Source organism: Pholis gunnellus (assembly GCF_910591455.1).
Source record: "Pholis gunnellus genome assembly, chromosome: 14".
Lineage (NCBI taxonomy): Eukaryota > Metazoa > Chordata > Actinopteri > Perciformes > Pholidae > Pholis > Pholis gunnellus.
Window position 1 is genome coordinate 17,235,174 of NC_136541.1, and position 72,089 is coordinate 17,307,262.

The 72,089-nt window shown below is 42.7% G+C and overlaps 2 protein-coding genes across 3 annotated transcripts; both read right to left on the bottom strand.

Annotated features, from left to right (window-relative positions):
* Positions 1–6,215: 6,215 nt before the first annotated feature.
* LOC306705691 (BTB/POZ domain-containing protein KCTD1-like) lies at positions 6,216–14,364 on the bottom strand (the record flags this gene model as incomplete). Its single annotated transcript, XM_079172508.1, is given in 6 exon segments — positions 6,216–7,418; positions 9,647–9,952; positions 11,516–11,660; positions 12,911–13,089; positions 13,880–14,220; positions 14,223–14,364. Coding segments are annotated over 6 exon segments (1,275 nt in total). The 3' UTR covers positions 6,216–7,256.
* A 10,686-nt stretch (positions 14,365–25,050) lies between these two features.
* LOC306705715 (aquaporin-4-like) lies at positions 25,051–30,307 on the bottom strand (the record flags this gene model as incomplete). 2 transcript variants are annotated; one of them, XM_079172541.1, is made up of 5 exons in its annotated part: positions 25,051–27,336; positions 28,191–28,271; positions 28,983–29,147; positions 29,237–29,654; positions 30,216–30,307. In XM_079172541.1, 5 exons carry the CDS (start codon positions 30,305–30,307, stop codon positions 27,085–27,087), a joined length of 1,008 nt encoding a protein of 335 aa, XP_079028667.1. In that variant the 3' UTR covers positions 25,051–27,084. The 2 variants fall into 2 exon arrangements, with proteins under 2 accessions (XP_079028667.1, XP_079028668.1); XM_079172542.1 differs by lacking the exon at positions 30,216–30,307 and adding an exon at positions 30,064–30,186.
* Positions 30,308–72,089: the final 41,782 nt, after the last annotated feature.

Below are 72,089 nucleotides of genomic sequence, written 5' to 3' on the forward strand. Positions count from 1 at the left end.
GCAATACGGTGCAGTTGAGACCTTTTAATCAAGGATAGGTAGCCCTTATTAATTCTCAACCGAGAGAGGGAGGGAGTGAGGGAGAGAATGGAGGAATGGAGTGAGGGAGGGAGGCTGATGTTTGCTGATGTTTTCGCCAAAGGATACATTTGCAATTACCTCAATGGCTTAAAACGCCCTCCAGGCTTTTTCAATACAGGTTAGAGAGTTGCACCTATAGCATTTACAGGCAGCTTCACCGGTCAGATCACATTGCTGCTGAAATTTTCACCAAAAGCCAGCATTCCATCACACCTTCACTGAGCCGAACGGCTTCAATGTGAAATGTGTGACCATGAAGGTAGAAGTGAGCACAGCATATGTATTAGAGAGATGTTTTGGAGAACCTGTTAAAAAAAAATGAAAAAATACAGAAAAGAAAAGAAAAACAGAACTTGCTTGAATATGCTCTGCAGCCCGAAAAAAAAAAAAATACAGCTTGACTTTTTTTCTGCGCCTTAAGCCTCACAAGCAGAGTGGTGTTTGAGCTGTTTCCCAATCTCATGTTCTTCTGTTACCTCTGGAGTAGAATATAAATGATTCCCTCTCAGTGTACAGTGTATGCCAAGGGGCCTGCAGCGACCATAGTCCGGTCTAAAATTCCTCACTGCAAGTGCACCATAACTCAAGGCCTGACTGATAAATAAACAATGGAAAGTGCAGCATGTTTGCACTACCACAAATCCTCCACATGGAGCACTGTCACATATCACAGCCCAATCACCAGGAGGTGAGCAGACGGTCGGATGAAGGTTGGAGTAACAGAAATCCGGTGTTCTTGACAAGGGAGGCAAGCCAAGTGTATTCCTTGTACATACATGTATATAACACTGTAGAACAATTGGTGGAAATGTACTGTACACTGACAGGATCTTAATTAAATACTTAGAATTAAAAGTAAGTATGTACATTTGATAATAGAGAGTTAACAAGAATGCATTCATTTAAGCAACTAGGGTGATTACCCATTTGATTCCCTTTCATTTTCTTTGTTATTCAAATAAAAATATTATACGGACATTCATGGCCCCCAGAAAATAAATGCCTCTGGCTTTTGTGATGCCACGACTTCCTCTCTAATGCCACCAGCAGGTTGACACTTTTAATGAGGATCTTTCACTTATCCTTAAATATCTCAACAGGTAGTAGCTGGATTGGCACAAACATTCATGGTTCCCAGAAAATCCATCCTAATGTTTGTAGTTCATATTTATGGTTTTGAGTGAAATGTCTCTACAACTATTGGATGTATTGCCACGAAATTTCAAACGGACATTCAATTCCCCTCAGGAGGATTTTGTAATAACTTTTCCAATACGTTGGTTTATGACCAGGTCCTGCTAAACTAATGGCGTTTCCATCAGCCTCAGTTGTCCTTTGTTTAGTGCTAATTTGCTAATGTTAGCATGCTATTGTGCTAAACTGAAATGGTGAGCATGGTGAACATCATGCGCGCTAAACATCAGCTAGTTAGCATAGCCATTGCAAGCACAAGTTAGCATGCCGGCATTAGCATTATCTCACAGCTAAGTACTTCCAGACAGAGCAGCTATCCTGACTGTAAACTAGTGCTAGTCCACAGGTGTATTGAGTAATGCCTGGCCACATGCTTCAAACAAATAGGAGGCAGCATCTCACCTCCTGTCATGGTCCTGAGAGCAGGCAACAGGGGATGGACCTAAATGCAGACAGAGGCCCAATCCCAATGTACCCCCCTAAGGCCTTAAACCCTGAACCCTCGGGGACTTACTGACCTGGTAAATGGGTGAGTGTGAGAGGCTGTGAGGGCTTGAAATGGTGTAAATAGGAATGGGACAGCACTTTACTGCGACAAAAAATATTATGTACAATTGTGGGTATTTATTTAAACTTTATACTCCCTGATTTGAACGTCTTCCAGGCTCTTTCCTCACAAGATGAGGTCATTTCAAATAATCTATTTACTCGTTTTTGTTCAAATTAAAATTAAATTAAATATTTGAGGAATAAATCTGTGTAACATAATCTCTGCTTCCATTCCTCTGATTTCATGTGTTTGTATGTTCCATCTCTAATCCGTAATGTTTCTAAGTCAATGTAATTTGCCAGGCTGAACACCCATGTGCCGTCCTCTTTGTTTACCTTTTATACGCCTCCATGCTTCCACTGGTAACCCAGTGCTTAACATCACATTGCTAGGAATTGTGGGTAATTCCCTTGGGCAAAGTCTGCAGAAATGCGGACTTACGAAAAAATGTTCATGAAGGTCTCATAATGTCTGCAAGAGAACCCTCAAACACTCGACGGTTTGACCGCGGGACAGGCCTAAACCCTCACAGACTTCACTGGAGCGCACCTCAAAGTCTGTGAGTGTGGAGATTGGTAGGGCCAAAGATTTTATTCAAAAAAGCTTACAAGTTAGAGTCCAACATAATAAGCAAGGAACAGCAGGCAATAACACAATTAAACTGGTGCAGATGTCCTAACATAACTGAAGACAGGTGAGCAGGAGCACAGGTGACTACAGGGATGACGAGAGACAGGTGGAACTAATGAGGCAGACAATCACAAAGGCGGAGAAAAACAAGTAAGTAGGAAGTCTAACAGGACAAGACACATGAGGATGTAACTTCAAAATAAAAGCAGGAAACACTAAACATGAAAGAAAAACACAAGACAAGGAAAAAACTAAAAGAAGATCCAAAACACAAAATTCTCTGGAAGAAACTCTGACAGCATTTTAAAATGACACTGCTATGTTATCATCCTCATACGTGGCGTCAGCCTGTAGGTTATGTTATAGCTTGCTGAGTTCAGTTTTAGCAAGACCATAGCATTAGTTGTCATTAGTTGTGCTGAATAGCCAACATTAGATATTTACTCTTGTTTTGCTTCTTTTTTCTCAAGAGCTTCAGCCATCTTTGTGTTTCCTGTGCCACTAACTCGGGGCTGTACCTTCAACGGGATTGACAAGCCCTCGAGGAAGCTCTGCTCCTTTGTCCTCTCATGTTAGACTGAGGGCAGACTGGACGCTACAGTGACTCACTATCTCCTCCAGAGGTACAAGCGGTAATACGAGACAGGACGAGCCGGGGCTAGCTGGTTAGCATGCTCATTTCAGTAGATATCTCTGCAACGCAATATAAAGACGTCTTTGACATAACGTCTACGCTGTTACTTCACATTCTGTTGATATCAGTTCATTTTTGAATGTCCATATCTTGCACATTGCACCTTTAACACTATGGAGTTTGTAGAATACAGTGATTTTGTAGCTTGCCCCTTGCAAGAGACTAAAAGTCAGGATACTTCTGGTTCTGCTGCATATATTTCTCGGCAACAGTAAATCTCCGGAGTCTTGGTAAGATTTACATTGTTAAAAGTGGTGTGTTGATATTTTTTAGGAGTCACAGAAGCTATTGGAAAACTGGAAAAATACATGAGAATGAAAAAAAAGGTTATTGTTGGCTTTTGTCATAGCCATCCACCTCCAGTGTTATTTCACTATCCAAGAAACTGCTGCCAGAATATCTTGTATGACCGAGCTGACATAACCACAATAGACGTCATCAAAGCTTACTGAGTTACAATCTGTTATGCATTAAAAGTGGATTATTACAAGTTGCCTTAGGCTCCCGCAGAATAAAAAAAAACTTGGGGGGCGTTAAGGAGTACGTGTTACTGCAGAAACAAAAGGAACAGGGATTTCTCTTTTGCACGCCGCCTTCATCTCAAGCAAGTTCTATCACAAGAACCCATCAGCACAGGTGCTCAGCTCCACTTTTTGTATTTAGACTGGTTCCGTTTTCTACATTTAGACTTGGATTTCTATAACTCAAGCAAAGCCACTGTGACACATTATTCCACTGGAGAGTGTCCATTTGAGATATTATCCTAGCAGCGAGTGTCCATCGAAGAACATTTAAGGCCCCCAAAGACTGTGCAGGCATTCATCACACAGATGAACTAATTGCTCCACGAGAAATAATGGCTGGAAATATGTGGCCATTATATTATAATAAAGGTATTTATGAGCCTTCAATCTCGCAGCCTCACTAGGAGATATCTTTGAAAATTCGAAATCAGCTCCGGAGGCTCAGGGAGGGGGAGGAGGGGAGAGAGAGAGAGAGAGAGAGAGAGAGAGAGAGAGAGAAAGAGAGAGAAAGAGAGAAATGGCAAGGGAGGGATGTGGGAGTTGTGTTTTGCTTTTTTGCCACGGGTTACATTTATAATTATCTTGCTGGCATAAAATGGCCGAGGGGTTTTTTCAATAAAGGTAGGAGGCACCTACAGCACAGAGTATTACCTACAGATCAACACAGAACAAGAGAGGGAGGACTGCAGATAGAAGAAGACTAAATCCAGAGTACAACGTACATCAGCTAATAAGTGTATTTAGTTAGGACATTCATTAAGAGCAGTAGCCACTGCTTGCACGGCGCCGTAGAAGTGAGCACCGTGAGGGCTGATGATTTGAAGACGAGGTGAATGAGTCCATCCACTGACCTTCAGCAGTGATGAGCAAGCGGAGCCTGGGGAGCGAGGGAAAGACGGCCACGGCCACTTTCTCCAGGCCCTACTCTGCCTTTTGATGACTGGAAATAATCACTAGAGAGAAAGCGAGTGAGAGAGACATGATCACAGACACGCCACAGAAGAGAGGAGGATCTCAAATTACTTTATTCTCCACAAAACCCCCTGTCCTCTAAAGGACTGGAAGTCAGCCTCTTAATACCATTCATCTTTTCTCCAGCAGGCCGTGTCCGGAGAGGAGGATATCTCTAATTCCTTTTCAAGTTAGACTGAATCCAGGAAGTGAGAAGCGATAGGGATAAACAGGGTCTCATTATGCTCAGGCTGCCCCACAGGTAACAAACTTTAGAAATCACATAGGGTGCACAAAAATGTACAGCTGAGTTCTAAGCTAAACACATGTTCATTCTCTCTCTCACACCATGTTTTATTTTAGGAAAACAACAACTATTTATTTATGAACCTCTTCCATTTGGGTTCATGTAGCTTAAGCATGAGATGAGAGGATTGATATCACTTTCATGTCTGAACAAAGAACATGCAGCCGGTTAGCTTAGCTTAGCTTAGCACAAAGACTGGAAACGGGGGGGGGAAACAGCTAGCCTGGCTCTCACCAGCACCTAAAGCTCATGTATGTAACAGGTTATATGTTTAATGTGTACACAAACCGAGGCGCAAACATGACAGGCTGTGGTCTTACAGTTTCTGTGCTAAGCTAAGCTAAGTTAAGCAGCTGACGGCTGTAGCTTTATATTTATTGTACAGAAATGAGAGTGATATCCATCTTCTCATTCAACCCCTGGAAAGAAAACTATTCTTAAAAAATGATTCGCAATTTAATGAAAATGACATGTTTTGAATATTTATCAGGCAGTATTTTGCTCAATTAAAAAGATCAATACTGAGAATGTGTGGACAATCTGAATACGATGACTCCTTATTAGGTTGAATATTGGAATTATCATATTCCGATTTGTTAAAAATAACCCATCAGTGATATATATCGCCTCTAACACTTGCATGCTGAGCTGAACTTATTTTAACTCTGCAAACCAGAATAGTTTTAGCTGAGTGTTGATGTGTTTGATGCCTGCTCCGTGAATACTTTGATTTCATGATTGAGAGCAAAGCATCGCTGTGTACCACTCACAGTTGCACCTCTGGCCTATGAGAATAACAGTCAGTCAAAAAGGGAATCTAGGGCAAAGAGGCCTGAAAGGGAGACATATAGCATAAACCGCAGATAGCCAAAGAAAGTGGAGATTCTGCCAAAAGGGATGAAGACAAGACGACAGGGCTCCGTGTGGGATTTCACTTTGGATTTTGGCCCTGCAGGGATATGTGGAAGCACAACTGACAGGACTTGCGTGGAGAAGTCGACTCCATTCAATATAACTAAGTAAAGAATGCCCCATGCAGTCCCTGATGCACCAGCATAAATCCTCCAAGGTACAATATTGCCTCGGTAAAGTTAGCTTTAGAGAGCTAAAACACTACATAATGTAAAAGATTTGGCTTCCTGTTTGACACTGAACACATTCAGGAGTTAGGATAGATGCAGTAAATTCAGATTTGAGGAATTACTGTGTAACTATGCAGTGTGATAGCAGTCCCTAAAGCGATGCACAAACAGCGAACAGACACCATGACAACTTTTGTTGAGATTTATTTAACTTTTTTTTTCTTTTTTTTGCTACATTCCTCTTTACTCAAATCTAGGGAGCGTAGGTGGGTCAGTCATGTTAGAAATACTTTATATCCAACTTCATATCAATATGTGCTACAAGTAAAAGTGATCTTGGAGTGGGTGGTACAATAATCTGTTCAGTCACGTCAGAGGCAACAAATTTGCTTTAAAAAGATTCAATGTAAAAAACACAAACACATATACAATGATCAAATTTACAGGTCCTGACTCTATTATGAATATTATGATCCAATTCAATTATACTCCCCAATGAGGCAAATGGTGTGAACTTATAATTTACTAAAGTATATTCTTTACTGCGTACAGAATGGTCCGGGGTGTTTCATTTGGATGATACTAATTTTAACTATTTCATGGCATAATCCCAAAAAAATAACTTCCATTAAAGTTTAAAAAAAAAAAAAACACTTCATTGGTATCACAATATTCAACATCATGTTAGTTGTGAAAAAAGATGCTTTGTTGAAACTAACTGTTTATGACAACTGAGACATTCTGTACTGTAAGCAACACATTAGTGACCTTTTTACAGCGAGGGGTAAAAACAGACTTAGCCAATTCGCCAGTGAGACATCAAAATCAAGTCACTGGTGACAAGCTATGCAAGATACTACACAAGCAATAAAAGCCTTTTTTTAAATTTATATGGGTATAATAGAAATCATATTCAACCTAATGTAGGCTCCAAGTTTTAAAACAAACTTTGTTTGGGGATCCAGCGTATATAAATCCTTTTTTAAATTGGTTTATGGGGGCTCGACATTCACAAATGTCCTCGCAATCTCAAACTTATCAAATGTCTTGTATCTTCTTATGGCAAAAAAAATCTCCTGTTGCACCTCATTTTTAATTCTCTAGGTGGTTCTCAAGTTTAAGAAAACAAAAACATCGACAAGGAAACAAAGAAAAAAAAAAACAGAGTCCACAGAGCTCTGCAGCATCGGGCGCTTGGCCGCCACAGGAAAAAGTCTAGCACCTCCTGCTGCTCGGGAGGTTTCTAGTCCAGCTGCTCCTGCTTTATCCTGTTCGAATTGGAGCCTCGCTGACTCGTCCTCCTCAGCTCCCTCCTCAGGACGTACTCGCTGAATTGGGACGAGTCCACGCCTCCGCCGCAGGAGCCGGTGATCTCGAAGCCGCGTTGTTGGAGGCGCTCTAGAACCTGGAAGAGGTGGAACGGCGGAGAAGGAGAAGGAGGGAGATGTCAGTCGAAATGCAAGCGTCGTCAGCATCTTACATTAGCACTCTGGTGACAGGCAGCGCTTGTAGTCGCTGCCAACCTGGTCAAGATGCCCGATAAAGTCATCCGGGGAGGACGCTCGGACATTAATGTCACCTCTAACCTTTTGTTTACTGCAAAACTCCGCAAAACTCTTTTAGTCACATGCTGCAGAGTTCGAGCTAAGTCGAGCACAGGAAACGGCTCTGGAAGTGAGCTTCAACATAGTGAGCTTCAACAGTTGACGGCAACTTGGATGAGACTTCCACAAGACTTTCACGAAAACCAAGAGCCTCTCGTTTTGCCACGTTCTTCATTGTTTTCTGCCGTACGTGTGTGCGTAGCGCTTTGTCTGCGCGCGCGCGTAGCTGTTCGTGATCTCGCGGCCTTGCAGACATCTACAGACGTGTCCGGGGGGGCTGTAGGATCACATTCCAATGAAGAGGCCCCAGGGAGCTGTGAGGCTTTCTCTCTGCCACTTGGCTCAGTGTGGACCGCTCAGCAAAAAAAAAAAAACCTCTCCCCATTTCTCCCCAAGCCCCCAGGCCCAAGCCTCCGCCAAAACTACAAAGGTCTCCCTACTGCTGGCAGCTCTCTCTGCCCCCCCCCCCCCCTTCTCTCAAAACCCCCGCCCTGCCTCCATTAGCCGCAGATACAGCATCCACCGCCGGCGTGCTTTAATAACCAAACAGGATTATGGGCCCTGCCTGGGGACAACCTGCCAGGGAGCATGCTCACTCTCTTGCTTGCTCTCCACGACTCACACTCTTCAGAGACGGGTTTGTTTGTGTGTGTGTGTGTGTGTGTGTGTGTGTGTCCGTGTGTGTGTATTCTTTTTCCGAGGGAGATGGAGATTTGACTTCATCAGATGGAGACACAGTCCAAAATCATTGTGAAATCTTTTCAAATATGCCCCTCTTCCATCGTTTATTGATGCGTATCTGAGCGCTTCGCCATCAATGAATTAGTGGAATATCAATATATCAATAACCAGGGGAATACGATATTGCCAAATACATGCTGAATATAAAAGATGAGTTCAACACATTTTACTTTGTGTAGAAGTTTTCTTGTTAAAGTCTTGTTTGAGCCTGAGAAGGATGGTTTCACTTAGAACTCATTATGCCTATGAAAGGATCATATTAAATCCTTCAATACAGCATATAGCATGATATCTTTGGATAATTACAGACTTCAAGTTGTAGTTTTGCTCCCCTAGCAATCCCAACTTCCCCAACACCTTAAAAGTCTTAATAAAGACAACAGTAAATGGTGTTTTTCATTCGCAAAAATAACCTCATATGGCGAGACTACTTCTCTAACTTTGCTTCATTTTGGTCTAGAACCACTAGCCTATAAATCCCCAAAGATTTGCCGGTATTAAAGTACATAAACAAGAGTCTTGTAGATCTGCAGATCTTATATTTGGTAAGAAATCTCACAAAAAATGTCTGCCTCAGTGTTTCGCTGCATCCTGAATTGCCCACTTCCTCTCTCTGTTGGCCACCTCAGTTTGAGCGTTCACGTGACTCTCCACCATGATTCAAGGCGTCAGCCGTTCACTCAATGGGTTGAAATCCACCGTCAACCCATTTACTGTCCCTTCTGTGCGGGTCGGCTCCGATGCCCACTCCAAAGGCAACGTTTAAAACAATTGAAGTGACTCATAGATTAAGCTGATTTGTTTTTCCCATGAGAGGGCGACTGGGTGAGATGAGGACCGAATCATGAGCGCCGCAAAGCGTGATATTAAAAGCGGACCATCCACCGGCTCCGGAGCCGAAGTCCAAATCATTATTCCGGTCAGATCACAGAAAAGTAAAGATAGTGGTAGACTTTGTGTAATGATGACTTGCTAAATTGATCCTTTGATGAACTCATCAAAGAGCTCTTTTTTTTTTTCTCCGCAAGGCTGTTCTTGTGACTCGATTAGATTAAAAAAAAGATAACACTTTGCAATCAGACATCAGTAAAATTTGAAAAGTCTACAGCATAACTGCAGATGAGAAAACGTCGGGTGAACATATCATCACCTCGGTCAAAGCCTCGGGCACATAAGTGAGTGCAGAAATACAGAAAAGCATACTTTATCAACTTTTAGTGTTTATACTTATTGAGGAACGCTCGGGATAAATGGCGACACACCCACAGCAGCCCACTGTCCCCATTACCTGGACGGAGTTGAGGTGGCAGTACCCATTGAGTGGGAAGCGGATGACGTGCGTGGAGTCATGGTTCCAGCCGGCGTTGACAGAGTTGCACATGACGTCGCCGATCTCTGGAAACACGTCTTCAATCAGGGCCTTGTCGCCGCTGAGCGTGATCCTCTCGCCCAGGTCGGGCGCCACCCGCACCACCAGGCACTCGCAGGGGCGCGACACCCGGCTCAGCTCCTGGTCCTGGCGCCAGCTCTCCAGCTCCGCCAGCATGGGCTGCAGCTGGAAGTATCGCGCCTCCTCGTACAGCAGGCTGTAGTCCTGTGGGAGACGGGGCAAAGCCGTTGACATATTAGGATATCATGGATGTTAAGTAGTTCTGTTTGTGTCCATTTTCACTTTACCGGGTCAAGGAACAAGTTTTGTCATCGGTACCCAATTGTTTTTAGAGAGCAGGCTCTCTGATGGCCAGCAGGTCTGAGACACTGACCGTGTAACCCCATATCAGGTCTTTACTGTCTCCTGTCTGACAATAGTAAATATGTCCAAATAATACTTGTGGAGAAAGTATTAAACACAGTGAATAAATATTTCCCACAGTATAACAGTGAAAACAGTATGTGACTCATGCTGGGTCATAAGGGTCTGGGACACTGGGAGGGTTGTGATTAGCAAAAACCTTTTCTACATACTTTGAGTTGTGTCAGTATTATTAATATATTGTGTGGGAAAGGAATAGTAGTTTGACTTTTTTCATTTACAGATGCTTAGTATTTCAATAGCCCATAATCTCTCCTGTTTATTTATATATATTTCTTTTACATGAAGCTCTGTAATTGCCTCCAGCAATCCAAAAAAAAAAATCTATTTTATATATACTGTACAAAGATACTTCCCCTGTATTTTAAAGCAGACTAAACTGAATAGGATGGGGCTGGCAGCCTAAATGCTTTTTTTGCTGTACTAGAGAGCAAAAAGATAATAAAAAACTGAATAATTTAATCAGTTTACGGTTGTGATTTCCTTTCTAATGTGCACCCAAACCAAAAAGGAAACCGCACAGTAGTTTGAAAACCGCTGTTCTACATGAACGCGCAATAAACCCAGGCGAAGACACCATTCAGCAAAAATTACAAAAGATCCAGAGTAGAGGAGATGCAGTGCGACACGTAACACAGGGTTGCGTGGGGTAAAGGAGCAGATCCTTTACCCGCAGGGCTGCAGGGCCAAAACCTCACCACGCTCAAGTTTTCTCAGGCCCCTCTCAAAATCTGCTCAATGCGAACGTAACCTTAGGTTGAACTTGAGCCTGTCTTTTGTCTTTGCTTATTTTAGTTGACATACTTTGCAGTGATTGAGTCACACTGTGGACAGTCCATCAGATAATGTGGTTATTTGTTTCCTCCCGGGGCAAGTTAAGTAATTACCGACTAAATGACACATAAGAGTAATAAAAGAGGGAGGGGGGGGAGAAAAAAAGAAGGAATGCTAATGTGTCACATACAGTGAGACTCACCCTGGACGGACACTTGGCTTAAGAACACAGAGCGCTGATGAAATCTACCACATGGACGCCGGGACGTTTATTTATTTGCCATGATGCAGGCTTATTGTTTTCCTTCCATATCTCAAAAGAATCTTGAGCCCGCTAAGAGCTGGAGGGGAGCAGAACTGCATCTCGTGACGAGCAAATGCATTACGACTGAGCTCGGTTTGCCCCTCACGCTTTTGTCTCCAGCCTGGGAACCGTTTTCCAGCAAGACAGGGAGTGCCCGGCGACCAAAGGCATTCCACGGCCTTAGCATTCATTGTGTGTGCTAAGTTGTGGGAGACTGCTGACTGGCTGATGGGACTTTACAGTTTCTAGGACGGACACCCACTCACTTTGAAGTCGTCTGGGATGAGAAGCTTGGACGTCCTGAGGAAGTTGAGGATGTAGCGGAACATGTGTCCATCCCTGTCAATGAAGTAGTGCTGCTTCAGGCTGTCCAGGACTATAGGCTCTGTGCCATCAAAGAGACGACCAATTCTACCCAAGGAGAAGGGGCGGGGTGGTGGGGGAGGCAGAGAGGGAGGGGAGGAGGGAGGGAGCAGGGGACAACATGTCAACATTAACAATCTTACATGTCTTAATAAAACTAGTTTTATGCATTATCGATACACTGCTCTTGAGCTTATGTTGTTTGATGCTTGCATAGCGGGAGTCAAGGGAGAGCGAGAGAGAGGAAAAAAAAAAATGATAATGTGAAGCAAGACCATGTGCAAAGGGATATGACTCACTCATTTTCTCAAGCTCTGAAATGTTTTTCACACCTTCGCACAGACATGAACACGTTACCGAGCTCGAGACACGCATCAACCATGAAGAAAGAAAGAGAGAGAGAGAAGGAGAGAGTGAAGGAAGAAAGGAAGGAAAGAGAAGAAAGAAAGAAAGAAAGAAAGAAGGAGAGTGAAGGAAGGAAGGAAGGAAGGAAGGAAAGAAAGAAAGAAAGAAAGAAATAAGGAGAGAGTGAAGGAAGGAAGGAAAGAAAGAAAGAAAGAAAGGAAGGAGAGCGTGAAGGAAGGAAAGAAAGAAAGAAAGAAAGAAAGAAAGAAAGCCAGACAGACAGAGAGAAGGAAAGAGTGAAGGAAGGAAAGAAGGAAAAGATGAAAAGCAGAGGTGGTCTGAAAAGGTCAGGGCCAGCTGGTAGCTGGTTGCCTGAGGCAGGGTGCCAGTCACCCTCGGGCCCGGGCTCGGAGCGACAGTGCGGCCTCCCAGCCTCCAGATGGCCCCTATGCCCTTTGGCCCTTTACTGCTGCTGTGACATCTGTCAGAATAACCAAGTCCGCTTTTGTCTGTGCACTGCATTCTGCACTCCTACAAATTGTTTACCGGCCCCAAAAATAACTGTGGGCTCCACTGACGCAAGGAAACCGGGCTTCTGCGATGCGACCCGCTAAACCCAAAAGCAACCGCCGCTGCGGATTTGCTGGATAGAAGAAGTAAACATTTCGTTTATACTCAGTCTCTCCGCCAAGTGCACCCATGAGACATTGCTGTGATTTGACGAGATGTGACATTTGACTGTTTAATGTCACAGGATGACATTAAACATTAAACAGGATGACATTCTGACGCTGAGAAATCTGGCTCGGAAACGAAGACGCTGAATCTCTCTGCAATCTCCTTCCCTGTTTTCAAGCTGAGCACCAGACACACGCATTAACTACCAGCCCCCCCCCCCCCAAACAAAAGAACTCCACACTTAAAAACACAGATGCATGGCAGAGCAGACTCACCGGGATTCTGGGAATTTCGTCAAGGTGGCCAGACTGCTGGTGTACATGTGTCCGCCCACATCGATGTGCACAGGGGCGTTGGACTTGGTGAGCTGTGCAGCTGTTGGGATGCCCTGGTTGCTCAAGGGAGACACCGGTGATCGAGTGATCATGGGCCTGGACATGCTGGAGCGATGATCCTGTAAGACACCACGCAGGGGACAAAAATGTCAACACAGGTAAAATGTGTAAAATTCAAAACACACACACACACACGACACAGGGGGCCTAGTTATTAATATTTAGGGAATAAAACATTTGTGGGAAGAAAAAAGAACATAAAGAACATTTTTTTATATTTCTGTAACAACACACTCCTCAGTCAGGAGTGTGAGGGAAGATTTTCATCTCTGCAAGTTGGAGCAGCCTGACCTTGACCTGGATGTTGCCAAAAATCCACGAGCACCCGCTCCTGTGGGCCATAATCTCCAAAACCAAATTAATTCGGAGCATCAATCTCGGTGGAAGTGAGCAATAACGACGAGTCTTGATTTGAACACTGTAATAGGATTTGGGCAAAGTGGCGCCTGTTAACCTACAAACACCATTAGTGAGGAGACAACGTCTGTGCAGCTCTGAGAAGAGAATTACTTCTGCTAAAAAGTTTCGGAGGGAAGACGGGAGAAAGGAGCCTGCAAGGCTGTGACACCTCAGTCTCTGAGGATTATCAAAGAGTTAGATATTACCGACATTCTAAGAAAACGAAAGTAGGAAACGGGGGGGGGGGGTGTCTGTGCGTGCGTGCTATTTAAATAACGTGACAATAGTGCGCACTCTACATTTAAGGACGACAGGAAGACAATCTATCCGCACACCGGAGCCAATAAAACCAGTGTCTGTCACTTCGCATCCTCCAGCAAAAAAAAGCGACCGTAATTTCTACTTTCCCCCCCCTCCCACACAAAATCGGACTTTTTTTTTCGCGTTTACCTGCGCCGGCATCACTGTGTTCGGAGAGGAAGTCACCGAGTGGTCGTTTTGCTTGAGAGACGCTGCGTGAATCGGCTCTCCTCTGACCGCGTACATCAGCGAGGGCTCCCTGTACTCCGCCGCCCGGATCGGCAGCCGTTTGAGGGAAGCGTGCACGGACTCGTCCGCGGAACCGATCGGACGCGGTCGCTTCCTCGCCTTCTGATGCGTTAGGTCCATGACGTCCGTCTCGTCCATCGCGGCGCGGGCGTTCGGGTCGCGGGTCGGGACGCGGTCGGCTGTTTCCAACGCACCTGCCGAGCGCGGAGAGGCGAGAGGAGCGGGACAGCGAGCACCGGGGGGGAGAGAGTGGCGCCGTGGCTGACGCGCGGAGCTGCTTCCTCGCAATGGCTGGGAGAAGTCAAAGCCCCCGACAACATTAGCATCGGAGCGCCTGCGGCTCTTCTGGGCTGTCGCTGTTTCAGCGGCAGGTACGAGTGTCGCATTTTCAGAATAAAACAAATCCTTGCCAACAGACACACACGCGCGCACACACACACAAAAAAAGGGGGGATCGTCTTTTTATATGAGTCGGGTCCACGCGCACGTCACAGCTGGCCTTTGCCCTTTTTGCAGCATGCGTTTATTCCACCGTCCTCCTGGTGTTACTGCCCGTTGCTCGGCAGCAGTTTTGAAACCCTCCTTTCAACACAACAGACCCATCAAAGTCCAAAGTTCAGTGAAAAGAACAACACCAAAAAAAGAAAAAAAAACACACCCAAGCACTGACCAACCCACTCAAGTGCCCCCCTGTGACACCCTCCACCCACAAACACACATCACTCTCAAGCACCTGACTTGATGACAATCTTCCCAATCACACAACAGCAGCCAGTGAGATCACTTCCAGCTGCCCGGATGCATGAGCACTCTTTTCATCATTTCTGAAGGATATGAATAATAACTTAAGTGGCCGCTGTGTGCACGAGGAGACGTCAACTACCAGAGACAGCAGTCTGTCCCTCAAGGAAAACACTTAAAGAGTGTTTCACTCCCGATACCTGGGCTTTGGGTATCAGCCGGTACCGAGTACCGAGTACCGATCCAATAAAAGTGTTTAATCAATAAGCTATATGCCTCACTGTAAGGCAACATCAAGCTAGACTTAAACTTGTCTTTCTTAACTTTGCGAAACAAAATGTAACGCATAAATACATAAATGTGCTGAATTATTTATCATAATAATGGTCGCCGATACCAGATCGGCCCATCGTCACCGATACTCGATCCAGCCTGATCGGTGCATCTCTAACACCTTGGTACGTTTCTCATCGGCTATACGCCTGACAAATATCACAGTTACTGTACGGTGACTGCGGTGTGTAAACACCACCTCCGCTGACCACATCAGCGTTGCGAAAAACACCACCCGCTAACGACATCCTGCCGTGTAAAAAAACAGACCACAACATCCAATTGCTGTTTCAAAAAAGTACTGCCACAGCACTCTCCAGGGCTGTGTTTTTTTTCTCCCCCCCCCCATAGAAAATACAGGGAATCCACAAATTTTAATAACATTCACATTCAAATTAATTAGTTCAACCACTGGCCTTAAAACATCCACATTCCTGCTTCTCATTGGCAGCGGGAGTTTCACACCTAGATACCCAATTAGCAATTAAGCTTGCCTTTGAGTGCAGGCCTCCAATGCGGTGTGTGATCCCGGTCTGATTTGCATGCCGCTTGTGCACGCGCTGATAAGCGCAGGCAGCAGCCATACATAGTTTTTAAAATTCAACTCCAGAATCCCTCGCAGAAGGCAAAGGGGGCCTGCGGGGCAAAAGAGAGAGAAATCACATGGCTGCTCTTCAAAAGGGGACCTGTGTAAGGCAGCCGGCAAAGTGCGTGGGATCACACTCAGAATGCAGGTAATTTGTTCCCTGACTAATTTGTGGAGATGGTGGTGTGTGTGTGTGTGTGTGTGTGTGAGTGTGAGTCAGTGAGTGTGAGAGTGAGTGTGTGCCTGTGGAGAGTAAGTTCTGAAAACAGCTTGGTTGGAATTGGATTTCCTCAAAGCCTTGTCATCGCAAAGGTGGATTGAGTGTAAAATCTGTAAGGCATTATGGAAAATTGCAGGGGGAGAGAGAAGAGAGAGTGAAAGAGAACGGGTGGTTGGGTGGGTGGGAGGTGTAGGGGAAGGGGGGGGGGGGGCGGCTGGGGGGGGGAATGAGCTCTTGTATCACAAAATCATTCAGAGATGTTGGAAGTAGCAGAGATGCACGGGGGACAGTTCAAAGGTCGCCGCATCCTCACAAGAGTCCATCACGCGACGGGCGGCTGATAGAGACCACGCCCCTTCCACGCCAGGACTTTTCCGACCTGTTGCCGTTTTGAATCTGGCACGGTGCAACAAAAAAAAAGGTGCGAGGGCCGCTCGTAGACGGGTTCCCAAAGTTTCCAGACCTCTGTGTCACGAGTCGAAACCATTTATGGGAATCTGCCCGTTTTACCCGGCTCGTGTCATTTCGTTGCACCACACAAACAAATCTAAAACAGGCACAGTGCATCAAAGCCCGGAGTATTCACGCTGCTCCAGTTGGGTTTTTTTCCCCATCGCAGTCTTTCAAGCCTTCTATGCAAATTCATCACGTTAAACATCTCCCTTTACATCTCAGGGAACCGACACCACATCTCTGTCTGCATCTGAAGCTGTATTACAAAGCGACTCGCTGCTGTTGCAGTAATCAAAAGGGCCATGTTGGGATCAACATCAGCAGCAAACCGGCTCTCAATTTTCCATCCCACAATGCAGCTCTTGAGCGTTCTGACATATCGCACAAGACACAATTAGCATTTCAGATCAGAGCATTAACATTCAGTTCGAGGCAGGCAGACTGGTATTTACATAATCTGGATGGGTTGTTTCTGCTTTGTTGCCCGTGGCCATTTGTTTCAAATGTCCACACACAGACAAACTGCAGACTGCGGGTTCACTTCAGTCACTGCTGGCTGTAAAGGTAAAAACAAAACACAGATAGGCGAGGCTGTCGTAGCTGAATGCTCCGGGTGATTATTGTGGGCGAGTATCACTTTGGATTTTATAAATGTCCATTGGGCATTATAAGCTCGCGAGCAATACACATCTGCAGGAGTTTAGTGTTTTAACATTTTTAAAACAAAATGTCGTACATTTACACAAGTGCAGTATTTTGAGATATGTAACCATTTCTGCGGTTGGCATCAAGTTAATCTCACATGTCACAACTGCAGACTGACCATTTTTTTTCTTCAAATCGCAGCAGCAGAGGTCGCTCTGCGAGTTTGTGGTGACAAGACGCAGAATTTGTTCAGCGTGTGCAGCTACTTTGGCGTTCAGTGAAAAGGGTGCCGAGGTCGCCTTCTGCCCAGCGGAAAAGCAAAAGTTAGCAGAGGGGAAAGGGACCTCGCTGACCTGCTCCTGAGCTGAGAGAAGTGTGATTTTTGTTCTGGATGAAACACTTTAGAACTCTGGGAAGCCAAAAGGTGGGAAATAATCGTCTGGATCACGGTCATCCGATCGGAGTTCCACGGAACCAAACGATATCGTAGAACTGCAGCTACTCTGTTTACAATGAACTAAAAGGCACGTTTCAGATTTGACATCCAAGCCAGTTGCATTACACATCGTAGCAGCGCTCCAGAAACACACAATCACCCCCCCCCCCCCCGAGTTTCATTATGAGCAGGGCCTTTTCAACACAACTCTTTGTGGAGTTACTGTAGTAGTGCATCAGCGTGACATCACAGATAAGGAAGTGTGATCAGTGCTCGGTTGCTGCGGGCTGTTGGAGACAGTGGTGCGTGTTCACAGAAAGAACTGTCCCAGGGCACAGGAGTGGCAGAGCCATAATACCAAATAATACAACAATATTTGTCTCCAATGGGGTTCTGATTTAGCGAGTAAAGCGCCACTAACTTGGAACTGTAATGTGGACTAACCGAGCTGCATTGTAAATATGTGTACTCTAGATCAGTCTTGTTTGTTAAGTGTGGCTGCACTGGGAAACAGATGCACAGATGCTCTACCGACATGTACAAAAAAAAAAAAAGGTGGTTTTGTCATTACAGCGCCACCAAGTGATCAGTCCTGACAACCCAACATCTCAATCTTCTCTTTTATTCGTGCGCCCTCTGAAACTGGTGAAACCAAGTATTGACTTTCATTGCAGGTGACCTAAACTTAAGAGGGTTTTGTTTTTTAACGTCCTCCAGAGTCTCCTCCTCCCTGCAGCACAGCCAGAAATAAAAAGACACCAAACGCAAGCTATTTTTTTTGTTCGGTATGTAAGCTATAATTTCACAGTGTAAACTTTATGCACCTCAGCAGATGTTCATTTAGACAACACATGTTCCCATAGGTGAAATAAATCCAGATTATTACTTAGTAAACTACATTTGCCGATTCGCAGTCGGACCTTGGAGTTGATTACGCACGGCGCGGTCAGAGAGACACGAGAGGAAAGGGGAGGACAACGTTTCTCCCCTATTTTTTGTCTCCGTTGACATAAATATTAACACCTCAACACGGTCACGGTGTGTTTTAAAGCACGATTCGCAGATTCTGCATCGACGTGTGTAGACGGTACATCCTGTCTTTAACAGAATACGAAAAAAAAAAAAAGAAACGCCCGCGGCGAAATTACTCCACAATGGCGTCTTTCATTAAAAGATCTGGGACAGCCAGGAAATGGAACTGTCTCACGACAAAACTGACTTGAAAGAAAGAAAGAAAATCACTCCATGGAAAACGACAAAAACCGCGGGTTTAAGTAAGTTATGAGCAAGTTGTACAGCAACAGCGACACGGGAGACGGCGATGTGGTTCGGAGCTGAAACGCGCCAGGAGCGAATTCACACGGCGGACAAGTAGAGCGTTTTGCTCGACAGGATCGCAGTCTAAGCCGCTGTTTGCGTCTCAAAACACAGATGCACCAATTTCCTCGTTTATATCGCTAGCCACGCGCATACATTTGTACAGTTACTGAGAAACAATATCCAGGAAGTGGTTAAATGTTTTTTTTTTAAAGAACTGTACCGCTCGAATCGCTTGGCACATGCGTAAAAGCTGCTGCGCCTCAACGTCCCAGTCCACCCAGCCTCGGAAATAATAGCAAACCAAATAAATCTCCGCTTACCTGAAACATAGAGCAGCATAAAGTAGCTTTTTGTGCACCTTTTCCCTTCCGATTTGGCCCCACGAGCTGCTTCTCTTCCTACACCAGTGAGAAATGCAATAGCTTGGCTAAGGTAGACAGAACAAAATACTGAGAATACTTGCTCCGGGGCTCCAAAACCCCTCAAGGCAAAGATCAGGATACAATTAGCTCATGTCTCTGCCCCAGTCTAAACCAATCTGCAGAATAAAAAAATAAAAAAAACTCCCCGCAAAGGAAGAGAGCGGTACCTCAGTCTTTGTTGAGTTTATGTTATTTTTTTAATAAAATCAAATAAAGAAATATTTTTTTTTTCTGCATTTACAACACCCTCACTCCTCCTGCCTCCAACTTGCCTATTGCCTCCCTCTCCCAGAGAAGCTGATTTTAATCGTTATGATTAGTTTTGATGTAACGTTCCCCCGGGCGATTGCTACAAATGGATGGAGTGTTTCTTTGCCAGAGAGGAAAAGCAGCAGATGATGATAATTATATAGATTGTTGGTGGAGTCCTTTGATTTTTTTTTTCTCCCCCCCCCCCCCTCCCACCATACCTCTCTAACATCTAATCTATCTGGTGTGCTTCTTCAACACACGCCATCCACGCTGCACGTGCATCAGACAACTTGTTGATGAGCCCGGAATCAACTTATTAATTTAGCGGAATGCAGTTAATGAAATTCTCACTCCTTTTTTGCAATCTTTTTTTTCAGCCTCTTTCCTCCCTTTGGACAACCTCCAACGTGACGTGTCCGTATAAATAAGCACTCGCAGCTCGCCTTGCCCCAATCAAGTCTGAATCAGCGCCTGGGGGTGATGTGCGAGCTCATTTCAAATGTTCAACCATGCATGATTTCGGGAAGATTGAGGCACTTCTGAGGCTTTTAGATTTACTTGGGGGTGGGGGGGGGGGGAGCGCAGTCAGCAAAAGGGAGTGCACGTTTAAAGTCGTCCCTTTTGGTGGCATTCCTTCATGTACGTGATTATTCCGTCTTAAGTCAAGAGTGCAATTTTTTTTGCGCCACAATTGACAGTTATTCCTTCACAACCTCAACAGTTCTCGCCACACTCAGTGGAGCAAGGCTGAAATGACCCGCGCGTGCGCCCCCTACTGTTCAGAAGGTCAACTCTTTTTCTTCTTCTTAACTGCGGCTATGAGAGCAAATAAAAAATTTTGCCATGTTATTGTAACAGTGCCCAACTTTAAAAAAAAAAATCAGAACAAAATGTCCAGAGGCAACCTTCATTTGAAACAAATATTTACAAACAGGCGGTGCGTTTTTTTTATGCCCGTCCAAGTTTGCTCCCAAGTTCAGTGGAATAAGAACGCCACGTCAGGCGGTGACTGATGGAAGAGAGCATTTTCCAGTCCTCCTCATCAAAAGAGTTTTCCCCTCTTCCAGCATCTTTTGTAGATGATAAACAGAAACACTTTTTTGGGGGAAAGGCCAGCTATCCCTTTCCTGTCCAATCCAAGGGCCATTAAACTTTCCACTTTTTGACCAGCACGTCCCACGGGAAAACAAACACAGGATTAAAGCGTTACAATGAAGTTATTTGCCCTAGAGCTTACTGGCAGGCGCATGATACACCAAGCCCCAACTATCATCCCACACACACACACACACGCACACACACATTTTTATGCCATTAGTCTGACAAACTAGTGAACGGAGAACCCTCCCCCCCCCGGGCCTTAAAAACCCATGCGTTATCCATTTTGCACACAAACGGAGCCCATTCATAATGGCATCCTCTCACTTCAGTATTCAAAATATGCGTCAGATGTTGTTGAGGCTAACCAGTGGAGATCTTTGGATACATGTGGTGTTTGATGCAAAAAAAAACACAACACAGAGCCTAACGGTAAAGTACTTTGCTGGGATCTAGACCTCACTGCCACAGCAGGAACAGCAGGAACAGCAGGCGAGCGTTAGCTGGCTGCACCATATTCTGGTGGACAAATGATCCAGATTGGTTGCAGATGTGAGTTTGCTCTAAACAGAAAGGGCCTTGCCTTGATGACATCATAGGGATATCAATGCATTCCCAGGAGAGAGGAGAGAGAGGGGTCCTGGAAAACTTATTCTGCTCGCTGCAATTTCCTTTCTGCCAAAGCTTAAACAATTTAGCAAGACTATATGGAACACACATTCTTCCTCTTACAAAATGAAAAGTCCAAATACAAAAAACGACGCGTCGCAAAAGAGGCTATACAGTTGAGCAGAAAGTTATATAATTTCACTTCAGAGCTTACGTTTGACACCATTTAGAGGAGACATGTGAAGCTCATTCACAGGTTCATTTTACTGGAACACATTTACATGCTTTTGTTGTTTATTTTTCTCATGCCGTCTGTCTGAATAAACCTGCGTTCACGCTCCGTCTGACAAAGTTTTAGCTAATTTTCAATGGAATTGCGTTGCTAGGCAACAGCCTGGCTCCATGTTGGCTTCCTGTCAGCTGATGTCATTGCAGCCGGGTATCAAGCAACCGATACATATTGATAGATGGTTAGTTATTGATAACAAAGAATCTCTATTATGATCAGATTCCCATAGAACTACCAGCAAAGCACCATGACGCAATGACTCGTCCTTCTTTTAAGGGCTCTTTGCCGTAATTAAACTGTTTAAAAACGTTTAAAACTGTGAAATGTTCTATGTATTGTAGAGTTGTAATATTACAACCGTTCAAAGGCACAGTTTGTGAATACAGGCTTTGTGTATTTCTCCATGGTTTGAGCTTTTTCAATACTTTCTCAGTATTTATATAGCACTTAGACCTGCTTTATGAAAATCTCACTTGTTACAATATGGGGCACTTAACAGGCTGAAAGGAAGGCACTAGACTAGACATTCTAGACTTCTGAATGTGTATTCTGATACGGGCAAAGATCCCGCTTTGCTCTTCATGACCCTCATTACTAGGGTCAGATAATATCTAAGTGGCACCAACTGATCGACGTCGCCTCTCCTGGTCCTCGCAAGCCAGTCGGCGTGGACTTGGAGAGATGTTGGCATCGCCTCAGACCATGTTCATACCTGCTGCTGTACTCGCCACACCCCTCTAATGGCCTCCGGCTGTGCAAGGGAGTGGGGCGGAAAAGAGCCCGACGTCTGCCCTGCAGGCTTGCACAGCCCGAGTTGCTCACCAAATATTGTCTTTGGCACGAAGGCGTTCAGCTCTGGAGAACGACTCCGTTGCTACAGTGTAGTCCGAGTCGGAGCATCAAGCATGGCCTTGGCAGGCTAAACATTAACAATGGTAATTATATGACAGAGGAGCTACTTTTTGTTCAGTTCAGTATGAGCAGACAGTACACAGCGTGCACGATAGCTGTGTCTCTGTTTATACTCTACCCCCAGAAACTTCTTGAATGCAAACTCTGTGGAGCTGTGCACGTACATGTCTCTGACTCACTGTTGCAATGAGGGTTATTACAGAGTACAAAGCAAGCATGGTACATACACACACACATACACACACACACACGTCAGAGTATATTCTGCTCATGAAGTAGTTTCAGATTCATATCTGGCAAAAGTTTTAGAAGTCAGGATTTTTTCAAGTCAAGTTGCAAGTCCCTTTTTTTCTCTGCAACTAAGAAAAGATGCCCCCCCCCCCCCCCCCCCGTTGAATGGCACCGCTTGCAGGCCCCGTTCGTCCACGTAGCCCCAAAATCCCAGCCATCCCACAGCGGGCATGGGAGTCAGTGACACTACCATGAGGGGAAGAGAGACAAGAGGAGGGGGCTGCTTGGGTAATGCTGGGAGGCTCTAATAAAATGTAATCCTATTATATGGTTCCCACTAGAGGGCAACAATAATAAAGGTTTCCCTAATAACACGAGCAGACCAAACCCAAATGGAAAACAGCTCCTCCGGTCAAGTCCCGCACTTGTACATATATCCTCTCATTAACCCAATTGCTGTTGGGCCACATTACACCGACAGGCCTCCGAGATTTAGCCCGTGATGGCGAGGCAAGAGTTAAGTCAAACAAATGTGTTTCATCAAACTGCAGTTTGGGCTTCTCTGCATAAAGGAATTGAAGGGGGGGGGGGGGGGGGGGGAGTGAGGGAATGTGTGCGGGTGGGAAGCAGAGCCCCGAGGAAACCAATCAGAACCTCTCCACCCGCCCTTCCTGTGTCAAAGCCACCGGGGTCTCAGGTGTGCGTTACATTCGCTAATACCTCCCAAACTTGATTGTTTGTGTTGGAGTAATCAGAGTTTTGCAAATTAGCATTTTGGAAAATGATAGTCCTATCATTGGTAAACAAAATCACAGTACAGTAGAGCAACACCACAAACTACAAAATGAAGATACGACTGGATAGCTTGGCGAGCCTCCAAATGGTGATGAAGGTGAATACTTCCTCGTGGGCCGAACGGAATATTTCTTGGTCGGAAAAGTTTAGGCGAAAGCGGGGATTGTCATCCAATTACGCTTCTCGACAAACAAACTCGTATGCACGGGAACAGTGGGGGAGTGACTTTCTTTGACTAATATCAACAAGAAACCGCAATCTCCCTGCTGGTAAAGAAAAGCCGTAAACACAAACCCTCATATTTATATGATTTGATAATGTAATGAATGAGTTATTCCGCTTCTTAGCTATCTGGCACAAACGCAGTGAAATATTCATTAGAAGTGACAAGGTGAGTGAGAATATCAATCATATTCTCAAGACAGCTTGAGTTATTAAGTGAGCCAATGTAACAGTATTACAAAACCCAGAATAACAAAGTTATTTATCTCTCTCTCTCTTTCTCTGCATGCGTGTGTGTGTGTGTGTGTGTGTGTGTGTGTGCGTGTGTTTACATGTCTGACAGCATCAGACAGAGAGAGAGAGTGTCGCATGCCTTCCTGTTCCTGTACCACCCTCCAACCCCAGAGCCGCAGACTCAAGGCAGTTTTCAGAATCAAACAATTTCACGCAGCTACTGGAGGAGGAAATGAACTGAGCCCAGAGCAATAATAAAATTATACAAATGTTATTACAGACTCGCCTGCTACTGTCCTACTTTAATTCAAATTTGGGCACTCCAGGCGGTGCTGGTGGCAGAGACCTTCCTGAATAAATCAACATTAGCTTACGTCTAAATTATTAAGGAAGTGAGAGACTTTCTTGTTTATAGTATGAATTATTAAACAAGTGTTTAACGCTGTTTTTCTTCACGAATCCCCAAATATTAATTGCTAATGATCTTTAAGGTGTGTGTTTTATCTTTTTGCCCCTTCTGTTGTGTGCTGGGAATTGAACATCTGAATTTTCAACTCGCAAAGGAATCTGCCTGCGCTCGCTTAGATAAGCAAGAGATGCACTTTGAGATATACTTTTCCTGCATCTGTATGATGTGCAAATGAAGCCCCGGTTGTGACAACATTCCCGTCATATAGCCATTGTTGGTAATGGCAACGACTGTGACTGTAAATGAATGAATTATGGAGGCAGCCACTGTGAAGGCCGTCCATGCGTTATCGGTTTTCTGCTCAACATCTCGCTGATAAGCCGCCATGTTAACAAACAGACAGCGGGAAAAGTGTTGCTCCATCACTTGCTGTCACTTTTTATTTGCCCTTTTCTAAGTGAGGCGTCGGCAGCAAGCCTTTGGAACTTTAGTCAACACACAAGGAGGACATTTTTTTTTCTAATGACTTTTTTGGGGGGATTTGACCGTCACATTTGCAGAATGAATGTCAATGCTTCACACATTATTTCAACAATATCTTGCTCTGTACGCACATGTGAATACTTTTACTCTCTCCATCATCAATGGGGAAATTCGTAACAAAACCAAATTTCCAATCCGACAGGGGAGCGCTCTCCTCGCCTGCCTTCCGCTGTTTAATCTTCAGATGAGCAAAGGCCAATAAATCCAAACCGAGCTGGCCCATTCCCCCCCCCATCGAGTGTCCCAAGAGGAAATAGTCGATGCATGAAACATGACATTTATCTACTCATTTATTTGGGCTGTAAAGAATGATTAAGAGGATGTGAAAAGGGCGCTGGCCTTGAGCCAGTGAAGCCTTCGGGGTCTGCAGGCAGCCTACCTGCAGGTAAAGGATGGCGCTGCTGAGAAAACCAGTGACTCCAGTGGGCCTTGAAGAGCGGCATTCATTTACATTTCACACCACTAGTTTTCAAGAGTTAAAACCGTGACAACTTTTTAGACAGAAAAGTGATGAGATGCAGCTTGGGTGAAAATACAAAATTGTAAAAAAAAAAATCTGAAGAATAGACATATTAAAAAAAAATGTGTATGAGCTCAGGCTCCCATTCAATTACTGGGTTCCTGTTATAGGGCTGTGCAACACTTAATCCTCCTGTCTCGTTATGAATTAATGGCCTGGACCAATTTCAAATGAAATGTGGCTCAGAAATTTTATGAATAAACTGACTTGTGTCTACCCATGTTTTGCAGTGCAACCTGCACATCCAAGGCTCGTGGGTGCCCTCCCCTGGAGAAATACAGATGGGACCATTATTATTGCACACAGCAGATGATTCCCATTGTGGCCAGTGGGTGGTGCTGTTGACACACATAAAGACTGCACTTACATGGGTTGAAAGGTGAAACGGGGGGGGGGGGGGGGGGGGTAGTCCGTGTATCCGTAAAAACAATTTTGATTTAGAACCTGATTTATCGTGGCATTCTAGCCTTGCAAACGCAATATAGCTGCACCATGTAGACAACTTCCGTTGATGAAGCGGGATCAGTGGGGCTGATCATTTCCTCCACATTACAGGAGGGGGGGAAAAAGGATTGGATTGCACCTGTTCTTTCAGAAAAGGAAATAAAGTGCAGACATAACTGATCACTTCTATTTCAAACCACAAAGTGGTATCATTTCCTGTGCTCTCTGCTGATAGAATGAGATTACACGAAGCTATTCTCAGAGACCTAACTCACAAGGAACACACATCCTGGACATTTATCTGGCCATGGGGAGACATAATCTGAAGGTAGATGAGCCAATCCATCATTGATCTGAACCTCCGCTCTCCCCCAGCGCCCGGCTCCTGCTACCACAAGCAAGTGAGGACAAGAGAAAGCCCTCACAGGTACGGTCACTACTTCCTAATAATTCCTGATTTTGTGATGCTCCTATCCTGATTTCACGTGTCAAAACATATCGAATAAGCCAAAAATAAATCACTGGCAATGACTTAGAAAAAACTCTATTATTATAACAAGTTAGTGCTTGCATTGTGTGAGCATAACACACAAACTGAGCTAAATGCTAAATCAAAGACAGAGCTAAATATCTCACCAATAAGTTAAAAAAAACCCTGAAAATACAGCAAATCATACCAAGAAATACAAAAAGTGTTACAGGATCTACATCTAGATGTATAAAATAAAAACAGCTAAGTATTACAATTTTTGCTAATTAGAAAAAAATGTCATTGTTTTGTGCTAGCACATAAATCAACAGACAAAAAAGTGGAGAGACTTTTACAGAAACCGTGTCCATGAACTGATTGTCTTCCCGGACTAATGCACTGAAAACAGAGAGCGCTGTAACACAGCTCATGGTGATAATGCTTGTCAGAGCTGAACTCACATTGCTTGGGACCTTAATGTGCTTAATGACTACAAGGAAATTCTCTCCTGTCGTTACGCATACAGTACACGGACCACATGTGACACTAATCCAAAAATAACAAGCCTGCTTTTTGTTCTTCATTTCTCCAATTCAGCGTGATGCCCCCCACATCATTTCTTGACCCCACACATATTTCCCCAACACAATGTGCAGTCGCTCTGCAGCGTGTGCCTCACACGCCAACACTGCTACAAAATCGTTAAGGGAGGGCCCCGGGAGGAGTATTGAACAGGTTATGGGATTGAGCCGTAACATCATATTAGCTTTATGGCAATGAGAGTCATTCTGCTTTGCTGTGAGGCCTCGTGGACAGAAATCCTATTCTGCTTTGGAGGAGGAGACAAGCTCAAGATGGACACTCCAAAGTTTGATTATCATCCTGCTCTACAGATTGGTCTCCATTTCCAGTGCACGTGATAGTCATACTGAAGACAACACTTCTCCCGTCGAGTCCTTGAAAGGATCCCTTTTCTCGGCTTTCTCCACATCAATGCTGTGGATGGATCCCGGCTTGATGGCAATGTGCTCTGTCTCCACCTCCCTGTATTTCCCTGACGGGTCCTTCTGAAAGACCTGCTTCAGCCTCTTCTTCATCTCAGGGTCGGGGCAGTACAGGTACTCATACAGGCCAGCAGCAAGGATGGCCCCCAGAATGGGTCCCACCCAGTACACCTAACATGAACAGCAAAGCAAACACCTTAGTTAGTCTTCTGGTGGCTCATGGGAGATGTTTTATCACTGTCGACCACACACGCAGCACTGGCATCGCTGCCAAAAACTGTCAAACTGTCTCGCTGGGTTCGCCTACAGATCTCTAAAAAGGGTCAAGCTTAATCATCAGTGTCTGCGGCATCCAGCGTCTGCCTCCAAGAGAGCCCACTTGTGAATATGATACCAGCCACAGTGACAGTTACTGACAGTGTTATACCCAAGCATAACACCCAATACACACACACACACACAAACTACATTGACACCATGCTGTCTGCAAATAGCTCAGCGGAAATAATTGCCAGGATAGAAAGATTCAGCGCTAATGCTATTTTACACCTTTTTCCCGGGACATCTCATTATCTAGCTGGAGGATAAAATGCTGTAAATGTGTGTGTATGTAAATTCTTGATTGGCACTTTTTTTGTCATAAATTCAAGGGTCATATGTAAGATTTTGAACCCCATCACCCGATTTTCTCTGTGCATTCCCTGAAAAGACCATTCTTTGATTGTATTTTTAGCTGACACCTGTTTTTACTGTTCTGGCAATGGTGCTGAAAATGTGACCTTACCGGGTTGCAACACGGCATACACTCGCCCTCTTCAGGACATTACCGTTAGCTACTGCAAATGATGATTTCAGGGCCTTTTAACATGGTACCGTGGCTTAACATTTGAACCAGTGCCACAGTACTAAATACTTAAGCCACACAGATATGGCCAGTCAAACTGGCCCGGCCACTAGCTGGGTAAAATGTTCGCCATGCAAACTCCGAGAAGCAAGATCATCCTGTTACATAAAGTATCTCTTACCCAGTGGTTCTCAAAGTTAAGTGTGACCAGAGCAGGCGCAAAGGATCGGGCAGGGTTCATGCTGGCTCCTGTGTAAGGGATCTAGAGGACACATAACAGCGATGTTTTAGTCAGTACATTGCATCATCATCAGATCCATGTCTTCAGGTAAAATGCTGTCTTGCTTTGACTTATAGAACATGTCCCTGTGCTGAAAAATAGATCTAAATGCAAGTCGTGATGTATGCATTTGCTAAACAGAGCCAGGGAGAAATCCGTGGAGCAGTGTGAGAGATAACATCTATTTCCCTGTGCATTCATTTGCTCTGCAGGGTTCAGGGAGCCCCGGGAGATTGGTTGCTATGCGATGGCAGCCTCCAATAAAGATGTGCATGTGGGTGTGATTCAGTGCGAAGCGTGCAATATCACACGCAGAAGACGCTTTGATGCACCTGGTACTTTCTCGAGATGCATCAGCGCTCCAGCTCTTCAGTGCGTGCTGAAGGGGCACTTGGAGCTCGTCTTGTTCTGCGATTCTTTAATGTGGCTTGTGGAATCTCATCAGATGTTGAGATGAATCTTTGAATCAGCTGATAGGCAGATAGGGTTGCAGAAGGTTGTTACGGTTGATATGTTGTTTGGATATGAATTTGCTGTCAATCTTTCATTGTTTCTATATGATCCAGTAGGCCGCCATCTTGCTGGAGTCAAGCGTGACAATGATTTGAGCATCGCTGCTGTAAATATTAGCTCAGCCTTCTTACCCTAACTGTCATTGCATCTCTATAACCTAACTCACTGGAAGGTACTTACTGCAAATAAGTGACCGATAGCTACAGCAAAGCCAATTGAGAGGCTAGCAGAGCCTCCGAGGTCTGTGCGTTTGGGATCACAGGTGGCAAAGATGGTGAAGACCAGTTCGAAGGTGATAAGGAGCTCCACAAGAAGGCCGTGTCCCACTGAGATGTTGGAGTTCACCTTCGAAACAGAAGAATTTCCAAATTAACTCTAACATTAAGAAGGCTTATCATACACACAGGGAAAACTGACTATGGTCAGAGTCTTACCGTGGTCACACCGAAGGACCCTCTGACAGCAGCAGGTGTGACGAAGTAGAGGATCCCGGCTCCTGTAATAGCTCCCAGGCACTGAGCCACCACATAGAACACTGCTTTGGCCAGGCTCAGCTTTCTAGTTACAACCATAGCCACAGTGACCGCCGGGTTAATGTGTCCACCACTGATGTGGCCGAAACACTGCACCATGGTGGCAATGCTCAGCCCGAAGCACAGGGAGATAAGGACGAGGTCAGCCGGGGGAGGCTTCTCCTCCCCCGCAGCCCAGTTGATGGTGGAGCCCAGACCGAGAAGGACAAAGATGAGAGTGGCCAGGTATTCTCCAGACACAGCCCTCCAGAAGCCCTTGGTCCAGACCCCTTTAAATGCCACCATTATGCTCTGACAGTTACACCGCGAAAGGAACCTCCTGGCAAAAAGAATAATGAGCAAAATGATTAGCCTACTTATGTATTCCTGGTGTGTGCATGTGGCTGGAAATGTACTGAACCCTATCAGCACGGCTGCCTCCGGGCACAACATTTATAACTCCACTTGGGATTTAAGCCAGTGACTTTCCATCACAAAATGCCATACAGAGTATTCTTTAAACATTGTGTACAGGGGCAAATTATCTCCCTGACTGTCAAAGCATACAACGGCTTAATTGCTGTCACCCATTGCACTTTGACTATTAATGTCGTGGAGATCAATCATCAGAATCTGTTACTGTACATTCAGAAAAATGTTGAAAGTTAAAACGAAGTGTCAGCTAACATCCACGGCAACATTGATAACTTCAGTCATGTCTTCCCCTCGGTCAAAAAGTTCAAACTTACCAAATGCAATAACCTGTACTCCCTCTCACAGTCCCCGTTGTGTGTGATGTGTTTTCATTCATAAGTCCTGGCGAGTTATTCAACCAGCAGAGGCATCGCTCCCTTGATCACATCTAAAAGTTGAAATGGCTGTGTGACCCAGAGGTACTTACGGGAAAGCAGCAGGCAGTGTGAGAGCAGAAGCAGAGCAGAGAGCACGTCTGTCAGACGAACATGATCCACACATTGTGCCCTGGGATTGCATACAGCAGCTTTATTAAGTTACCAGCCAGGGCATCACCTCACGGGAATTAAACAGCCTGCACAGGGGGAGGAGTCGTGAGATTTGCTTGCTCTGCAAACAGTTGCAGTGTTGCACATAGAGCGACCGCAGTCAGTCAGCCTCAGCACCGTAGTCCTATCAGAGCTTTAAAAAAACAGCTGGGGTGAGCACAATATTTACAAAAGCACTGCAGAACTACACGTTAAATGATCATTTTGTCAAATTAAAAACATATTGACAGTTTAAAAATAAACTATGGTCCCCCTGAAGTAATTTTACAATGACAATTCACTTTTTTACTATAGAAATATTTTTGTAATATCATAAGAGATGCAGCAAACCATTTGTTAAAAGTCAGCGGTGGAAAATACAATAAATCAACTAAGTAAAATGATAATGTACTTTATCCAACTCAGAGGCAAATATTGTGCTTTAAACTTTTTACTTATTATATTTATTTGACTGCTATTATTTTACAAGTAAGATGTTTTCATGCAAAACATATCATCATCTTATACATAAAGCATTGTTATTGCAGTGAAGAGTTCAACCAGCTGCAACATTAAAATGCTGCTTACATGTAACAACAATAAGTATGCATTAATATATTATATATCACATATATTACATAGTATATATAAAAAGCTGATTAATTAAATAATTGCATTTATTTCTCCTTTTGACTAAAGCCACCTCAAAGTAAAAAAAAAAAAATTATGATATTGTGTAACATGTAGGATCAGACTAGTGATGTCAACAAACTCCTGGTTTACCATTTAGGTTTGGAGGCTGTGTATCAGCCCTGGAAACCATAAACCGTAACATTAGCTCTGTGTTGAGAAATAGCCAAATGAAATTCCACATTTCTATTTTATCTGGATCAAGTGGTTACGTGTTTGCACATAGCAAGCACACGCACACACATTGTATTTTCTTCATCATTTGTTGCATGATAAGCCTCCAGGAAGAAACATGGCCTATTTGGTATAAAACAGAGAGTTAATAAGTTATGGTGATTGGTGATCAAATAGTGTCCTAATAGGTACAATTCTGACATCAGACACCCTCACATAAGTAAATAATTACATTAAATGAAAACACCATAAATTAAGAATGTTAAGAGACCTTTGAAATACAGAAATTGCACCCAAAATAACCTTCATAACTTTCCTACTATCATTCAAGGTGAACTCAAAACTTCATTAGATGACCTTTTCAGTTCAAATGCCTGTAGCTGTGACTGTAGCTGTAACAGTACTTTGTAGGTTTGACAGTATGTTAGCTATAGCCGTAAAAACACTGTAGCTGTAGCTGTAACAGTACTATAGCTGTAGCTGTAACATTACTTTAACTGTAGCTGTAACATTACTTTAACTATAGCTGTAACATTACTCTAACTGTAGCTGTAACATTACTTTAACTATAGCTGTAACATTACTCTAACTGTAGCTGTAACATTACTTTAACTGTAGCTATAACATTACTTTAACTATAGCTGTAACAGTACTATAGCTGTAGCTGTAACAGTACTATAGCTGTAGCTGTAACATTACTCTAACTGTAGCTGTAACATTACTTTAACTGTAGCTATAACATTACTTTAACTATAGCTGTAACATTACTCTAACTGTAGCTATAACATTACTCTAACTGTAGCTGTAACATTACTTTAACTGTAGCTGTAACAGTACTTTAACTATAGCTGTAACATTACTTTAACTGTAGCTATAACATTACTTTAACTGTAGCTGTAACAGTACTTTAACTCTAGCTATAACAGTACTGTAGCTGTAGCTATAACAGCACTGTAGCTGTAGCTTTAACAGTGCTGTAGCTGCCTATTTTGGGTGCCCCTCTTATATTGAGCTTCTGCAGACATGTGAAAGGCTATATGACGTATAATGTAAGAAATACCCCTTGTATTAAGTGGTCGGCAGTGAGCATTTGAGGCCATGCTTCCCACACACTTATCTCCTTCTTGTGTCTGAGGGGGGAACATATCTGCAGCTCCTTCAGAAAAAAAGAAGTAAAAAGTGTGAAAGCTGCCAGACTGAAACTATTTTGGGTGGAAGCACATTTTATTTTTCCTTCTTCTTTTACACCTCACATCACTAACTGGATCACGACTTTTACTCTAAGAACAAAAAAATCCCTCTTAAAACTGTTATTTCCAAACCTCCAGAATAGTTGTGCATTGCCTCTTAATAACAGTAATACGATGAAGCAAATTGGACAACTGACTCAAAGTGGCCCAAACTAAAGATATGAATGTTTCATTTTTATTACACGTCATTTTTAATTGGATTGCATAAAAAACTCACTATAAAACAGCAAAGGCCAATTTCCCACCAAATATAATTATGGTGTCACATAATTTTGTCTTTGTCCCTTTGACAGTCTTTCATTGCTGCTTCTGACCCAATGAATTGAACAGTGTTTGTAAGAACTGATCAGTAAATAACATATCCAGTATACACTCACCTCCAGTACATCGAAAATTACATCCAACTTTGAATATTATGGTTTATATTGTCACCGCTTTCTAGTCATAATAACACTTTCATTTCCTTTGATTGTAGATGTTTGTCACTTTGATGATTATCTGAGCAACAAATAAGAAGCACAGAGGATATTCTGCCTGGACAAAACATTTTTCGTGCTTCTTCTTCATCCCAGCAATTATTAAAAGCACATATTATTTCAAGAGATAACTGCAGGATCATCATTGTCAACATTTCTTCCTGCTCTTTGGATTGTGGTGAAAAGCCCAGCATGTATCTGGTGAACCTTGACATGCTGCTTGAAAAATGATAGATTCAGTGTGTTTGTATCAGATGGTCTGACAGTAGATTCCTGCAAAGTGTTTAGTGGACACGCTAAGTGTTTATTTCTTTGGTTGCTTGTTCTGATAAACATAATTATACACTCGGTTACCATATGCGTGTTATGACTGACAAACAGTGGCATCCATGCAGCATACAGTACATTACATAATATCTTTATGACTTGTGTTGTTAGACATCTTGTCAGGGCCCCTGTTGGCAGAATCTTCTGCAAGAGCAACAGACAAAATGTTTTTCCATAATTCCTTTAATAATCCAAATTAGCATGCAACAGAAAGAAAATGCCTCATGCAAACCCCAAGCTAAGACCAAACTGATTACAATTTGTCATTTTAACACTCTTTGCAACTATAATTTCGTAATATCTTGTCATGTCATTCAGTAGATTTTGGGTAACTCTAAATGATGGCAGGGGCTACAGGTGTCTAATCTTCTCCTGTTGAAACACTTTAAGTAAAACCGCTCCATCTTTCTCAAAGTGTGCTTGTGATGGAGAGATGGATTTATCTTGTTACCGATTACTTTCTGTAGTGACTGGACATTTTAAACTATAAAGTATTCTAGTGAACCAGTGAAACACACGGCACAGGTCAAATCTAAATGTAATGATTTCTCTCGGTCTCATTTATAAAGTAGATGGTAGTGGGACTGAGATAATACATATACAAATGTAATAGTCAGGGACCCAGGCTTATAACTGAATGCTGCCTTCAATGACCTTGCTCTGAAAGGGCATTCCCTTGAGTTTGCATGTGTTAATATGTTTCATGTGCTAATATTTGTCTTAGAAATCCTTCATGCTCCTTCAGGCAAACACAATAGTTATGCTGTACCATCAAGCTACAGGAAGGTCGAGAAGAAGGTGAAGGTGATTTTAGATTTTGAGATAATGTGAGGCCCACTGGACTGAACAAATACCCACAGATATACTTTTCATCTTCAACTTAAAAGGTAATATAAATGGGGTTTTCCATAAGTAGACACACTTTTCTTAAAATGGAAAATAATAAAATAGATTGTACAAAGACTTATTTTCTTTCTCAGTCTATCTTTCTTTTCCATCTCTCTTATCTGTATTACTCATGACGTAAAAAGAATACCTACGTTTGCAAAGATATTTCACAGACACGCAATGCAATAATGTGTTAAATCCCGATTACATTTTTTTGAAATAAATGGAGGACTCACTTGTTGTGCTGCCGATACTTCACCTTTCCTCCAGATACTTCACCTGCTCTGCTTGGGACGGGAGCGAAGGTGGTAGACGTTAACTTCTAGAATTTCGAGACGTAGAGGCGTTGTGCAGATATAATGAATGCTGCATTCTGCAACTGTGCATCAGGGTAACACGATCCACCCTGAGACATAGGAGTGAAATATTTTGGTCATTTAAAGAGGAGATTTTGCAGTCTCAATATGGATGTAGAGACATGCTGCTCCGGAAGAGGAGGAAGATATATTGTCGTCATTCTTCACCAATGCCAACTAGTATCCTCTTGCACTTCCAGTCAACAGCAAGAGCGAAGAGGGGCAAAGTTTTCATGGAAGGAGGAACTCCTTTTTCCAAAATAGAAAAAGGCCTGCAGGAACAGGATTTCAGTGTTGCCGACTTGGCGACTTTCTCGCTGGATATGGCGACTTTTGGAGCGCTGCTAGCTGCTTTCATTAGAAAAGAGCTGGCAAAATTGGGCTGGTTATTTTGGTTGGATCTAAAATCTAGCAAACTCGTGCTGATTTCTCAAGATTACCATCCCTAGCTTTAAGGTTTGGCACAGTTCAGGGTCAAAAATTCTCCTCGGCAATGTCATCGCTTCCAAGTTTAGACTTTCAATTAATAAGGAACACAGAACAAAAAGTCAACAACATTGATAAGGCAGCTGCTTGTGTTCACCATACAATTGGACCAAACCAGCACTATATGCATAATTTGACAATTATGCATGTGATACAGTTTTATTTACAATGGTAAAAATGGCCACTGGGCTTGCTCATTTTACACTGAAATTTAAATATGCACACTATACAAACATCAATATTAATGAGCTACATAAATCGTTATAAAACACTTTCTCAGTATCGTGCGGGGTTCTTTTCCTTTATTCTGCTTCTATAGCTCCTCCAGGCGTCACACACATCAGAGGGGTCCCTTCTTTACTAATTAAAAAGCTTGCCTTAATTCCTCTGCAATGCATGCATTTAAATTACGGTTGAGTCAATTAATGTTTGTTGATACAGTGTGAGTTCTGTTTGATTAGAGAGCTGTCCTCCGGATCAGGTTGCTCCGTTTTAAGTAATTTGTTAAAACAGAATTCTTAATGTTGCGTGATATGTTAATGTATCACTGCTCTCCTATGTTGAATTGGGCTTTATAATTAAATAAAATGTAGTAAAGAGGAGAACAACATCTACTTGCCACTGTCCGAATACATTGGAGCATTTGTTCTTTTCACTCATTGATACAAATGCAGATAGAAACTGTAGCTATAATAGCATGAAACCATGTAAATACTTGAACATTTAACATGACAAATGATCAAATAATCCATAGACTTTAATAATCAACTCTTTGGAATTTACCAAAGGCAGCATAAGCAGATTGTCTCTGGTAACAAACATGTTTTCCTTGCTGAGAATTACCGGCACGCTTCGTTAGACACAGGCTACCGCCTTTGTTAGCGCTGCACCATGCCAAGTTTTCTACATGCCACAGTGGAGAGAATCCCAACATTGTTATATAATCTATAGGCTTGACAGGGAGCCAAATCACTGACCTTGTCTTGAAAGATGAGAAACGTTAAAGGTTTGATTCTTATTGAAGTAAATGAACCAAATGGGAACAATCTGCCCGTGAAAGCTCATTTAACCTCTGACACGGGGAGAAAAAAATCATGCTGCTAACTGTAAGAACTGATAATCATGCGGCCATGCATAAGGATGGCACAGCTAGCATGTGCATGCATTCAGCAACCAAAATGATTTTCAATGATTTTTCCTCCAAGGCATACTTCTAAATAAATAAATTGTTCTTGCCAGGTTAGAGTTGCTGTGTCTTCTCTTACCTCCCACTGGATTATGTAAAATTGATCCAACTGCAAACACACATGAAATGTACATATACTTCATGTAGATCAGGTTGTTGTTTTTTTTTACATTGTGGTATAATTTGAAATCTCTTTTGAGAAGCCGGCCCCACGTTTAAAATGGCACAACAGACCTGTAAGTGAATGCAGTAGTTACATGTTGTCCCCCTTGTACTATGATGACAAAAGAGCCTTTTAATGAGTTACTCTGACATTACGTTACAGTCACAACAGATTTAAAGTGAAACATCTCAGGTCTGAAGCAACTCATATTAAATGGAGTAAATGGCGTCTTCAGAGCGGTCGTCTGCTCTCCTCCTAACTGTGTTCTCCTAGAAACAGGGACCATGGACCCAGCCTGCTGATTCGCTTATTTTCTCCAACCAGTGTAACGTTAGCATGAAAACAGGGTGGAGTTAGCCAGCTAACGTTAGCTGACTCAACTAGCCAGCCGTAAAATTGAACAACTTAATGCTTCATCGACAGACCCTGTTGCTGCTTGTCATCCCTTCTCACTCCCACTTTCCTGTCATTCTCCAGCTGCTCGAGAAAAAAGGCAACAAAATCTATATTTTAAAAGCAATATCAATACTAACACTAGCTTTGATGTGTTTCATCACAGTAAGTAGCTTAGTGTAAGTGTGCAGTTACTCTTTAATGAATGCGAAGCAGGGTTTGTTGCGGCCCTTTCATAGTTGAGAAACAACTGGGCTGAATGAGATCATGATACATGCACATGCAATGTATATGTACGTGGATTTATAACCCACAGTGTCAAGTTTTCAAGAATCTCAATGATCAAGCAGAATGCTGGCAGCAGAACAGAGGGATTTCCTGTTTAAAGGTATCTTAACGCAGGGTTCCATTTAACCGTGAATCACTTGGCGCAGGATAATACATTTCAGGTTGTGTGTAAAAGTAAAAGCATCGGGATAGCTTCTTCAGTACCACTTGGTTCAGTTTGATAGAAGACACAAAAGTTGGACAACAGTAGTCTGCCAGCAAATTCATTCTACATCACTCTCTATTATGGTATATCACTCCGCCAGCCAACTACATAGAACAATGACAAGCAACAATAGGTGAGTATAAAATGTGATATGTCGTTCCAATCAAAACACAACAATATGGACATTTCAAATGATGACTTCAGTTATATCTCTCACTACAATAAGCATCAGTAAAGGAAGTTGATAAACAACAACAGAATAAATCTCGATAATAAATCAATACATATAATCAGGGAGAGGCAGCAAATCATTAGTCCATTAGTCCAACTGGGATCTTGCAGTCATTTATTATAATTATTGCAGCCCAAAATAAATCTCCAGTGGATTTTCTGAAAAGGTGCAATTCAATTGCGACCTCTTGTGTGAGTGTGACACAGAGTGTGATTGACTCACCTCAGTGCCACACACATTCAGTGCAATCTTAAAAATAGAGTAAGCTGTCAGTGCTCTGCTCACTCTTTTCCTCAGCCTGTACAACTTCACACTGCAGGCATCACTGCACTGTGTGGCTGCGGCTCCATGGTATTTAATCAGCCCCACCTAAGGCCCTGATATAGCCATTCCCAATCTCCCCGTGTGCAGCCTCAAGTGTGCGCTGCAGGGCGAGATGACACAGAGCACAAATGCCAAACATTAACTGCATTATACTCAGTTCTCACATGTATCAGTAAAAAGTTTTCCCTGTGAGTCGGCCGAACCAAAATGCAATTAGTTCCAGTTGCTGGCAGTCGGAGCAAATCCTTTGGTCTGATAACCACACACGCACACTTTCTCTTTCTTTCACTCTCTCTTTCCTCTCTGTGTTTCTCCCCGTCTCTCAGAAGCACTCAGAAGACCTTGAGATTATAGTGCTGTTGGACAAAAACAACTTGACAAGATCCCAATGTTTTCTGCTGTGGGGAGAGGGCACATTCCATGCAAGCTTCATTACTCCTATTCAATCATCCAGAGAGTATACTCAGATTTTATACTTGGGTAACTTGAGCAAAAGGCATCATTGCTGTGGTTCAAAACTAGAGATAAAAAAAAAAGAATCCATCTTTTCTTATTCGAGTCTTGTTTTTTTTTAGTAAAAGGAAAAAAAGTGAATTGGGTTTTGAACATGTCTAAACATATACTGAAAAAAGTGGGACAGTTGCTTCAAGGGTCAGCGACACAACAACCCCCACAGTGTGATTATCACATTAATAATAATGATAGAAAAATCCACTATGACCTGGCAGTGTGTGGTGGTGGTGGTGGTGGCAGCTCCTCCAACTTTTCCTTCCTCGCCTTCACCACAGTGCGAGGGAGTCCCCCCTAGTGGAGCATCCCAGTCCTAACATCACTGCCACTTTATTCTCAGATGAGAGACAGTGTGACCATTGTGCCCTTCGATGGGGGGGGGGGGGTGGCAGCCATCATAGCTTTGGAAGAGGCTCAACCTAATTTATAGTCCATTAACATGCAAACTGTATGTGCACAGTCACACCCATTGATGGCCCAGGGGGCTCAGCCTGCGATCCCATCCATACTGTGGAACAGATAACTATTGTCGTCTGTCCAGCGTCGTTGTAGTCTTGCAGTCTGCATCGTGTCCCTGATATGCAGGACAGAAAAATGTTCTAGCTCAAGACAAATTTACAGAAAAGGTCCCTGGTGGAATATAGCTGACTTTGCAACATAGAGGCAACCAGAAGCTATTTTCATTTAAGGACACGTTTTTCTTTTTTTTTTAAGATTCTCAGTCATGATATGCACCTAATAGATCACCTGGCCTGGATAAGTACTTTATGTCACCAGGGACCTTTATAGAAAAATCGCATCATCTTAATCATAAGTTATCACCTGCTGAGGATTTAGTTTTAAGACCCATCATCTCTCTCTCTCTCTCTCTCTCTCTCTCTCTCTCTCTCTCTCTCTCTCTGCCTCAGTGTCAGTCTCACTCATTCATTATGACTTCAAAGAGATTCAGTTTCCACTGCTAATACTGTTATAGAGCTGCAAGAGTAAAAAGTATGTGAACATTCAGACAACAAATGGAGGGCTCCAGATATACAGAAACTATCAGCAGTGCAGCCACTCAGAACACAACAACATTTCAGTGTGATCACCCAGCTGGAAAATGGCAAACAATCAACTGGACTCTCGCGCGCACACACACACGCACACACGCACAGACACACACACACACACACACACACACACACACACACACGTTTTCACCCCTGTGCTGCATATTTTACAACATACACAGTTGCGTTGTAAGTTTTTAATACCCTGTCCGACAGACTTGCATCTAAGAGTCATTTTAAACTGAAGGATGACCTCTCTATCTCAGAATGCCATGTCTTCATTTTAGTCCACTTGTGAACTGAGGGCGTCATTTGGGCCTCTGCTCTTCCTGGAAAAGAAGCAATCTCCCCACGCCTGTCCCGCTTCTCTCAAGATCAGTTTGTGATCTACTGCCCAGTGAGCAAAGATCATAAATATCTCGCTCTCACAGCAACTAAGCATTGTTGAGTGACTTTGTCGACATCTTTCCTTTTTTTTTTTGTCTTTTCTTTAGAGGGGAACAAATTGTTCCGTGTTATGGGAGGGCCAGTGTGAGTAAATACTGTAGTTTCCGGGGCTTTCAGACAGTCTCATAGACCGTATGATAGAACCGCCGGCTTCTTGTTACATCGCACCGAGGAATTTGAGCGTCTAACGTTCCAGTTTGACACGTTCTTTGATTGATGTTTATTTCTAAATGAGTACATGTCACAACTGGTGACTGGAAGTCCGTGTTTTTTTTCCTAAGCAACAAATAGCCATTTGGAGCAGCAGCCTGTGATGGGCAGGAACTGGCTTTCTGACATGTCTCCAGCGTGCTCTCTGCAGAGCAGTGGTGGGAGAAGCATTCAGATCCTTTTACACAATGTAAAAAATACTCCATCAAAGGAAAAGTCTCTGCTAACAACACTATACACAAGCCGGTAGTTTAGCCCAGTGGTCCCACCAGCAGATCAAGGCCCTTCAGAGTCAGGGGTTGTGAGATTAACACGGGAATGATGAAAACACAAAGTCCTGCTCTGTACTTTGGATTGATTTCTAAAGTTTTTTTCTCTAATCTTTGTATTTTTGTGAAATATTGGAGAGTTTTGCCTCCCTTGTGTTGTTGCTGTTTTCAGCCGGTGGAATCGTTGTTCCGTTCCTTTGTGTGCATGTACGTTTATCCTTTTGTCCTTGTGTGATAAAAAAAAAGATAGTTAGCAACAGCCCGTTGTCTTAGAGAGAGTGCTGACTAATTGAAAGGCTTTCTGCCCGTTAGGCCAACTTAGGACACAGAGCGGCCGCTGAGTGAATACCGCTACACAGCCTCAAGGCCGTGCACATTCTGAAATCCACCTTGAAACACAGAGAAAATGAAAAGGGAACTTCTTTTTGTTATGTTGTGGACGTCAGGTTTGTGATGTACCGCAATGATGAGATGGGGGCTGATGTCAAGTAACAAATATGAAAAACACATAAATGTCTACGCCTGCTCAGTGCCTTGGATATGGTTGGATTTTCTTTTTCCCCCTGCGTCTCGCTGACGGATTCAAATTGATATTCATCATCGGGTTCGCAATTAGTAGGTGTCGTAATTACACCACTTAAATATAGTGAATCATATGAGGATGCTAACACTTCCCCTGCTATATTGCACCCTGCATATACACTGTTGTTTCAGAGTTTAGTGAAAGAATGATTTTCCTTATGACATCTCTACAAATGACAGAATGCAGGTGATTTTTAAAAGTCTACTTGACACGACCTAATGCAGTTAACAGTGCATTGAGCAGTTAAAGGGTCAGCTAATGCTGTTTACTAAGATGCTCCCCATAGCAGCTTTATAACGTGATAATACTGTAAGTCAATATTGTGTTAACAGCTTGTTCTACTGCCCCCAAGTGTCCAAAAAACAAACACTTGATGCAAGTGTAAATGAACAAAATTGGCCTTTAAATTGCCTTGGTTCTCTATATGCATAGCTCTGAAACATCTACATTCAACATCACTATCATTGCTTCCATTACCTTTAACCTAAAACTGCAGCACCGGACCCAAAGGAGTCGTTGCGTGGCATTTGTACTACGCGTTTGTCACACGTAGATGAAACTGTAACACATAAGCATCAACCAGAAGCACCTAAAAGGCTACCCATCATAACTTCAAACAAAGACAAATAGATGTTGTAGATAAATGGCAGAATGTTGTTTCTGGTGTTTGGTTGCTACTTGTCAAGCAATGTTTAAGGAAAACCACAGAGTACACAGGCTCCAAAAGCACTTGTGTGTGTGCCGTTCTGACACATAGACAGAATGAACACAGTCTTTCTCATTACCAAGCCTTCGTGGAGACAGGCTGTCAGGTTGAAACCCACAGGAGCCTACTGCAGATGCTGCAAACCATCAGCCTCAACTCTCAAAGCGAAGGAAATGGGATGTCTGCTAGCATCAGCATTAGAGGGGAAAGAAAATATTTATGGGGAAAGCATTCAAACCAAATTTCTGATTATAAACCAACACTTCCACAAGGTGTTCGTCCTTTGGGTTCAGTTGGAGTTTACAATCTGCTGTCAGTACTGCCATTGGAGAGAGTTACTAATACGGCTGAAGACATCTGGATGTCTCAATGGCAAAACCATCAGTTGGCAACGCTGCTATTCATCACTGATGAGGAAAGAAAATCATCGGTGCTACACTTATCGTAGAATTGGAGTGCGAGAGAGAGAAATCCACCGAGATGTCCACTGACAACTCCTGTATTGACCAATATGCTCAATATGTTATTATAATGAGATATAGCTCTTGTATCACCATCGATATTGATCCAGATGTCAAGATGCTCTTGTTTAGGCTGTGTTCAGCCAATTAGATTGAAATCCCTGTGAATAATGTGCGGTATAATCAAGGTAATTATCCTTCAGAAGCATTACTCACAATAAATCAGCCCAAACATCAACATCTTGAATGTCAACTGACTAGATACAAGCAATATTTGTACTACATAACATTCATGCCAGACAGGTAATGAATGATTTGCTCTACAAAAAAAGTCGCAACAGAAATGAAAAGTTTGACAAAGTCGATTTTGTGTACTTGAACTTAAAAAGTAGATATATATTATTTAGAATTAAAAACAAAAGTTTTATTTGATTTGATTATACAGTGATTTAAACAAAATAAACTATTATTTCTCTGATGAGGCCTTTCTGCTGTTTGTGACCATAATCCCTGATGGGGCTGCAGAACCTCTTTCAGCCTAAAATACAAAAAAAACACTTCGAGGAGCACAGTGGAACAGAAGCTTGAGTGGACAATGTAACTGCCTCATATTCACAATGTCAGTTTAGTTTCTAAGTTTCTGCCTCGCTGTTTTTTTACTATCTAAAATAACGCGGAACTAATGACTGCCCATTTGGCTCTTATTTAATGAACACCTCGCAGAGGAAGCGCGGGTGCTGGAGCATGGCGCTCTCCAGCAATGTTTAAATACTAGGTGTAGACCACCACAGACTGTATATACATACACTACAACCTGGAAAAAAGAGGACAAGAACAATGGCGAATTAAGTATTCATACCTAGGAACCGAACTACAAGGTAAGTTTGAGTTTAAGTTAATTTCTATGTGGTAAAAGTACTCACGTTAATGTTACATAAAGTTAGCCTAGCCATAGCGTATTTAGCTAGCTAGCTTCTAATATCACTTGAATAATTGCCTAATAAGTGTATTAGTATAATGTTACAGTTATTTTTTGACGAAATATTTCAAGTACATAATTTACATATGCTATGTGAGTGTTTGTAGTGTGTAACTTAAGCTAACTTTACACTTTTATAAGTGAGCAAACTACTCAACGTTACGGTTAAACTGCAAGTTATGCTGCGACCTGTATGTGTTAGCTTATGCAATATGCTGTATGCTATAGTTAAATGTGTTAGCTCGATATGCTATCTACTGTATAGCTACTGGAGCATGATTCGTGAATGCGTAAGTACATTCATTTCATTTCATTTTATTGAATCTTTATCTTTTCTTTCCCAGTTCTCACGGCTCAGTCTGATCTAGGAGTACACGTCTTCACCTGTTGAACCTGCAGCAGAGTGAGGTGGACATCGTGGTGCGCGAGACTCACACAGAATGACATCCAGACATGTGAGTGGAGTTACAACACACACTGTTCGTTGCAAGTACATGTACGTGTACGAAAACTGTGCAGCTCTCTTTCTGCTTTAATATGTGTTAGTGTCTGCAGCCGCTGTGGGTTTGTACTGTTCGTACATCTCTGAGTTGGTGATGTGGTATTCTGTTAATGCTGTAAAAAGCGGTTGCCCATTTAATTTGTGTGACTTAATATTGTTGCACCCACCGTGGTGTCCATGCACTTTTTATATGATGTCATTTTTGTTTAATTGTATGAATTTTGTCTTCGTTACTGGTTATTGTAAGAAGGCGACATTGATGAAGGTGGTTATGCACATGCAGTAAAGTGCCATCTGTAGAAATTTCATTTATTTACAAATGGTGTTAATTATTTGATAGTAGCTTCAGATATCTGTATGATTTACTCAGAGTACCTTAAAACTGACCTACTTTTACTTGAGTATGATATCCTATTTCTCTTTCCATCCCTGCTTGTCATTGAGCCAAACATCTTCAAGGGCATCAAAGCTAAGAGGGATTTATAATCACTTATTTACACCAGAAGTGTTGCGAGGTAGCGCTGCGCCAAAGCCCCAAACGCTCTCTTTATTCCTCTGTCTGAAATGTCACACTAGTGCTCAAATTACCAAGGCCAGCAGATTGGGGAAATGCCAAACACCCTTTAGTGTCATACACACTCTCCTCTCTGCTCCGTCCTGCTGTGCTGGTCACTGACGAAAAGGGAACCCCATTTAGAAAACATCAACTTCTTGTTTTATAGCAGCATCGCCAACCTCAGACACTACAAAGCACCACCTAATGATGCTGTCAATTCATTTTGGATTTTGTCTTGCATGAGGGGTTTCCAAGAAGGGCAAATCCTAAGGGTGGTTCAATAAAAGGGGGGAACTGAAGGACATGTTGTTACACAGAACAAGGGCCATTCGAGCTGATTGGAAAGATTACAATCAGCCTGACTGTTGGACAATAAATAAGACAATGCACTTTAGACAATGTGCTTTCAGTGATAGAGGCCTTTGTCTGCATGTTGTTACTGGTTTGAAAGGTTCTTCCCCTTCTTGTATTTTACTGTAATGTCTCCCATAGAGTCTCCCTAACAAGACAGAAGTAGAGCAGTTTTTTTTTTGTGTGCAAATTAAACTTCTCTGGTAACTCCTCCCACCAATTAAATGAAATATTTTGATTCTCTATTCATGTTATTCATTGATGCAGCCCTTTGTTAGTGTACTTCCACTAATAAAGTAGCCTCTTGTGAGGAGCCATTGAGCATTGCTTCTTTAGCCTCAGTGCCAAGCACGTCCTTTTCATTGCACCCGGTACACCCGTCTACTCTCGGATGGACACTCACTCATCAGATCAGCGCTGGAAACAATTTATTCCTCTTCGTTTTCCATAAATAGCCTCACGTTGGAGCCGGGCCCGCAGAAAGAAACATATCACTTGCTCATTTCTTCCATCACCTTGCTGACGGAATGTAGAGCCGCCTAGCGGCCTGAAAGGCAGACTGAAGGCTTTTGCATGAACTGCCCACAGGGCAACAGATGTCCTGAGCTGCAGACTATCAAACCAATGATTAAACAAGAGAACACGCCACAGGCAAATGAAATAGAAAGAGTAAGAGAATTGACCGCCCGACACCTGTTTTGTTGCACAGAGAGATCCATTCACTCACCACAGGGTGTATTACTCAGTCAGGGAGGAAGTAATCTAAAGGCAGTCAATTTGGACCATTTGTCTGTCTTAAGAAAGTACCCCAACCTTATGGAAGTGCAGTACTAAATCACTGAAATAATTAGGATGGAGTCTCAGTACAAGTACCTATTTAACTAGAATATTATATATATATATATATTTGTGGCATCTCACCTTATTTTTTTAACATAACCCTTGGCACATTCTAGCAGACGGTACACATGGTCTGCAGTATGTGTGAAGGGCAGATATTCTGACTGCATGTTGTTTTTCAACAAATACCAGCTTATGTGTAGTAAATGGAGAATGCAGGGTTGGTGTGTGCTTTGTTTACAGTATAGATTTATCGCCCCAATGCAGGATGCAGAAGCCCCACTTCCAACAAAAACCGTCTAGTCCGGCAACACACCTATTGAGCTTATTATCCATTATGCAATATTGTTTGCCTGGATGATGATATGTCAATAACTTTGACGTGAAACCTTACAAGAATGTGAAGAGGAATGCATTTGAACAAGGATTTAAGAGTCAATCATTATGAGAGAGAAACACATATTTCTTCTTTAAACAGTATTGTACATACCTTTATGGCTGCAGAATCCTTTTTTTGTTGTTGAAGCACTTAAACATCCCACATACTCACTCAATGTAATCAGTGCAAATGGAATAACACTGAACTTTGTTCAGTTAACAATATGACACAAACAAATTAGGACTTTTGATTAGTTTCCCTTTCTACATTTTGAGTATTTCATCCCTCTTTCTCACTACAAGACGCTTGAGGAATGAGCCTGCTGATCTTTCTTAAACGGATGCAGTACCTGAGTGGTGCCTCAGGATGGTGCCAGTGTGCTTTGAAACACATGAGACCTCAGCCACCGACAGATTCCACACAGACCCACAGCTTTCCACTCTGAGTGACAACCACAGTGGCATTATATAATATTAACTTAATGGTGGATGTACTGTCACAGTATGAGCTCTCTGAAGCTATTTACATTTCTATCAGTCTCATCCCTCTATTAACAGGATGACGGCTTTGCGGCTGTGTCAAAATCTCAGCGTGTGATAATTCAGACCATCACTGTCTGTTTGCATACAATAATGGCTTGAGAGGGGTAATAGTATTAGCATAGCACAGCTCATTCTAAAAGGATTTGGTTTTATACACTACTGTACATTCAACTCCAAATCCTGTACCTTTAAAAAGTCAGTTCAGTGTTAGTCTAACAAGCTGTTGGTTTGGGGCATTGTTAGCTAAGGTAGCTAACTGGGGTACATATGACACATGATACAAGAAATAGTTTGGCACTTAAAGGGCCAGAGCACATTTTTACACTTCAGTTTTTGCACGCATTAAACAAGCTACTTTAATGTGTTCATTATTTTAGAGCTGCTGATAGACACATTTAGTTTGCTTTGGACAGATACAGGCTAGCTGTTTCCCTCTGTTTCTAGTCTTTGTGCTAAGCTAACCGGCTGCTGGCGGTAGCTTTATGTTTTACTGTAACGTACAGACATAAGAGTAAATATTTAGATTTTTATTAAAAGATCAATATAACAAGGCTACAACATAACAACAGTGACTTCTTTTCTTGGCTAGTAGCAGAGAACAGCAGAATGACTTCAGTAAACATTAACAGTAATTAAAACATTTCTACATCAATGAAGACAAACAGTGGTGTGTCAAAAGATCGATATATTTGACAACATTAAAGCCTTCGAATCAAAATGTAACCAGCTGTTTAATCCCCAGTGTCATTTCACATGACCCTAGAACCTTCAATACAGTAGTCAGATGAGATAGACCTCACCAGAAATGTCTCCATTTCAATACGATAATGTAACACAGTATAGGGCTGCGGCAGTAACTCATAAATTCAAATGTCTCTTTTCTCCTTTATGCCTGAGTTCAAACTGCATAATTGGTAGCCTACAGTGGATGTTTTGGAGAGAGCATGCATAGGAGGAATATTTCCCTGTGGTGACATATAGTTGATGCAGAACAAAAATGACATTTTCTTCCCCACATGGTTCAACTGCCAAGTATAAAGCACAGAAAAAAAAAGAAGCTTTTCTCTACTGAGACAGCTCTCGCAGCATAGAATATAACACAGAAAGGTCCTCACACTGTTCTCTCCAACACGGACACACACATAGTGCATTGTAGGCTACTGTGTGTGTGTATTTACTGTATGGTCAAAAGTGAAAGCCAGAATATCCTCCAGACACCAGCATGGAGACATGCATCTGTGCCAGTTATATTTCAGCAAATTTCAATACTCTGCAGTAGCAGACTCCCCGTTGAACTTTGCGGGGTATTGATATTGTGTTGGGATCTTTGTGTGCTTGCGTGCTGCTGAGAGACGGGGGGGGGGGAGGTTGAGTTGTGAATTTGAAATGGTGAAACGGTAAAAGTGGTCCATTTCTTTTGGAAGAAGGTTGGAAGGTAGTTGTGTTTTAAAGAAAGGGGTACCGAGGAATTGTTCCCTCGTGTAAGTGGATGTGACAGCTTCTCACCCAGGAGAGCACTTGTACTGAGCACACACTAGAGGCCAGCAGGGCCACCTGTCACACAGATCTGTGACTAAAGAACTCTATTAGCGAACAAGCACCCCGGGGTAACACACACACACACACACACGCGCACACACACACGCACACACAAAATCAATATGCAAATGAATAAAAATGAGCCATAAATGTAGAGTTATTAGGTAAGGCTACAATAAATATAGTGGATAAGACAAGATTGACAGTCCCATTCATTATTAATGCTCATTTTAATGATCCCATTCGCTCGATTATATCCGCCTTGTCACTCCGCAGTGTTGCTCAAAAGAGCACATTTTCACTTTACATTGTTTAAAGTACACGGAGGGTGTGAATGCCGACGTGACAAAATGTTCTCGGGACATGTTGGGTGGTGCGTGACCGTGTTTCACTTTGTCCACACTCCATACGACAATTATCAAGATGGATTTGCACTAAACTGCCACAAATACACAGTGCATTGGAAAAGATAAGTCAGGCTCGGTGTGAAAATGAAAATGATTTATATTTCAAATGAGCATCAAGCGGGGGGTGAAAGGCTCACTGCAGGCTTGACTTGGCCTTTGCGCTCGCATGCGTGCAACTTTTCCTCTACATTTTATTGTCTGAATAAGTACCTGTCAAACACTGTTTGTACATAATATAGGTTACTTGATGTGCAGAGATACCCTTCTGGAACAGAATAGCCAGAGGAATTCTCCACACTGTCGCTCGGTTGTGGGCAGAAAAAAAGAAGAAGAAATAATCGTATTTGACACCGCTGCATCCTCTGGAAAACCACGACAAGTTGGGCTGTCAGGGCCCTTTTGCTTAATTCTTGTCCTTGAAGCCTTTTGTCATTTTTCATCGTCTTGCACCCCCCTCCCCCTTTTGGAGAGAGTAGTGGTGATGTTTGATTTTTAAATGGCTGCTGGAAGAATAACCATGAAATCAGGGATGATCGTTGCTGTCTCTCAAACCACTACCCCCCCCATTACCTCCCAATTGCAGGCTCTCTCACGTGACGCTGTCAAGCTGATCCACGGTGAGAAATTCATTGGAACAGGTGGAGCTGTGGACCATATCCCATTAGTGAGCCTGCCAAAGGCCGCTCCCTGCAGGAGTAAACCCTCCTCTTCATGCTCCATAGGCACAGGCTACTGTATGTAGACTCAAATTTATGGGCTAAAACCTGCTTTTCAGGCAAAAACAGGGAGGGAATGATGAGCATATAGATCACAGATTTCATTACCTTTAATAAATCTGTAAAGATGCATGATATGTAACCCGCTTTCTGTGAGGAACGTACTTAGCCTGGAAACATTCAGAGAGCAGTCATTTGCAATGAAAGTCAGTGGCTGAAAATGTACTGTGGGCTTGTTGATGTGTGTGTTGGGGAGTGCATGTGAAGGGCGGACATGGCTCTGACTTTGGCTTTGACTGGCTCCACTGTTAGCCCCTGGCTTCGTGACTCTTCCCACATGGCAACACATTATGGCAACACTCTCCAATCTATACATAGCACAAGGAAGGATGTCTAAACAAATGAGAGTAATTGTGCGCAGTGATCTGTTTTCTATTTCTTTTTTCTTTTCTAACGTTACAAGAAAATGAAAGCCACACTTCACACGATAACCAAAAAAAAGGGGAAAAGTTGTTATAAATAATCATGGTGGCGTGTGTGCGTATGATTAGACGTGACCTCTATAAGAACTGCTCAGATGAGGAAATGAAAGCTGAAGGAAGAATTTCTGTGTGAAGACTTTTTTTTATGTACTCTACAAAGTGTACAAGGACAATTAAATGTGCTTTATATGAGATTGGGAGCAATACGCTTTGCCAATTTGAAATGATGGAATTAGGCTTTGATTGACAAGTCTTTGTATTCGTATAGCTGACCATACAACAGCTTTGTTTGCCTTTTTTTAAATTTCTTTACAAGCTTGAGAATCCAGGGACTGCTAAATGACACACAGTGGATGGTGTCCCTCCACTCAGGGGTTCGACCTGTGTGCACTGTCTGTTCATAATGTCCGCCTCTATTATGATGGACTGTTGTTGAATGTTGAAGCATAAAGAGACGATGGAGAAAAAAAAGCTCTTTCCTCTGTTGTACTGATATAAATTCCTGCCTTTTACCGGTGTTATTTTTCCTCACACTGCAGCACGTCATAGTTCACCTGTAAATATCTTGTACCTTTTATCTAGTTTACACCTTTTATCTAGTTTACACCTGGCAACTGTGGAAGTGCAGTTATGGCAGTGCCCGGAGAGAGTCGGAGTATTCTAAAGTAGATTTCTTTTTTTACTCTTCTCCTGATGGGCTATAGTAGCATCTAGGAGCTGAACTCCCGAGGTACTTTGGCAACCTGTAGAGAGAGATAGTAGCACGGATCACGGATGAAACAAACAAAGACACGTTGCCATGGCACATAATGGTTTCGAGTAGAGGATCCCGTCTCTTCAGGAAAACAGTATCAGAGAGCTGCAACACACTCAGCGCCTCGTCCTCCTGTCGGGTTGTACGCACCGACGCTGTTTATTTGGGTTAGCTAAGTATCCTGTTCCTCTCATGTCGGTTTCCTACTGGCTGGAACTGAATGCCGTTGAAAGGCTATGAAAAATGTATCCGAGTTAGACTCCGGGGTCCCATGCTGAGCTGGGAAGCTGATTGAAGAAAAAGCAGTATAATTATCCTCATCAAGGGAAGAGCCTGTTCTGTATTTATATTCCAAAAAGCAGTCTCAGTGAGCAGGCACCAGTGATCCTTCTCTTCCCTTTATGCTGTCTCCTCCTGCCTTTAAACTTAACTCATAAAGAAGATGTATTGTATTAATACCTATCCAGTATGAGCTCCCCACCAACACATTGTCCTATATGATGTCGTAATTGTAACGATAATAACTACCTCAATTCACGAGTAAGTGGGATAGAGTGTCCTTGAAGCACTTATGAACTGAACATGTTGCATTACTCTCTTGGGACCAGTGGTTACTAAGGATTCACTTCATGACTCTGAACAAAATGAGTAATGTCAGAATTATAATAAGAAAGTTCCATCTCATTTTTCTTGACCTTCTTGTTTGAATACTCCCTCTGAGTTTGTGCTTCACAGCAAAATCAATACGTGCATCATCGTGCTCTTTGTGCGAAACAACGGCCACCGGCTACAAATGGTGCTTAGCATATTATGCTCCACCATTCACTAATTTGTTTTAAGTCTACGACGACCAGGTGAAATCACAGCACCGTATGGGTTTTAAATCGCATAAATACTGCGCTTATTCCTCCGGGCTGAGAAGTGAATCAATAAAGCTGGCAAATGTTCAGCAGCAAAGCAGAACAGCTTAAACCCTGGAGTTGCCGATGACCTGGAGGTTGTTTAACATGGCTTTTACAGAAATTTGATATAAAATTCAGAAAGTTCAGTCTTGTCTTGGCAGGTAGCGTCTATCAGCAGTGAATAAGAGGCAAACTTAATGTGTGACATACCTTGTCATTTCGTCACGTTGCACAAGTCACCCGTTCTCATTTGTGCTGTACATTCCTCGGCATATTCAAACTGTTGCACCTCTGAACTAATTGACGGACTGTGGTAGTGCTGCATCCCACTGCTGCTTTCCAGCACTTTAAGGATTTTGCTGACTGGCCCAAAAGTGCAGTGCTACAATTGCCCTTTAAAAACAAAGTATAGCCTCAGACCCTTCTCCCCCCCATCCCAGGCATCAACATGCAGCCCTCCTGAGAGCCCTGACACACAGCATGTTGGACGTTTTTGAAGCTGCAAACAAGGCTTCAGCGAGTTCCGACCTGCATCCTCAGCCCCCTCCAGACCACGACTGACCCGTTACAAAGCAGCATGCACTCATACAATTGGTGTCATTGCGGGTTATTTAAAAAAGTTGAAACTATTTCTGTCCCCATGTGGTGTAATATGTTTCTTCCCCGCACTCTATCCTGTGCACCACACAAGAAATCCACCTACGTTCCTCATAGATTACCATGTTCTGGAAAACCAGCGTAATTAATAGATAAATAAATGATTTCTGTCTCATAAAAGTTTCACATACCCCTCTCTCAGAAGTGCATTATTAGCTCATGGCTGTGCATGCTCGTGTTTCACCTTTTAAGCAACCCGTGCACGCTTTTGTTCCGCACTGCAATGACTTGGAACGTCATTAGCATGCATTTTGCACGACCATCTCGATGTCGACTCGCTGACGTTTGGATCGCGTAGCCATTTCTCCGCGTTAAACATAAATGAAGGAGATCTGTAGACGTTCTGAATGAGACCAAAGTACTCATGTTGCAAGCGATAGGGTAAGTGACAGACATGTTGTGCTTGCAAGGATACAGCAGCAGCCATGCTACAGCAGCCTGTAAGAGCTGAAACACAGAAAGAACATTAGTAAAATCCATTTTAGTATTACAAGAAACCAAACCCGCTGGGGAAAGATGTAAAGCGACAGTAGATCAAACGGCTTTGAAGCGTACGGACAAGTAATGAGTTCATTAAGACGGCACTTAGCACTATATGTGTCCAATGTGCTGCATGATAAAGAAGAAAAATTGGTTATTTGTGGAAGAACACATTTTTCAGTAATAAGTTGCACAGTGGGAATATGCCATTAGAATACGATTTTCTTTTTTTTGTGTGACTATATATCCGTTACATATTATATATTTCTCTGCCCATCTGCCCGTTTATAGCCTACTCTGCACCACTTTGGGATGAAATGTGTATAATACGTACTACAATGTGTTTTCAGAAATGGTCCGTGCTGGTAGATCCATAAGATATTCTTGGCTGTGCTTAAGAGGACTTAATCTGCTGTAACTGACCCGTCTCTTCATTTAAAACACTGAAAGGAGGAAGTTGGAGAACAGAAACTTTTTTACTAGCAGCTATACAAGGTGTGCTTCTGCAATACAATAAAAGTGTTAATAAAGGCAGCATCTGAGAGTGGTTAAAAAATTAAAAAAATAGATTTTGTTCACATTAAATGGATGCACATCTCGTCCCTCGGTAGTGTTACTGTGCCTCCTGTATAGCAATTAGCAAACTAGCACGCTAGCTAGGTTTTTTCAACTAAAAAAATACAGTAAATAAATGAAAACAAGTAAACCCCAAGAGTCTATGCTAAGCATATACAAAATGCAAATTAAAGGAGAGAAGTTATGACGCAGACTTATCAGAATGCAAACCCTGCCGCCAGCATGGTCCAGGGCTGGAGCAGACCTTGGCTCAGCGCTCTGCAGGAGGGCGGCAGCCTGCCACCGTGGCTTGAAGTGAGTGCTGGAAGGTGGAGCCGGGGGTGGTGCATGGCGGGTTTCTAGAGCAGCAGCAGAGAAGATAGGAAAAAGAGCGAGTTTGTATATGGGGAGAGGAACAACGGTGAGCGCTGCTGCACCTGATTGCATGGATGAGACGATGTGGAAAGTATGAGTCTGGAGAGCAGATGTAGCCATGGCTCACACTGTTGAACTTCAGGGAATAACCAACATGTTAGTAAAGAAATATGAGAATAATATAAGAAGGACATGGAGACTGCAGCATAATATAACTACACTGCTATGGCAATGAGACCAGCATTAAGTAGATAAAGTCTTAATGCTGCTGTGCTTATTGAAGTGGTGAACGGTTAAGTCCACAGGTTGTAATCATATAGTTTTGACTGTTTCTAATGATAACGCACTACACAGAAAATAAGCCAAAGTCTGGTCATCCACTCTTAATATAAATCTTTAAATCAAAGCAAGCTGTCACTTGCAGCCCGAGGGTTTGTCGCTCTGCTATAACTACACGTGACTTCTCCCTCCGCGTGGCGAAGTCAGTATAATAAAATTATCGGCATTAAAGAAGTGCCAACACTACATTTCCACCCCGTAATAACTGAATGCCCCTCTAGATGCAGTGGACGTCAGTCTAATCTTGAGTCTGATGTGCAGCTCGTCAGGGAGTGGCTCTAAATGGACTAGCTGTGCTTATTGTGAAAGACAAGTCGAGTTCACTTTCATTTTCCCAGGCCTTTGTCAAGATGCAAGGGTACGTTGAAAAGATTAGGTTTCTTTTTCTTTTCTTTCCTTTTCTCCCCGCAATATAGAGAATAATTAATTTGGGCTTATACAGGAAATCTGTTTGTCTACAAAAGACGCATTCATACCCGAGATTGACGGCAGTACCGTGTAATGAAGAAATGTCAGTTATGCTGCAGTCTAAATTTCCTGTAACAATAAGCCTCAACCTTTCACACCTCGTCGTCGTCATATTCGTAGAGAAGCCTTCAGTGAGCTGTGAATAGCAGCTTCACATACAAGTATAACCAGCACAGTCTCTGAACAGAAGGCGAGTGAATACAAGACATTTATCCCGGAGCAATACCTATCATTTTCAAATAGTCACCAAACAAACCACAGCTTTTAGTTAAAGCTCTTGGTGTTGATGAAACCCAAAACAAACTGGCCAGCAACCATTAACATTGGTACAAACTTGTCCAATTGATGGACTCAGAATGCAGAAATAATTGCTTTCAATTAATTTCTTTTAAAAGCAAACATTCCAGTTTGCTGTGCAGTGCATGTTGTAAAATGTGTAGAGTTTATGAGGCTTTGCACTGGACTTCAGCAGGATTGAATCATTGTCCTGTCTCATCTGTATCCGTGCTCGACAGTCCTTTATGGTCTTAGAACTGGAACGGGGTTTTCGGTCCTGTCTGAATACACAAACAACTTTGTGGAATATTCATGCTTTAAATATTCAGTTTCACCTCGAGCCAAAGGTTGGTTTGTTGTTTGTCTTAAGACGATACGACGCTTTGTACTGCTGGAAGAATTCATCTGAGAAAAAAGGCTGTAGGCCTGCAGACACGAAAAGACGTTGTTTGTCAGAAGCGTTTAGCTGCGCGATGTCATTAAAATGACACTCAGTTGGCACTAAACGGACCAACGCGCATCAAGGAGCACTACAAGCAGCCTGTCCGTGGCTTCATGCATTTTATGCTAAACTGGCACTCTGCCACGACCGTCTTGCGACACAGACCTCGATCCCTTCGGACCGGGCAACGCTTCCTGCCGTGCAGCGGTGATGACATCCCCACCATGGCTTCCTGTCTTTCGTTTTGAGCTGACAGAATGGAACCTGGCGTGGTGTTTCTGCCGCTGTGGCCCATCCATTGTGAGATTTGACGAGTTGTCTGATTTTAGATGCTCCCCTGCACATCACTGCGGTGCTGAGCTGTTACTTGCATTTCGCCGGGGCCATCTGTCAGCTTGAACAAATCTTGTCGTTGGACTGTGACCTCTCCTGGCAACAAGGCCTTTTTGTCCACGCGCCCGTCACTGACTGGAAGCTCTCTTGTTTGCGTGTTCATATTTTTTTGCTCATGGCACCTTTCTGATTAAACCGAAGTCACCGCGGTGAGTGAACTGCCCGAAATAGCGAATGTGTTTATGTTGGCATTAGCACATCTGGGATCAAACATCACACCACATTTAAAGTTGCTTGGATCACATCCTGCCCACTCTACCATTTAGTCGGTAACCAAGAGTTTCTGAACCTCCCTACCCTGTTTGCATGATTTACGCTCATGCATTATTCATATACAGTATGACTGGCTGTCTGGAGGAGCAAACTGTTTGTGTAAATGAGAATGTGAACTTAATAAAGTGGGTAGCAAGTGTGCTGTACAGCCTTTTCTGGAAACAACAGTCATAAAAAATCCAGTCACATGCAGTTTTAAATATTACCATGGGCCTCCACCTTTTTAAATGTTTTAAATATCTGGGAGCTCTGTTAGTCCTTGATGTCAGTGATGACTTCTACAATTACAAGCTGAATACAACAGAATGCAAGCTGAGTGCAAAGAGGAGGAAAAAACCCTGTCACTGCAAAAGGGGAAAAATATTCATATTATTTACATATCTTTTGACATGAAGGAAGCTGCTTTTAGCCATCACTTTGGTCCAGACTCAAATGTTTCAACAACCGTTGGATAGATTTCCATGACATTTCGGACAGACAGTCGTGATCCCCAGAGGATGAATCATAATAACGGTTCTCCCCTGACTTTGCATCTAACGCCACCAGCAGCTCAAGGTTTTTTGACTTAGCCGGGTGGAATATCTCAACATTTCCAACATGGATTGGCACAAAATACAGAAATGGATTCCCAGAGTGTGAGTCCTATCGACATTAATGATCCCCTGACCTTTCCTTTTAAAGCCACCAGCGCGCTGACATTTTTGGATGTGAGTGAAATGTCTGGACAACTATTCGAGGGATTGCCATGAAATTTGTGACGGACACTGATGTCCCCCCTCAGCACGAAATTACAATAACTTTGGTAAACCCCTGACCTCTAGCACCATCATTACCTCAACATTTATGACATGTTAGCATGTAGCTAACATCATAGAGCTGCTAACAATTTGAAAGGTTTGAACATTTTTGACAAATAGACGTACCAGATGAGTGTGTTCCATCATAAATAACGGCTCTTTTAGATGCTGCAGTAATTTTTCAAAATGCTCTGAGCACTATTGAGTTATTTCACCAGGCTGGATTGTGATCACCCTGATGATAAACTCATACAGGCGGTCTTGCAAGTTGTCGCGACGGTGAACTCGAATCGGTCCGACATGTTCGGGGGGGAAAAAGACCAACCACTTTGCCGTGTCTGCGTCCTGATGTCAGGAGTGGGCCTTGAAACAGAGGCGCGCTGACTCACCCGCCGATCCCGCTGAACGCTGACATCAAAACAAACAGACAGAGGAAATAAGCTGTGGCATGGAATCAGCAAACAGCTGTCAACCATCGCCTGCGTTACATGACGGCGGCGGCAAGAGAGAAGAACAGAGCGCAAATGGGAAGGGACAGATGGACACGCTCCGTTTGGGTGACAGACTGCACAGCCCTGGGAAAGGTGCGGGACAGACAGCTTTTAATAAAGAAATATGTTATGTTATCAGGGTGCCTGAAGAGGGTGTGTGAGGGTGTGTGTGAGGGTGTGTGTTAGGCATGAAATATGAAAGCGTTCAAAAACATTTCCAAGCTGCGGAAATAGCCACAAGTGATCTTTTTTTTCATGACACGGGAATCTGATGATCTAATTAGGCCTAATAATCGTAGCAATCAGCTGTTTAAACTCTTCATCATCCTCAGTTTTATCATAATAGATGCGTTTCTCTACAAGTTGTGAACGGGCTAAATTATAATGTGAATAGCAAGTAATCAAACGGAATTGCACCGGCGAGGTTGTCACAAAGAGATGCATGACAGCAGTCCCTTGGTAATGTGATTGCACGCTATCTCCGTAATGATAGCGATAAGCACGCAGTCTCCAGGCATCCCCTGGTGTACTCTGCATCACTTGCATATATGGTAATGCAGATACAGTCACAGAACAACACTCATATGAGTCATATTTTTGCTCAAAACTCACTGGTATCTCTTGGTATTGATTAGAGAGGAAGATATTGAAAATCAGACAATAAGTGTACTTTTGTGTCTGTTATATCTTGCCAATAGCATCGGCATTAAGCTGCAGGGGCAAAGCAGGACACAGATTGCCTCCTCCCTTACATCTGTTGGGAATATCATTATTCTCCGTCTCCATCAGCACCATAGATCTTCTCGAGTTTTGACAACTCCACTCAGTTGCCCTCATCTAATGGCTTGTATTCTTATTTTGAAATGCAGAACAATACGAAACCACTTCTGGGGAAAACAGATGAAGACTAATTTCATTTGAAATTCTATATCTTCTTAATAGCAATGCCACTCACACATACCTCTGAAATGAGTGATCTGCGATGAACTTTGATCCCGGGAGCTGTCGGCAGCCGCCGGAGATGTTTGTGTTGCCGTCGGGTTTTTCTTCCTCAGTTTTGTAAACAAATGTAAGCCGCGGATTCACAAAGAAGTATTTGATGTTCGGTGTAACGTTGTAGGAGCGATACACAAACCGAACAGGAAAAGAATCAGAAAAAACTACAAAGATACCAACAAAAACAAAAAGTACAGTACACTCTCGCTGTTATGTGAGATTAAAGGCAGGGTTACGGCGGAAAATGTTTAAATTCCATGTTGGTGAGTACAAAGGAAGAAACCGCCAAGATCACACGGCTGTTCAGGCGACACTGAATAATGATATTGTGTATGAAAATGGATATGTCAAAAAAAAAAAACATTGTTGACTCATTCTATCTATCTATCTGTGTCTCGGATGAGTAACAGTGTTGCTTTCTGGTGCGATCAGGCTGGAAAATGGGTCTGAAATATTGTGTCTGTAGGAAAACCAAAATACGCAAAACATGCTGTTTATATACTGTAAGAATATACTTTACGTTTGATATATATATAACCATTGCAGCACATTTCTTTTATAGTCTGGAGATTGGATATGGCTGCATAGAGGATATAAAAACGTGTTTCTAGAGTTTTGTTTTCCTCTCCCTGAAACGTATGCACTTTTGAATACAAGATTCATTTGTTGTTGTGTCAGATGCAGATGACTGTGACTGTAAAAGGAGTCAGAGATTGGAACTCGCTGTGACTTGAGATAGATTATGATCAATGGCTGCGTTTCAGAAAAACAGATTTCATCCTGCGATGCTCAACAGCACTAATTAATGTGCCACTCTCCTGGCAGCCACAGTGTTGACCTAATCCTGCTTACAGCGCCACATTTTACTTGTCAGTGACCACAGCAGTGAAACATTTCGCTTCACATTTCTTGCCCACATTGAACACTGGCAGACTCAGTCGACGGTTTCCAATACCGAGTATTATTCACTGTTTCGTGATTTATACAAAGAGCATTTTTCTTTTGAGGAGAAACGCAGAATCTTTAGGCAGAAACCTGATTCCTGGCTTATTAAACGTGCGATTTGTTTAATCAAAGCATGCACATGAATATCTTTGGTGAAACATCCTTTTTGTACTGTGTGTGACATATTTCCAAACACCAGCATGGCTCAGAACACCAACACTATTTTGGTAAGTCCTAATGGCCCACAAGACCTGTCAAACCCGCCTCGATTCCTGAATAAAGAGGAGAAATAACAAGCTAGGAATGAGGATCATTTTAAAAAGCATAACCAGATTTTTGTCTGTACTAGTTTCACAATATCACAACTATGACTTTGATACGATATCCTGCTTAAATATCTTTAATTAGCTAAATGACATGGTAGGCAGTAATCTGGTGTGCTCTAACCTTGGTATGTGATATATTTGATTGTTATCTTTATATTTGCAACCAGATATCATTTATTAAACAGATATTGACGCAATTTATAGGAAATAAAAAATGTATACCGAAAGTACCGGTACTAATAAAAGAGTTATTGTACCGTTTTTTAAATTTCTTTCTGCAAACATTATGATTCTCAGATGAACACTCTAAAGCTGAAAATTACCAAACGTCTGTTCGTCAGATTTAAAATGAACAAGACACAATATTAGTGAGTGCGTGTATGAATGTGTGTGGTCAGGTCTTGGTCTCCTATGAAACGCTTCACAGCGCCTATTTTGGTTTATTCTGCCTTTGAGTAACAAAATATTCACTGTTTAGTCTCAAGACTTATCTGTGTCTGTGAGAGCCCTTCTCCACCGCTACTTCACACGCTACTCTTATCAATTTCTCACAGTCATGCAGTCATGATGCTTGACTTTTTATTTCTATTGCATTGATCCCGTAAGAATTCAATTACGGCTTGTCCCCTATCCAGTGGGAGGTGAGAAAGCAATGTCAACAGCTGTCTCTGGGCTGGGGAATCAGGGTCCTGCTCAAGGCCACTTTCACTGGTGGATGTTTTCTGTGAGTGGAGCTTGAAACTGTGCAACACTTCTCATAAACACCATCATCCTCGTCCTGATGGAGGAAAACTATCGTTTATGAGCTACATTTGAATCAAATCTTTAAATATAACCAAATCACAAAACAATCAAACCGTAAAAGTACATCTTACCTCTAAACTAGATATTTCCATCTCTACAGTATACTGTAAATATATTATGGCTGCACCTCATGAGTATTGTATTCAATCATCTTGTTTTAAAAACAAACAAAAGTAACAAGATAATTGACCCTAATTGTCAGATTAGGGAAAATAATTGCTGTGACACATAGATTTATTTAATTTCTGTATTTCATAATTTCTGCTCAAGCTCAGCCGCCCTCACCAAAACTCCGCTAGTATTTAGCTCCTAGTTTAGAACGTAAACAAGACGCACGTTTATCACGTCTGTTGCGTTCAGCGGCAGCAGTAAGGAACGGACAGCCCGGTGTCACAGAATTGTTACAGGCGATCATAACGTTGAGAATTGAGTTTTAAAATTTCCGATTATTGAGTTTTCTGCACCCAGTCATAATCGTTCCAGAGAATCGCGATGCCTCTAAAGCCCCCCCCCCCCCCCCCCCCCCTCCAGGGATTTGTAACAACAGTCTGTATCGACAGTTTAAGCCATTTTCTCTCAGCCGATAAAGTTTGATGAGGCATAGTGTCAACGTAACGTAACGTTACAAGGGACTACTTCTACCAGAAACATGTTCCCCGTGTTGATAATCCTAACGGGACCCTGTGCTGTCTTGCTGCCGTCCTGATGAAACAATCCAAAGTGTTTGTGCCTAGCAGTTGTACTGCTGTGATAGAACCATTTCCAATTTGCAGAGTTTGCAGAGCATTATGTTGTCTGTCTAAAAAAACTTTCAGCACATTCGAGGAATGGTGGGCGAGTTGTTTTAGCTGCAGCCTGCTTTGACCGCTCAGAGCCAATGTACAATATGCAAATCAGCGTATATTTGCATTCGACGACGTCAATGAAGCACCCAAGCCCTGATATACGTGTGTGTGTTGTGTGTGTGTGTGTGTGTGTGTGTGTGTGTGTGTGTGTGTGTGTGTCTATGCTCTTGAGTTTTTAATGGCTTCTTACATGATGTCTCCACTAGACTCATTTGAGCCTCATTCAGTTTGTCTGATGGAAAATATTTCTATTTTAACCACATCTGGCAATGACCTGCCATGTAATGGGTTTCTAAAGATTACTTGTTTTTCAAATCTAAGAATTGTAATTATATACAACTACTGCAAATTATTGATTTACCTTCAGTGCAAATATGGAATGTGGAGACAACGTCGACATTCGTATTATCTATCCATCATCGTGACCTTATGTAACCTTAACCAAATGATTGCTGTTTCCTAATCTAAACCACCCTTCTGTACGTAAATCTTCTCTGAGCTTTAACGGAGTTATCCGTCCAATCTTCCAGCCATAGCTTAACTGTACTTTAGTTGCCACGATTGGATACATTAATATTGAAAACCCCCTGCGGATATGTTCGATATGAATGTTCTACATGATGCTGTATGTAGTAGCATTCCAGATGGCTCCACATGACTCCTTTAAAATGCATTCTGTTGGAAATAGAATATAAATATAAAATGTGGGAGATACGGTCTGTGTTTTCAACACTTTCATTCACAACAGTCTCTGTGACATCACGGCCGTGTCAAAACCAACTTCTTCAAACAGCCACATTAACAGCAACTTAATGAGGGCTCGCCTCGGACTGCCCAACGCTATTAACGCTCTAATTATTCTCAAAGTGCCTGGTGTGAGAATATGATCTGATCTTCAGCAGAAACACGCAGAGGTTTCTGGAAGTGCATAAAATCTTAAAGGAAGTGAGCCTCTTCAGGGGATAGAGACTTAACGAGCTCAACAGCCTTTGAGTTGCCTGGAGACAGTGGCAGGGTTATAAAGCATTAAGGAAGGAAATCATGTCCCCCTGAACACAGAAAAAAAAAAAAAAGGAAAGGAAGCTGCAGAGACTCTGACTAAGCTGTGGGCGGTGGCTGCAGAGGCTACAAGGCTGCTGAGGACGTTGGAAGGACCCTGAAGAAGAGGTGAGATTCAGGATCAATACGAGCAACATAATCGACAATCAATAAGACAGTGACATTCAGATAAAGCCCATTTAAAGCCGTTTCCAGAATTAAATCTTTAGGAAACAATTCCCTATAAGATACTACTGTTCAGCGGGTCGGAGGCTTAGAAATGACATTTCAAAGTGCCACGCTAGCATGTGGACCATTTCCTTTTTTTAATTATAGAGCGAATCACAGCACTGTTAAATAATATACGGTGTCAAGCACTGTCAAGAGGTATATTTCAATTACTAATCTCTTTTTTCTGTCTTTCTGTCTTCTACCTTTACTTCTCTGAACAAAAACTCAACATTTTGACAGTTGTGGTGATGGGGTGGTGGGATTTTCTACTGCTCTACAGGCAAAATCCTCTGTAGTTTGGCACCCTTCTGTCTTTCTCTTTCCCTCTCTGATAATAAACTGAAAAGCTTTTGGTTGAAAAGTAAAATCCTTCTCCTCCTCCTCCTCCTAATTTTCTCTACTCGTTACTAGAGGTGGGACTAACCAGAGGCCCCACAATACGATATTATCACAATACTTATGTTACGATACGATCTCATTGCAATTTCAAACATTTTGCGATAAAATATACTGCGATATGCAGCGATTTATTACCTTGTTTTCCAATGCAGATGTATTCAGTTTGTCAACATCTGTTTTATCTGATAAGAGACAGTTTTCACTTGGTTCATCTCACATCAATCATTTTTAATGCAGTAAAATGAGTTTGCCAGTCACGCAGACGGACTTACCAACACTCCATCTATGTTTTAACCTTAGCATATCTATAGTTGACAAGCGTGTATTGATACAATATTGCCATGCAACACATGGCGACACTATGCGGTATTGATCATTCCCCAGCAAAGAATAGTTCACTCAGGAGCATGAGGAACTTAACGTTTCACATCACTTCTCTCTCTCTCGCTGCAGGCATGGCAATGTATTGGTCCACCACTTTTGGTCCGACCATGTCATGCATTGCCATGAAATTTCGGGGACACAGTCATGACCCTCAGAGATGGAGGATTAATCAAAATCATTTTGATGATCCTCTGACTTTTCCTTTAGTGTCGTTGACATTTGTAGAGGTTAACAAAAGCAGCGGGCACAAATAGGCAAACCCAGATGCCGTGCTATCCGGACCTGGACCTTTAGGAGATGAATTACTTAGAATAATAAATTTTAATGGAGCATTTCTATTTGAACCTTTCGCAGCTTTTCTAGTCTTTCTGGCATTCATTCAGCGGCCCAGGGAACTCACAGACTGATTGCAGACGTTGTGAATGATCACACATGATGCTACTCAGCCAATCAAACCTGTGCACTCTAATTAGCATTGCCACTCGAGTCAGTGCGTGGGATACACACAGGGGAGAGACGAGAGACGATAGTCTTGAGAAATAAGCGAGTCAGAGAAAAGTAATTTCACGTGGCGTTCTCTAAAAAAGAGAAAAGTACAAAGCGAAAACAGAGCTCTTAATCAAGAATGGACAGACTTTTACGCGCTCATTCTTCCCACGGGGAGTTCAAACTGGCACGTCGCGTGTGTCCGAGAGCGTTGTTATTATTAAAAGGGGCCATGTGTAGCACCACTGTGAGACAAAGCACATCTCAGTGGCTCCCACAGGATTTTGTGAGACTGGACATTTTGTACATTTCAAAGTGAAATGCATCAATCTGGTTCACTTTGAGAGCAAAATGAAGTGGCTACATCGACGGCTAGATTCATGAACAACTGTATTCTAGCAGAGTGAAATGTAACTAAGTACATTTAGGTTCTTGTACTTAACTGAAGTATTGCCATTTATTAGTATTGCCGTGACAACTGCTCATTTTAGCCTTATCCTCTGAGCAGCAATAACCCATAAACAACATAACAACAAAAACATCAACAACTACCAACAGCCATAGTCGACCTTAAATAATGTGTGGTTAATGGTGAGATAGTTAAAATGAGAATAAAACAGCTTCACTCCTCTAGGACCTACATTAACATTAGAGACGGCTTCGTCTTGTTACCTAACGTTATAGTTTCTTCAAACAATATCCAACGAAAATGCGCATCAGAGAGCATTTGGAAGTGGGTGGCCGACTGAAAAGGTGCGTAAAGGTGCTATTGATAACATGGACATCTAGTTCAGTGTTTCAAGAGGGGTCAGGGGAGTTGCTGACATCTCTGCACTGAGGATAATCCTCCCCGGTTGACAACCACGCTGGTAACAGGAGGGCCCTCCCCGCAGGGAGAGAGGGCGCCCTGGGAAGCAGCGAGGTCCGTGCGGGAGGTGGTGTAAAGCTCAAGGCTGGAGCCGCAACCCACTTTCACCAGAGCCTTTCTGAGCCGAGCTAGAGGCGGTCGGAGCGCACCGTATGGGCCGGCCAGCCAACCCATTGAGTGGTGGAGAAATATTTCGGTTCATTATGATACTGCGACGGGACAAATTGGTGTATGGCGGTCCACCACAGTCTGGGTAATTAATGGGAAGCTGCTACTTCACTATATAAATGGCACTGAATCACAACGCAAGTTAGACATTATGTTGTTCTGGACCCTTTCCTGAGGAGCCTTTCTCTAACGGGACCTCTTTGGGTTTGAATTGAATAACTCTGGACCACAGTATTAAAGGATTGCCATGCAATGTCTTCCCTCAGGAAGAATGGCAATAACTTTGGTGATTTCTGACTTTCTGTTTATTACCATATACATGTACAACAAATTCACACTCATAACCCTTTTCTGTATGAACATGGTAAACGTTATACTGTTTTACCAAATCATCACATGTTAGCGTGGTTGCCGTTGTCATTTAGCATTAGAGTTTAGCTCAAAGCTTGCTTTTTCAAACAATTCCTCACAGAGCCACTAGCATGTCTGTGTGGACTCTTGGTATTGTTCCATTATGTTTTCATTTGTTTTTAAGGTTCATGGGAAAGGCTAACTGCTGATACAAATCCTGGGGGGCCTTTTCTTCATTACATTTCTCAGAGGCTGACAGTCGTTGCCGTTGAGCTTGTGTTCTCCTAGAAACACCTCGTCATTCTGCATTATATCTATGAGTACTGTTATTTTTTTCTTACAATAGTTGATCTGTATATGAATATATTATAGGGTCAGTTTCGATGACGGCATACTGTCTGAGGAAAATGAAAACCGTAAATCAGAGGGTGAGGGTCGTGAGGACGTAGTGGGTGTAGTCTTGTCTTTCGGGAGGAAAACAAGGGAGAAGCGCAGACCTCGGCTGATTTGATTGGCATCTATTTTGATGGCTGCTGAAGTGTCCAGGTGCCCCCTTATCTAATTCTCCGTTCGGCTGGGAGGCTGCAGTCTATAATAGCCTCGTTATGGAAGCCTGTTAAATTCATTATGAAAGAAGGAAGCAGGAGCGACAATGGGGGCAGGAGCTCAGTAGTTCTGACATTCTTCTGGCAGAGGCTCTGCAGGGGGAATAGTGTTTCTCATTTTCATTAGATTTCATTAGATAACACCTCGCTTTTCACTAGCAGTTAAAAAGATGAAATGCTAGTTTGCACTTTTGCTGTATCCTGTGCCCACACAGAGCTGCTTCCAAGACTGTGTCATTTTAAATTGGGAAAATGAATATTTAAGCTTTAAACTAAACCTGTGTTTTGGTTTGAATGTTGTGGAATCATTCATGATTTGAATGTCTCTATGTTTACTGCGTGTCGCAAACTAACAAGCAGCACAACTTTAACTAATATAATAAGGTTCAAATATCATCTGGACAGAGCAAATATAAAAAAGATATTCGATACAGCCGCCCACATCGTATCACTGTAGCCACAGTCTGCAGCACCTCTTCATTTGCTGCATACATCATCAAGGTTCCAACCAGATGAAGATGGCACGCTGTCTTTGTTTTGTAGAAACTATGTTGGATTAAGTTTGACAAGGAAAAATCATATTTCTGTTTTATGAGCACTGGTTCTTTCAAACACACTGTACAGTTCTCTGTTTTTAAAGTACTGGAAATGTTGGGTTTCCCTGACGTTTAGGTCTAAGTTTAAACTTAGACTAGTCAACTAATCCGTAATATTGCATATTGTAAGAGCTATTTGGTAATCACATTTTTCAATAACGAAATTGAAGCGTCGTGGTTTGGCATCGTTTATACCATTCGTATTAGGGATGGACATTTCAAGTAAAAATACTATTTGATGATCACTGGGACTGAATGAGTTTAACCGACTAGTATATCTGGTGCCAACCAGCGAAGGTTATCAATGTTGAATTGACTAGTCGACTAATCTCCCTAGTTTTCAGACACAAGCACAACCATAGCCACCGCATTGTCACAAGACGCCAACATTAACGTTGCAGAGATGCATCGATGGAATGAGTACTTCTTAAGTACAAATGAAAAATGACATTACGACAGCACACATTTCTTAATCGTATTTATAATTTTCACTTAGTATACTTTAGTATACACTTCAGTATAGTCATTTTTGACTTTGTCACCGTAGTGAAGCATACATTGTTATTTCAATCACCCTGGGGAGAACAGTTTATATGCTTAATATGTAGGGAGAAACAGGCAGCACATCCAGCTGGTCTTAGTCCGAGCAAATGTTAATCCACATTACCCATTAAAATAAATCCTTTGACAAACGGCTTTGACTTTTGTCATTTTAACCCACATTGCATGCAAATGTTAAATTCAAGGAGAATAAGAGGAGCTGCGTGTACAATTTGTACTTTGGGGCCAAAGTGGCTGGTAAGAACAGGGTGAACGTGAACGAGTGGCAGTAATTGCAGCCCATGAAAATACATGTGATCCAGGATCTTCAATTATCACTGTCAAAAAACCTTTTGCTTAGGGCTTGATCAGACCCAAATAGAGACGCAACAAAACGTGGACTTAAGTAAGACAGCACATCAGCCCAGACACTAATTATTGACAGGACCCACATGTGCGTAATTAAATGACATATGCAATGAATACAAATACAGATATGGCATGTCACCAATTAGTATGCCTATGAGGAGGAGAGATGGCAGACAGTCTGTGGAGCAATGCACAACAATCACTTGCAAAATACAAAATGATTCCTCCTTTATACTTCTGTGAAATTAAAGTCTTTAGAAGGAAGTTTAGGCTTTATTCACAATCTATATTTAAATTAGTTCATTACATATACACACATAAGACTGTCAACAGCGGCCGCTGTGGCCTCGTGTGGTGATTACAGAAAACTGACCATCTTCTTGAGCGGGCGACCTGCTGGTCTGCCGGAAAATCCGCCCTGCTGTCCGTCAATCTGTTGGTGAATCTGTCTGTATCAGTCCCGGTCAGCTGAGAGGTTGTATCTCGGCGAGTAGAGAGCAGAGAGTCGTCTTCAGTGCAATATAATTGACGATAAACCATATTAACAATTGCATTGATTGCACAGACAGGGGACACCCTCATTTGACGGGCAACTTTGGGGGGAAAAAAAACACCGGTGGCAGCAACGATTGCGCAGAGAGAATCAAAAGGTCGCTGCAGTTTCCCATGTTTGCCACACAGACATGTATAGCCTTAGTGAAATAACGAATGCATGAATTATCTTTGTTTACATTGTGCTTTTTATAGCAGAGCCATCTCTAAGAGACACAGGCAATCTTGTCAATGTAACAAGCCTATGTCATATGAAGAAAATGTATGCCTCCACCTCACACTGTAATTCTACAGTTTAAAATGTCCTTGAACGCTTTTGTACATTTTGCCATTGAACAATCATGCAAACTAATGCCAGATGCCCCAAAATCATGTTTGGATTTGTTTAAAATATGATGCAATGGAACTTATTGCAGTACTATGATTGAGTAGGATGATAGTGAAGATGAAGATGACTAGAGGTTGACTTGATTTGTATAGAAGTTCAACATATAGGTTACATACAGATTCAGTTTGATCTATATGGCATGACTGTAGGACCGCCATGGATTTTCATCTGGATGTTTAGCAATTACACAGTGAGTTGTGACGCATTAGTAAAAAAACAAAGAAGGGTTGTTTCTACATGTTAGTTGTATTTGTTTCATAGTGGGTATTATGTTACTTATTACCTTCATTTACGAGCAGAAAGTTGTACGAGTTCTGTCTCATACTCATAAGTGCTTGAAGAAACGCTTTACCAAGATAGTATGAAGTCAGTTGCATCAAAGACATCACCACTTGGTAACTTCACTGAGAATGAGCCTATAAAAATCACTTGTCTCCTGGTAAGGTACGGTGTGTTTACATTAACATTAGCCACTGTAAGCTACTGCTTATACCAGACCAGGTGAGGCTGTAGCAGCAAAGCCCCTGTGTGTATTTAAAATTGAGCGAGGGTACATTTTTTTGCTTAGGAATTTAACTTCTCATTTGCAAAATTACTAGTAGATGCACCTATTGAAATTTTCTTGGCCAATTCAGATTTTTTAGAAGTCGGACCTGCTGATTTTGGTTTTTGATTCCGATTTTCTTTTTTAACAGCATACACAAACATATTTGTAACTTTTCTTTCATGTAAAATTGATATTTAGTTTTATATTCATTATAAAACATTGACTCTTAAAGAACTTACATTTTCTACAAACTGCACCAAGTTACAGGACTTTTTCTCACACTCACTCAAACAAATCTGAAAAAAAGGCCTCCAGAAAAATACAATCTAAATGGAAAATGATTTACTGTATATCTGACTTTTTGCAAGCTTTATGTCTTCTTCACTCATTCCACACAGGCGACATGTTATGTGTGTGTGTCTGTAATGTTACCGTTTATGTCTCCGTGCATGTGACGTAAACCATCATGTGGCACAGGTGTGTTAATTTGAATGGCACAAAAACAAATATATGAGATTGAATGGCTGGTCACCCGTCATGGCTGATCAGCTGACCACCAGCTGGTTTCGACAAGTGGCCGATCATCCGGTTCATCTCTAATTATGCGCTTATTTCTTAATTTCCTTGGCCATTTGCACAAGTTATATTATAAGATTTTAAAAAATGTAGGGTCAGCTGTCAGTCTACTTTCAAAAAAGAATTTAGAAATGAATCGATCTTTACATTTTCTATTGCGGGGGGCCCCATTGGTGTAATTGTGCGGGTGTATACCACGTAACTGCAACATCAATGGTTTGACTCCTGACAAGGTCATGTTTGTTGCATGTCATATATCGTATGTCATATCTCTATTGAGCTGATATGTGTATCTCCAATAAAGAGTTGAGCACAAGCGTTTAAAATCGAGTCTCTGAATACTCACCATGCATACCATGATTCACCGGTCATATGGAACTTTTACATGGTTTTAGAAGTGAGTGCAGTTTGTCATTTTGCTGAAGTTGATAGACACCAAAGTCTTTCTCGCTGAAGATTAAGCTAGCAGGTGCATTCTTTAACGAGTGGGAGGCGCACAAAGAAGATGGAACAATTTAGATTACCATCTCTGTTGGTGCGCACAGACAAATTGGGAGAAAACTGAAGACGATGGGAACAGTGCTCCAAAAATTCATTGCCGTGTGTTGTGCCGATGGTAATGAAAAGAAAAAAAATCAAAGAATCCGTCTCTCTGCACGCACTGGGAGACGAAGCTTTCGAAGTGTGGATCACGCTCGACATGAAGATAATGATGACGAAGATGAAAAAACAGACTTAGAGAAGAAGTTCTAGCTGCCTTTAGAACCTATTGTCAGCCCAAGAAAAATACAGTGTTTGAAAGACAAATTTTCGGCACACCCGATGGCAGAATCTGTCACAATTGAGAAATATGTGACTGAACAAGAAAAAGAAGATTGTGAATTTCGCACCTCGGACAATGACATGATCAGAGAAAAGATTAAATTTAGTATGAATGAACAGCGCCTGAAAGAGAGACTTTTAAGAGAACCAAATTTTACATTAGAGAAGCCCATAGTCACATGTCAAGCTAGAGCACAATATCTAGCAATGAGTGCAGCTACCCAGAAGAGAGTCAACCACGGACATAAAGGCCGAGAACAGCCAGTTCAACACACACAGATGAGTGGACAACGGAACACATGCAAGAAATGCAAAAAAAAGGGAAATGTCCCGGATTTCTGACAAGTGAAAATTAAACACAAGTGAGAGCACAAGAAGGGTGCTGGTGACATATGGAGGGATGAGACTGAGGCCAGAAAGGACACTCACACTCAAGTGCTCCACAGGCCCAGGCAAGTCTACCACTTTATAGATCACGGCACTCATCCATACCTATCCTAGGGAGGCAGGCGTGTCAATACTTGCATCTAGCGAACAGGATGGACATTGACACACTGGATGTAAAACATCTGACAACAAAAGAGAAGGAGCTTATAGCTCAGCATTTTCTCAGAGTTTTCTGGAGACATCCACACATCCACACAGACCCATAGGCAACACCAGTCACACATGGCTAACAATCTAACAGATTACGTTTTCAAGAAGATATTCTCAGTGCTAAAAGGGATTGGCGAGTAAAGCTCATCAAGGAGTCATTGCTACTGAGCACATTTAACACGCCATGGGGAAAATACTGTTCAATCGCCTACAATTTGCTCAAGTCTGCGAGTGAAGTCTTCTTGCAACGCAACTGTGGAACATTCAGAGACATCCAAGGGGTCCACATCAAAGCCCACGACAGGATCATCCCAATCATCTACAGAGAAAGAACGTGATGACGTGAACTTCAGTATAAGGTGAGCAGCGTAAAATAAATGGTTTCACACTTCAGAGGGTGTTGAGGCAGATGAAGCTAAAGTCAAGGCCATCACCTACTGACATAAAGTACTTCAGCGAATGCTTGGCGTGATAAAGTACCTAGCGCAGTATATCCCCGGCAAGGCCACCCTAATGGCACCACTGAGACAGCTACTACGTAACGACAATGTGTGGCAAGATGACCGTGACGACGCAGTCAAGCAACGGAAAGACGCCCTCGCGACCGCTCCCGTGCTCACATTCTGTCCAAAAAAAACAGCTTATCACAAAAGCTGTCGTGTCTCAAGATGGCCTGGGAGCGTGCCTCTTGGGAGAGGACCACCTGTGCTTCCAGGGCGCTGACAGGACCCTTCTCTATTTGGGCAAACAGTTCACTCAGCATATATATGGGCTGAGGTTAATGTTCAGTCAGACCACAGACCATTGGAAAACATCTCTAGAAACGCATTGGGAACAGCTCCTTCCAGACTGCAGAGAATACTACTACAGCTACAGCGATGTGACTTTAATGTCACCTTCACACCGGGTAAAAATCTACTCGTCGCGGGCACACTCTCACGAGCTGTCACAGAACAAGAGCAACGCACGAACAGTGGACAACATCACAGGCGGAAAAAAGTGGTCTGTGCTTTGGAGCCAACAGATGTCTTGAGCACAGAGGCACTAGAGAACAGCTCAAGGGGGGAGACGAGGAGAGACGAAACACTGCAGCTGTTGCGAGACACCCACGCCCCCCGACACAGTGAACCGGCACACACGAGGCTGACACAATATTGGCCCATCAGCCTCACAGTGGCAGTGATAGATGGAGGGATGTTCGCAGGAGACGGGATAATCCTTAGCCGAGCACAATGCGAACGGACACGCTGCAAAAAGCTACATATAGCTCATGAAGGGATGCAGCGGACTAAAGCACTGGCCAGAAAGGACGAGGGATGGAGACCAAATGGTTCGAGACAGGTGGAACATGCCAGCGGTTCCAGCCCAGAAACCAGAGAGAGCTATCGATCTCACATAAATGTCCCTGAGCTTCCTTTGGCTTAAAATGGACGCAGCAGACATCTTTGAAATATAAAGGTCAGGCCTTTTTCTGTTGATGGTAGACTACTTCTTAAATGATCCAGAAGGACTGGATATTTTTAAGCACAGTTCTCCAGCCTGCAGTGCCGGAAGATGGACACTCAACTCTCTCAAAATCGGCAATAAACACAGCAGCAGTACTACAAGAGAGAGGAGCTAATTGGTTTTCCAGGAGTTGCACTCGGGCAGCACCGTTCACATGGAGACAGCAGAGATGAACCCCGGTGTGACACGGTGACGTCTTCTGGTCAGCACTGCAGACGCCACCTGAGGAAAAACACCACACGGCACCCCGGGTGAACTCAGACTGAATCAGACTAACTGGAAGATGACACAGCAGCAGAGAGCGCTGACATTGAGCTGGCGTCCTCGTCAAGCCCAGCTCAAACCAGAAGTGGACGACTTATTAGACCATGTGAGAGGTACAAAGATTCTGCTGAGCCGGCGGTAAAGGTCGCCCTCCTACTGAGGGTGAGGTGCTGGAAAACTCAACGCTGTCCTTTCATGCCCATTACAAAAAAACAAAAAAAAGTGACATTCTAAATTGTTTTGAATTGTTTAAAAACTAAGAAAAAATGCCAAGAAAATTGATTAAAGAAACTCATACTGATGCTCGGAGGCAGAGCAACACATTGTGCTACCTATGGTCAACTCAGAGTCCATGTGAGTAACGCAGAATATCTATATCTTCAATAAAGATCTATATGTGGAG